Source organism: Peromyscus californicus, unplaced genomic scaffold (genome assembly GCF_007827085.1).
Source record: "Peromyscus californicus insignis strain IS unplaced genomic scaffold, ASM782708v3 Scaffold_6__1_contigs__length_162567912, whole genome shotgun sequence".
NCBI classification, from domain to species: domain Eukaryota; kingdom Metazoa; phylum Chordata; class Mammalia; order Rodentia; family Cricetidae; genus Peromyscus; species Peromyscus californicus.
In genome coordinates this window covers 38,024,763-38,096,851 of record NW_026294584.1, presented here as the reverse complement: position 1 = coordinate 38,096,851, position 72,089 = coordinate 38,024,763, and the positions used below count along the sequence as shown (strand labels likewise).

General features: G+C 40.7%; 1 protein-coding gene and 1 long non-coding RNA gene across 2 annotated transcripts; both read left to right on the top strand.

Annotated features, from left to right (window-relative positions):
- The first annotated feature begins 30,790 nt into the window (after positions 1-30,790).
- On the top strand, positions 30,791-38,854 carry Tmem229a (transmembrane protein 229A). The gene is given in 2 exon segments (XM_052719842.1): positions 30,791-31,234; positions 31,236-38,854. Coding segments are annotated over 2 exon segments (1,113 nt in total). The 3' UTR covers positions 31,905-38,854.
- Positions 38,855-46,640: 7,786 nt separating this feature from the next.
- LOC128098572 (uncharacterized) lies at positions 46,641-50,779 on the top strand. Its single transcript, XR_008214288.1, has 3 exons — positions 46,641-47,088; positions 48,652-48,785; positions 50,408-50,779. It is a non-coding gene; the product is annotated as an uncharacterized LOC128098572 (long non-coding RNA).
- The last annotated feature ends 21,310 nt before the right edge of the window (positions 50,780-72,089 follow it).

Here is a 72,089-nt window from a genome sequence, read left to right as displayed (position 1 = left end):
AAGTTCTTGTGGGTGAAGGGATATGTCTAGCACCAATTAATAACTGTGTGCTTGCTGTTAAAGATGATGTGATTGAATTATTGCCAAGCTCTTGTTGTTCCCTGTATGACTTGATAGTTTTCTTTTCTGTATATAAACTACTGATTTGCAGAAGTAAAATTGCAGCAGATTCAAACCACTTCTGAGTGTGTTTTCTGTCTGTCATTCGCCGAATCCTTGCCTTCCTGACTACCCAAGCCCTGGTTCTCCTACGGTCGTGGTACCCCCGATGGGCCAGTCCGTGGCAGGCTTAGTCTCTATAAATTGCTTACATGAATGTGTGTGTGTGTGTGTGTGTGTGTGTGTGTATGTGTGTGTGTGTGTGTGTATGTGTGTGTATGATTACAGATATAAATCCCAGTGCATTATATTTAGCTGAATAGGATATAAAATGCAAAGAGGTTTCTGTAAAATAAGCCTAGTAAGCAGGCAGTCTTGGTTTTAGTGAGCCAAAATATCTATTTATATTTCTAAGCTGCAATTAACTCATTTAAAAGATTGTTTAGCATGCAGGCAGTTTACCGATACATCAAGTCTTTTCTCGGTATCAATTTTGTTCCATTATGTCTCTATTTTTAATGAAGTCTTGATGGATTCTTTTTGATGACCCTCTTTCCTAGAAACATGAATAATTTTGTCTGGCTGCCTGTGTCATTTAAAGCTATGGCATCTAGTCTCAACATTTTTTGAGGATGTAAATATATATATATATATATATATATATATATATATATATATATATATGTGATGTAATTAAATGAAGGAAAAATTATTCCAATTTTTCTATCATCTTTACAGATTTATTTCTCACTTCATATGTTAGACAGTAACTTCGGGTATCACAGCACTGGCAGATGCTTTTGTTAAATATTCCATTTGAAAATAATTTGTTTTCAGTTCATCATCCTTTAAAAAGTTATGGTATATATGTATTAATTTTCATCTTCCTTGAACTAAAATCATCTGCTTCCTCTTGATAAAAAGTATGGACTTTGAGCTAGATATACTTCTATTCCTGGCCTTGCTCTTTGCTTGAAGACAAAAGCTGAGCAAGCTGCTTAAGCTCTCTGAGATCTCTAGAGAGATAATAACATTCTGTAAAACTTATTGGGGCTTCTTACTTTGGCACTATAAGTATTTTATACTACATATATTTTTGAAATCAGGGTTTCCGGCTGGCCGCAAACTGTGTATATAACTGAGGGTGGATTTGAACTTCTAATCCCCATGCCTCCAACCTCCAGTGTTCTGGGATTACTGTACCTGTTTTTTGAATGTTGGTCTTAGGATAAAATCTATGGCACTGTACATGCTAGGGAACTACTCTACCAAATAAGATACATCCTCATCCCTACACCACATAATTCTTTGTTGTAAGAATAGTATTATTGGATGGCATACATTCACCTGATAGTACTATATCTTCTGATCATGAACACCAAAATCTCTCCAAATGTTAACAAAAGATCTTTGAGAACTACTGTTTCGTAAAATTATTGGTTGAGCCTGCCAAACATGGTTTAATAAACAATTAAACATTCATATGCCTTAAAATAAAGTATAAGGCATTATCTAGAATGTTGTATGTCTGTAAGTGTGTGATGTATGTAAATGTGTATGTATTTTTTAATATGTATGTACTAGCCAGACATTGATATCAGGTGTCTTTCTCACTGCTTCTTCATCTCATATACTGAGGCAGTCAAGGTCTATCACTGAACCCAGTGTGCTCAGATTCTGCTAGGCTAGTTGTCCAGCTAGCTCCCAGGATCCTGGGTCTCACTCTCACACTGCATAACAAAAGCTTTGAACCCCGAGGGGCTGGAGAGATGGCTCAGCAGTTAAGAACACTTGTTGCTCTTGCAGAGGACCCAAGCTCAATTCCCAGCACCCACATGGTAGCTCACAACTATCTGTAATTCTGATTCCAGTGGATCTGAAGTCCTCTTCTGACTTCCATGGGTACCAGGTATACCCGTGGTGCACAAATACATACATGCAGGCAGAACACATATGAAATAAACATAAACACCAAGCCATATTCCCATCCTTAGTTTAGTACTTCTCCACACGGTAGTACCTTCTTAGTCTCTGCAATCAAATACCTGACAGGAAAAAAGGAAAAAGGCCTTACTCTGCAAGATTTCAGAGGAGGGTAGTCCAGGAAGGTAGAGACGGCATAGCAGCTAACGCAGCTTGGCCTGTGGTGATGGGAGCTTGGAGCTTTTCATGTCACAGCAGTGGTGAAGAAACAGAGAGTCGAGGCAGAAAGCAGGAAAGCTATAACCCTCCAGAAACGGCACTGCTCCTTCCCCTGCCAGAACCAGTGTACAACCACAGACGCCTCTGGGAGACATTTCACATGAAACCATAGCACATATATAAAACATACAATAAACTGGATTTGTATAATAGCTCTGGATTCACAAGAATAAAACACCACCATATGGTTTAAATACAAAGAATGAGAAAGCACTGAGAACAAAAAAAAAAGACAGCCTAATTATAAAAAATCTTTGGTCATCATTTAAGTGGGAGACAATTTAGTGTTAATTTGATTGCAATTATAAGCACTTAGTTATGTTTATTTTGAGACAGGTAAAACCAGAACAACTCAAAGCACATATTATTTCAGCAAATATCAGTTTCAACACTGGTTGGCATTTTATCTTTTAGTTTCGTGAAAAGGCAGCCATGTGCACTTCAAACTAAATGCAAGACTGGTTTCTAGCGGCTGATTGAGGGGGTCCCTGCAGATGTCCAGACAGGGAAGTGAACCACACAAAGAGGTAAGAATGAAAAGCCAGTGCCCGTTGACTTCATCAACCTGGATCAGATTTCCCAGAGTCTAATCAGTTATTCCCAGTGTATTTAAGCCCATCACAATTTAGGGGAAAAAAAGTTTCCTGGTGTAATACAAACTCCCGTTGCACAAGGAAGCATAATTACATCGAAACTCAGCTCAGAGCACACATCATTTCTTCCAAGAATATGGGTTCTAGAGAAATGCTGCCTGTACTAGCTTAAGGGCCTAAGGTTCATTTGGTCTATTACTCACCTCTGGTCCTGGTTATGGGAGCTTGGGGGAGCCTCTGGCTACAAGGGTCCTTTAGATTACTAAGCCATCTCTGCTCTTGGTTGTAAGAGCTTGATATGGCCTGGCCCAGTAGATAACACAGATCACCAGCCTATTTATCACTCCCAATTCTCAGCTTTCTGTATGGAAGAACAGGTTTTTCATCTTTTCCACTGGAAAGACAATCATGTGTGTTTAACATTCCTGGTTTCTCTGAAGATCTATGGGCACAAGGACCTTTGTGCTATGCTTCCAACAGCTGATAATGTAGAAAAGGTTCAGCATAGTTAGACAGATGTGAGTTAAAATCACAGTTCTGTCACTGGTTTTTCGAGGAACTTGGGAAAGTTTACAGCCACTTGGGTTCTGTTTTCTTATCCGAATATTAAGGAATAACAATAAAAATGCCAGTTTATGACGTTTTATGAGTGTCTGATTTCTCACCAAAGACGGAGATGTAAACAGAAGGAGCAGAATGCAATCTTTGACCAATGGCATTAGTAAGAGTTGTTATCTACTATCTACCTGCTATGAGTCACTCATCAATCTAAAAGTATGACTCTTTTAATGTTAAAAAACAAACAACATCAAAGCTAAGACAGACAGAAAAGTAAAACTGTGAAAATGGTACACAGCTACTCAAATTCCCACTTTAAACCATCACCAGAGTTCTGGCCCACTTCACATGATCAGAGATTAATGAAGCCAGAACTGGGGCAGTCCTCAGGCTTATGATGCTGACTTTTCTTCTTTTCTTTCTTTCTTTCTTTCTTTCTTTCTTTCTTTCTTTCTTTCTTTCTTTCTTTCTTTCTTCCTTTCTCTTTTTTTCCCATTTTCTTGAAAAACCATCTTCCTATATAGTCCAGAATGGCAGCTGAATTCACCATCTTCCTGCCTCAGAGTCCCACATTCTGTGATTTCATGTCTATCACCAGAAATGGATTTAAACCATCCTCACTAATAAAGTGTTGTGTTAATAAATAGAAAAATAAATAGAAAAAGACATAGGCAAAATAATTCATATATCAAGCTCTAGAGACATAGTCTTCTGAATATTGAAGCTAACTTCCACTATTTCCTTCCTGGGTGAATTTGGCCAGTCACTTACCACTTCCTATTCTATTTTACTTTCAGTCATGACGAATGACAACAGAATTATCTAATTATTCTCCATCAACAAAAACTCAGGAGTCAGATATTGGGGTAAACACTTGAATGATCATAAAAGTGGCAGAGAAACAACCAGTGATCTCCTCTCTCTCCTTCCTCAATCCAAAAAGGCCAAGAATCTTTTCTAAACCCCTCCCTACTACTTCCTGTGTCTCTCTATATGTCCTCAGTCCTCCAAAACCTCTATGGCTAATTTTGGTCAGCTAGCAGCTAGCTCTGCCCTCTAATTCAAAGTAAACTGTACTGTCAGTTTGGGAATATCAGACTAAAATCAAATATTCCACAACAGAATTGTTTCAGCAGCTGTTAATAAACTTCCCTCAACACTGAGCATCGGAACATGGTCCAAGAATGGAGTCCTTCGAGGGAAGTTCAGAGCACTTGTTAGAAAGCTCCAAGAAAACAAGACAAGAGTCTTATGACCTCAGTTTCTTCAAAACGTGAAATTATTCTTGGAACCCAGGTATAGCCGATAGGAGTGAGTTCATTTTAGGTTATTCATAACAACCGGCTATTATCATTTTGTTTGTGTGCCTTTATGGATAAACATGCCTTTGCCACATGCAGCCATCCTTGTGAACACTTTACTCAGGTGACCTTTCATAACCCTCAGGGTATAAACCGTCTGATGCTCTGAATAAAGTTGGCTAGTGATTGAGACTTTAGTCTGCTTCAATTTTAGGCTCCACTCTCCCAGGTTCACACTGTCAACTAGAACAATGAACAACTGAGCTGATATTATATGGGTTATCTGTCACATGTAAGTTGTTTGTACATGTCCTGGCATGTGGTAAATACTGCCTTATAAGAATTAATGATTACCAGTAATATTATGAAACTTTCCCACTTCTCCTATTCCTTTCCTTTTTCTTCCTTCCTCTCAACCTCTATAACACCATTTCTCCTTCTAGCATAGTGGTTTCCAAACACAGCATTTGTCTGTTTAATACTTTCCTCAGACTGCAATCTAACACTCCGGTAGCTGACATGAGATAGCAACAGGAAATACAGGAATATTGTCTTACCAACCATAGCACTAGGGACAGAGATTGCTTGTCATCTTTTTAATTTTCTTTTACTTTTTGAGATTATAATAGAAATGCATTATTTCCCCCTTTTCCCTTTCCTCACTCCAAACTCTCCTATGTACTTATTTTTGCTGTCTTTCAAATCCATGGGCTCTTTCTTGTTAATCATTGTTACAAACGCGTGTGTGTGACTGTGTCTGTGTCTATGTCTGCCTGTCTGTGTGTTCTCTCAGCATTCCTCGGTTGCCTGTAGCTCTTTGTGTGCGTCTGAAGCCCCGTGAGCCTTTCCCTCTTCCATGTTAGCTTTTTAGCATGGAATGACGTGGTGAAAGACATACTGAAGTGTAAAACAAACTGAAGTGAGATTATGAAGAGCAAAAGCAGCAATGGAAGGGTGTTTCTCAAAGAGAATAAGGAAGCCAGGAAAAGATACAGGAACCATGGGTAGAGAAGTAAAGAAGGACCTCTAGAGAGGGAGATGGTAAGACACATGTTCTATGAAGGGGAAAGGAAGAAAGATGGGGCAGGGCAGACTTCAACTAAAGATCAAGATAGAAGGGTGATACACAGAGAGTGGGAGGAAGGAGAGATAAATAACACCAAGGATATTTGACAAAGCCATAAGGAATCAAATAAGCTTATGAAAAAGATATGTACACACACACACACACACACACACACACACACACACATAGTTTAAGTGGAGCTATGTCACATGAATGATAACAATGGCCCTCTCCCAAGAGCCATAGACTCTAATACTCTAGTGTCACACACAGAAAATCTCCCTTCCAAGTGTTGGTCAGTTAGCTCAAAAGACTCCCCAAACAGCAAAGACTATTGCCTTTCTCTTGGTTGTCTCCCAAACTTGAAGGTAAGACCCTTTTGCTGAAGACACTACACATTTCAGACACAGAACTTGAAGGATTCTGGCTGAATCTGACATAGAAGCCTCTTCCCTGAGAACTATCCCTCATAATGTCCAACATTTCTTGGCAAACTGCCAAGAGAAAAAAGCTATAAAACCTAAAAATACAAAGACCAGCCTGGCAAGAAATTCCCAATAGCGCATTAGTAGTACTTTTATAGTTGGGAGTAACCAACAGCTGACTAACTAGACTCAAGTCTTGCTCAATAAGTGAGAATTTATGACTAATAGTAAAGGCCAAGCCAAGTACATATGACTGGAGAGGTCACAGACCCTAGAGGAGAACCTACTACTGCCATATTCCTCAACCAACATAATTAACCCACAGAGAAGGGTAGCTCTCATCCCTCGTCAGAAATTCTTCATTTTCTAGAAGATGCAGGCTATCCAAGAAAACCACAAATGGTCAAAATGCAGAGCATCACTGATCATGAATGTTCGACCCCAAGTGGTACATCTACAATATAAGTCCTCATCTAAGACTCAAGGAAAGTAATGGAAGGGGAATGGAAAAGTGTACCAGCCAGAGAACCAGGATGCCTGCAAGGAGACAATGTCATCTATATATGACAGGGAAGTTTCACCCATGAAATCTTAGCAATGTGGTTGCCTAAACAAGACTTGCATAATGACACGGTCAATTGACATGCAAAAGTAGAAAGAGGAAATTTCACAAAGTCCCAACCCCAACCCTAGCTATTGTCAATGGGTGGCTGCTGGGAGAGGAAGAAACCATTTTCTCCAGGGGCAAACACTGTGATAGCTTATACAATCCCAAGTAGTCAGCCCTGAACACCTGTACATACGACCAGCACTAAATGGACACAGTAGGTTACATATCGCTCTGTATGCGCATGTAAGTGAATGTAAATGTGAGTGTGGGTATGTGTGTACATGTAACAATAATAATAAAGAAGTCATAAACTTGAAAGAGAGTTGGGATGATACATTGGAGAAGTTGTAGGGTAAAGAGAGAGAGGAGTCCTATTTCCTGCTCTAGAGTCAGTGGGAACCAGCAAAATGAAGCCAATAATGATGGAGACAAGTCTCATGCAATAGCCAACTTTATTCAGAGCATCAGACAATTTGTACTCTGAGGGTTGAGAAAGGTCATCTGAGTAAAGGGTCCAATCACAAGGGCAAGCCACAGGTGGCAGACATGTTTTTCCATTGAGGCATGTAAACAAATAGCAATAGCCATTTGTAACGAATAATCTGAAGTAAACTCACTCCTATCTGCTATATCTGGCAGGAAAATGAAAGCATAATCTAAGAACAATTCCAAGTTTTTGAAGAAACTGAGGTCACAAGACTTGTCTTAGTTTCTTAGTGTTTTCTTCCAAGTACTCAGAAACCTCCTCACACAACTCCGTTCTTGAACCATGCTCTGACAGAGTGAAAATGGTGTAAATACAATATTGATTTATGAAAATAAATCGCAAAATAATAAAATAAAAACTACATTAAAATAAATTTAGAAATTGAAATAAAATGGTGTATAAGGGGGAAACTCTAGTGAAGCTGACACACACTGAAGGCTGAGAATGTACAAGGCCAAACCTACGCTCTGTGACTAGGTAGATTAAAGACGTGAAATGAAAAATGATTTTGTGACTTTGTGTTTTAAAACTGTTGTGGTGGTAGTGCCTGTCATGGACCCTGATGAAAACAGCTGTCACGACACTACATGTATGAATCTGAGTTTTGCAAAGTTAACAGTCATGAGAGTTGCCGCTTAAGGCCAGATTCTATTCTAAAGACTTCCCATGCAGTAGCAGGAGTTGCTAGCTCCAATGGGCTGGGAATGGAAGTACAATTTCCAAAATGTGGTCTCAATAAAATAAAAATAAATTAAAAAAAAATGGCCTTAGTCCTTGTTGTTGGCTACAGTGAATATGCTTATACTTTGAAGTATAAGTAATATACTGTAGAGACTCCAGATAAAATGTGAATTCTAGAAACCAGCTACATGACCCCAGCTACACTGCCTGAAAAGATTCCCTGGTGTTTTAGGAAACCTCAGGCCAAACTGGGATTCTCGGCTTCATTGTGAAGAGTTTCAGGACTCGCCAGTTTACTGAAATAAAGTTGATGGTTTTATTAAATATTATAATATAGGCTTAAACATGACAGTTAAAGGAATGAGGCCCTCAGAACAATAAGACCCAACCTAATGGATATGTGTTTCATAAAATGAATAGTGAAATAAGAAATATCCCCCCCGCCTCCCCCCCCGCTATAAGAAAAATGTGCAAGGTAACTCCAAAGACGTCTGGAATAAAATATAATCTAACAAGGCAAAATCAAAAACCAATATGGTTGCACAGTGGATTTCACACACTTCCTTGCCCAGTAAATGAGGTTTCTATTGAGATTCCTAGAAAACTGCAGGTTTGCAGCTCCTAAGGGAGAAAGGCTGAAGGCAGTTGTTAACTGTGCTGGGAATCTCAAGCTGGAATTCTTGATTCTGTATTGTTGAGAAGCCTCAACTGGGTTTCACGGTGAGCCACTTTTCTCTCTATTGTCATGCCCCCAAAATTTTGTCAGCTTTCCTATCCTGCCTCACTCTCAGTATCTGGTTTGGAAAGATGTGAATCTGGCAACCAGGAGGAAAGAGCACCCACAGTTGTCCATCTAACCCTCTGCTAGACTATCCACAATGATCCAACCAGGAAGCAAGGATGCCGGGATGCAGTCAGATGCACCTACCCTCAGAATGGCTGGACTCTAGGAAGCCAGCTGTTTTAGTTAGGGTTTTTATTGCTGTGAAAAGACACCATGACTACAGCAACTCTATAAAGGAAACATTTAACTGAGGGGGTCGCTTACAGTTTCAGAGGTTCAGTACATTATCATCAGGATGGGTAGCATGGTGGCATGCAGGTAGATGTGGTGCTAGAGCCAAGAGTCCTTGCATCTTGACTCAAAGGCAAGAGGAAGTCGACTGACTTCACTGAGTGACGCTTGAGAAAAAAGAACTCAAAGCTCACCCTCACAGTGTCATACTTCCTCCAACAGGACCACACTTCCTAATAGTGTCATTCCCTTTGGGGGCCATTTTCTTTCAGACCACCATACCATCTAACCCTCTGTTATCCCTAAAGCAATCCTGCACATTTGAAACAGCACTCTGTGTTTTCCTAATTTATAATTAAAATAAAAAACTCTACAGTTTTACTTTTGAATGGGGAGCACATTCAAGTAAAATGTCCTCTTCTTTCTAACCTCAATTCTCCCTCATGGTGCACAAGACTTCTTTTACACTATTCCTCAGAAAATAAAAGGCTACTTAGGCAACATCTTTCTCATGCTTATTTTGTTACCTTGAAATTTACTCTGGCCATTTTTCTTTTGCAGGTCTAACTCCAGGTCTATAGCCTTTGTTATACAATGTTAATTTCCCAACTCCTTAAATTATTATTCCCACTGTAAACCTTCGAACATGTAAAACTTCCTCTCGGACTAATACCCAAGTCCTATTCATAGCTGCAAATGTCTTGATGTATACAGCTTGAGAAAGAGCTGCTCACAGCACCACCTTTGTCCCAAGCCAGGCTTCAGGCTTTAGCCCACCCACTGTATTTTAGCAGATTTAAATCCTTGGTGAGTTAAGAGGTTCTTTCTGTTTTCCAAAGACAAAGAGAGTTTTGTGCTGTTGCTCAAAAGCCACATGAACAACAAGAAAACAAAGGGTCTCTCAATTACAATCTGTCCTTTATGGTTTGGGAATTTGTGTTTGGTTTGCCAGAATCCTCCAAAATTCATCTGTGGACAGGAGGGCATGGGAAAGAGAAGGGAAGGGGGTGGATTTTGTTCATTGCTTTACAAGGACAATTCCAGAAAATTAGCAAATGAGGATGGGTACACCATCGCAGAAAATGAGTTCAGAGCGAGAAATTGCTTTGGGTTATGGTTGAAGAGAAACAAATTCAAGGAATACAACTGGCTGTCACAAACACTTAAAAAGAAAATAAAAATCTTGGGTCCAAAGTGCTTAGATTCAAGAGATTCGCATCCCTGAAAATCGCAAAGGTGTACCAGGAGATGCTCATTTGTTCCAAGAAAAGGAAATTCCTTTTGGCAGGCAGGGCACTCTGAGAGATTGGGTTATTCTTGGTGAACATTTTGCAATTCTAAAAAACAAGAGAATTGAGAAATTGGAGTTCATCAATATTATAAACTAATTACAGGGAAGAAAGAAACAAAAAGAAATATCATTACATGTTAATAAATAATGTCAATCAGTCACAAGTCCTTGAGGCACTATATTTGGAAATGATGTTTTGTTTGTTTGGTAGAGTGGCAGGGGCATGAAATTTAGGCTCAAAAGAGTCTTGTGCCTCACACAAAGAACAACTTTCTGTAATAAATAGGAACTGCTCCCAATGTATTATAAAAGATTATTGGCCCATTGGAAAGAAATAGATGCAAATACTTCCCAAAAGAAAAAAAGGAAATAATTCTCTGTAAGATATATAGTGTCCCACTTCATCCTACCACCTCACTCCTAATAAAATAATTGGAGCTTAAAACTACAGTTTCATAGCATCATATTCATAAATATGAAAAAGTCTAGGAACTGTCATTAGGAAATGTGTACTGAAACAGGCCACTTCAGAATTGCTGGTGAGTGTGCAAGTAGACACAAGCAATATGCTTGCTATGAGGACAACTTTCAAGTATATACACCCTTTTACCTAAACACTAGCTTGATGTTTACCCTGAAGATATATTTCCACAAAGGTGAATGATTTATATTCAAGGGTTTTAAATTGTAACATTTTTTTACCATGTCAAAAGATTCAAAGCTATGTAAGTCTTCATCAGTAGGAGTTTATTTGGATAAATAATAATTCATACAAATCATGCAATATCATTTGTTAATGAAAATGAGATCTTTATGTTCATATCTAGAATGACTTCCACACAAATTAGGTGAAACAGGGTACAAAGAAACTTGTGCATGAAATCGGTAGAGGTGGGATTCTGTATAAAACTAAATTGGAGATAATAACTCTTGGAATAATAATGCTAATACTATACAAATAATATTGTTAGAAAGGAAAGGGGGTAGATGAGAGACATATCAGAAGCAGATTTGGAACCAATGATATAATGAGCATGGAAACCCTTTTTCAACTATAAAGTAATATAAAATGCAAAAAAAAATACGTAAGTTGGAAGCCCATAGCAGTATTAACTAGTCCTGGATCCTTGACATCAAGAATATGGTTTTTACTCTGATGATTTTATTGAAACTCAATACTTAAGTCCAAAAACTTAAGAATGCCACATAAATTCTACCCTAATCATTTGCCATTTATTCTGGATTCTGTAATGTTTAATCATAAACAGGAAAAGGAACCAAATTTGTGTCACATAATGAATTAGTTAATTGTCTTAGTGCCATGACTAAATATTTGACAGAAAGTAACCTAAGGGAAGTAAGATTTATTTTGGTCCACAGTTTAAAGGGATACAGTCCACCATCACAGGGAGTTGTCCACCATGGTAGGGAAGGGGTGGAGGTGGAGGGCATCTTCGCACATCAGCAGTTCAGGATGTAGAGAAACAAAATACTGGTGCTTCTTCGTTGGCTTCCTATTTTTGTTATGTCCTGGACCACAGCCCATAAGATGCAGCCACTCACATTCAGGCTAGGTCTTCTTTCTTCATGCAAACCTGTCTGGAAATAACTTCACAGACACACCCAAAGCTGTGTCTAATTAATCCCCTAGGTATTTCTTAATTCAACAAGGTTAATCAAATTAGTTACCACACCATCATACATAATCTTCAAAGATAGCTGTATGTAACTCAAAGTATACATTTAATTTATTAACAGTCTCATGATCTCAAAGAACTCTACTGTGTGAATCTCTTGACAAGTAAAAGAACTTCTTAGACATTTATCCCAATCATAAGAAAATGTTTGTATGCAAATTTGCATGCTTTACATTTACCCAAACAAAGATGAATTCCTCCCCCTTATACATACTCAAATAAAGATGCTAAGTAGGATTTATTCATCTTGACAATTCATTTTGATCAACAGTGTCTGGATCACTTTGCTGAATGGAATTCTGTGATGAAATCTAGACTTACTGAGAAAGGCTTCCACAATTGTGCTTGCCACAAACGTGGTCAGGAAGAAAGGGATAAGCGTCCAGGCCTGCTTATCTATGCACTATATATGCATACACATTTCCTTTCTACATAGGTTTCCTTTCTCTCCTTCCTTTCTGTGGCTCTTGCAGTTTTCTTCTATAAAATTATGTGTAGGAGTGAGGATTATATATGAGAGGTATATGCCAAAAAGGTCCCTCCTTCCCTAGAATTCTCCAGCAAGAGGAGAGGGTGAAGAAATGGAAGTTTACCTGCAGCACTGGTTATTAAAATAAAATGTGGAAGGGTAGGAAAAATACATGGGATGTCTTTCACATCAATATTATTGGACTGCATTTACATATCAATGAAATTCAAGAACTACCCTATCAGCAGCTCATTTAAATTAATACAAGGTTCCAAAAATGAGTGATGTCCTATGTCTGTACTTGTGATTCGAATGAGTTCCCAATATGGCTCTCCTGACCATGACACATTTTGAAAAGTCCACAGTAGTAATAAAAGGAGTAAGTGGGGAACTTGTAAAAGTGACACATCAACCACTTTAGGTAAATGGAGCAAGTCATAAAAGGCAGGTCAAGATGAATAGGTTGTAAAAAATGGATAAGAGTTTCCCAAGCAGGAGAAATGCAAAAAAGGTTTTGAAAGTAGAAGAAATGGACATGGAAAAATGGGTGATCTTCTGAATGCCACTGTCAAGCTAAAGCCCTTGCATTTTCTGCTTATACAGGTGATAAAAATCCTTAGGAGGCTTCTTTTGACTGCAGTAATGAAATCTTGAAAGCAGCTGTTTAGGAAGTTTGCACTGATAGCGTGGTCCTTCCTGGGGTGATGAAGATTTAGATGAAGGCAATAGCATGGAAAGGTAGAAGAGTGCATACATTATAAAATACATTTAAAATGACATTGGACAATAAAATAGTGGCATAATAGCCACTGGATATTAGAGAGGCATTAAGGGGTCAAGGTTGAGAGAGCAGGAAGAGTGTTGGAAGGATCTCCCATGATCTTCTTGAGTGTGCAAATTCACACGGTGCTTTCTTTCTGCCTCAGTCTGTGTTAGCCAGTGGCCCCACGGTTGCTAGTCACTCATACACCTCTCTTCCTAGACTGAGCTGCTGAAAGCAAATATTATGCTTTGTTTGTGGCATATCTGGCACAAAAATGTTTGTGTGTCTGCAAAATGAAAGGCAAAGGAGGAAATGAAGGGATGGATGCCTCTGTTTTAGAGTATGAGAGAAGTAGGGAATTTTATACATGGTCGGTTGGAAGTTACAGCTTATGATTTAAATGGCAAATTTATATTTATATATTCAGAATCACTTTTTCTAAGATTACCTTTACTACAGTTGACTCAGTATGACCCATGGCAATGCACCCCACGATGTATACATTCTCAACACTAAGACTCCACTGAAAAATTATCACTCACCCACAACTCCCTGGTCCCGTCAAAGGCAAATGTTAATTCTATAAAAATAGTTTTTCCAGTAAGAGTTTTGGAGGGCTATCTATTAACAACAAACACAGGCTTAAAAGGTGTAACTTTGATCTTTCAGTGAAATTTTTATTTATTTTTTTATTAAGAAAAATTTTTTCATTCATTTTACACATCAATCAAAGATCCCCCCTTCCCTCTTCCCACCCACCCCCCAACCTCCCCCTTCTCAGTGAAATTTTAAGAATGATTTCTAGGTGAATAAACTTGACTGTGGAAAGACTATTAGTGGACTCCTTGCCCCTTCAACGCTCACAACACAACAATCCCTTTTAGGGATCAGCTGAACAGATTCTAGAATATCTGAGCAAAGGAATGCTATGCAGTCACTACCAATGATGCTACCAAATGAAGAAATGCTCCCAAACTATAAATAAGTAACAAGAGCCAATTACAAATTATAGAAGGATGTGCACCATGACTTCCTTTTGTTAATGCCATAATGGTAAAAAAAATTATACAAAAATATTGGCAGTTGTTCTAAATTGTGTTGTCATGTGTAATAGTTACTTACTTTACTTTTCACTTTTATTTATTTATGAGTTCTTCAGTAGAGTTCTTCAGTAGACAACTATATCATTTGTAATATCTATATTTTCAATTGAAGATGATATAGATATAGTGGGTAGTTGTTCTAGCTATGACCTTGAAGCACTGCCCCTAGTGAGGTAACAGGTAACTGTTACCCCTGCCTATGACCTTAAAGTACATGACCCTGGGCCGTGGCCACTCAGGATTCCTTAAGACCTGGGATGCTCTCTCTTCACTTCCTAATGGTATTGGAGGCTGAGATCTTGGACCAGGCAAATCAATGTGGGACATAGCTCAGCTTTCCTAGACCCAACGGTAAATCTCCCATTTATCCCCCACAGAAATTCCTTTGCTCATTAAATAGACTTCATGGATTTCTCGCATTATATAGACTTCATCATATTTAGTTTCATATGACAAGGACAAAATACACAATCTTACAAAAAATGTTCAATAGTTATTTAATAAATATATATATTAACTATATATCCACATTTTACTATTATAAATAAATAGAATTTGTGGTCTACATACATACTATATAATAATAATAACGTATTACTGAAAGCAAGAGTTGCAGTAGTGATAACCACAGAAGGGAGTGATGTGTCACTAACATGGCCTGCCTCTAAAGAAACAGGGTTCCATAGGTCAGACCTCATTACAGCCATAGAAAGAAAACCACCTTGTTACCAGGTAACAAGGAAGAGCCAGGAGCTCAGCCAAGAGAAGGAAATAGGCAACATCCTGTCTCAATAGCTTCACCCTGACCTGAGGGTCTAAGATATCTAGGATAGAGGCCAACAAGACTGACTCAGCTTCCTTAATCTGCCTTCAGGAATTTCAGTGGAAAAAAAAAAAAAAAAAAAAAAACTTCACCTGTGAGTCCCTGCTGTGTAGGCTGAATGTCTGTTTCTCTGCAAACCTCAGACATTGAAGTCCTAATCTCCAACGTGATGGTACTAAATGGTGGGGCTGTTGGGAGGCAATTAGTTCATAGGGTGGAGTTCGTATCATTAGGATTTGTGACTTTACAAATGAGACCCCGACAGATCTCTCATCTCTGCAACACACACACACACACACACACACACACACACACACACACACACACACACACCCAGGTAAGGACAACAAAGTCATAAGGTTCCTGAACCTGGAGCAGATCCTCAATGGACAGCAAATCTAGTATCCTGTTGTGAACCTTCTAGCGTTCAGAACTATGAAAAAATAAATGTCTATAGGTCATTAATTACTCCTAGGTCAGTCAATTTATAGTAATTTGTTATAGTGCCTTGAATAGGCCAAGATAATTCAAATCATCAACCAGCTTGTTGCAAACAGTCATGGTGGGCATATGTCACCTTTCACTTAAGAGAAGAATTCTAAAGAATGACAATATGGTCTGAACAGAGTTGCTTTTGGATCCTAAGAAACAACTCTATCACTAACATTGTTTGTTAATTTCAGCAAATCATAGTTTTTTGTTTTAGTTGATAATTACAAATTCTGAAACAAAAAAAATGTCATCAAGATAGAGGATCAAATGAGAGGATTGAAAAAACAGAAAGTGCAATAAGTAGGTGTTAAAATATGAAGTGTGTTGACTTTATTCCTGGTGACTAATGGAGGGAAGTTTTACCATAAAATCAACCTCCAGAGCAGACTAGACACAGTAGTGCAAAAGAGCAGATGTTCAGTTTGTTAGTTCAGCTCCATCAGAAGGAACAAGGAAATCCTCCTCATCCCTACAGACCCCCTACCTACCTCCACAGCAGAAGTGACAAGAGGGACCAAACAAAGATGAACATCAGCCAGCTCATATTCCGGCTTTCAGTGTACATCAAGAAAGTTGGCTGCTGGGTTCTTATTTATGTGGAAAAGACCTGGCAATCCTCATGTGCTGGCATCAAATCAGATCTCTCCAGCTCCCTACGCCTACAGCGCTATACATATCATCCGCCAAAATGTATCATCTTGTTTGCAATGATTAAAAATTAACACTTCAGCTTAAACTACAATCCTAGTGAGAAAGAGATCCACCCTGGACTCAGCTTCACCTTCAGCTCACAGCAGAACACTAGCGTTCAGTAGGTGCACAACAAATGTATGAAATACAACCGTGGTGGGACTCACACAGAGAAGGCAACAAAAAATGTCATGGCTTAGGCATGCTGGGCATTTTATTTAAAGGAAATTTAATGATTTTAAAAAGCAACTACAGAGTTAGGGTTCCTGGAAGTACACATTGCTTCTACGCATCCCAGTGCAGAGAGAGGTTCTCTCCAGGCTTCTTTTGTGTACATCTTGGCCAGAATGCAGCAGGCAGCACAAGTGTCTTCCATCCTCACCATGAAATATCATCATCTGTTTCAGAAAGGAAGGATGAAGCGTGTTACCAGATTTGGGTGGACTCCGTTGCAAGATAATGTCTGATTCTTGGGCTCAAATGCTAAAGAGAATGCTTTTACAAGCTGTTTTCAGTCTCTAGAAGTGTTCACTCCCCCACTCTTTTTTCATCTGCAACCTCCCAAAACTCCTACACTCCCCAATCTACCCTTTTCCTACGAAAAGATGTATGTGCAAGCTTTTGAATTGATATTGCAATGGTTAAACTCTGTTTTCTTGCACATAATGTATTTGCATGGCTTTTCCTATGCAATCTTTCTTTAATCATTTAGTACAGTGAATGTTCAAAGGGCAGAAGGGAAATTTCCCCTGGCCATAAGGTTCTACCTTGCCACAAGCCCAACAAATGACTGTGAGCCAAAACTTTTGAAGCCATGAACCCAACCAGACCTCTTCTCAATTATTAGCTTAGGTACTTGTTTAGTCACTGTAGAAATCTCTAGAACAATGCGTAGTCATCTACAAAGCTGTAAAGAAATCCTTAAAAAAAAGAGGATAAAATAAATTAAGTTAATGTGTAGGGAAAATACTAAAAATTACTATGAAGAGTTCATTAAAATGAAATGCATGATAGTTAAGGGAAATGATAGGGGAGAGGTAATGAGTTGGTATATTTTATTGTCCCTTGGAGGAACAAGAAACAGAGCTGATGTCTTTTTCATTGAATCTGTAAACCACGGTTCATTGAGGGTGGCTTGAATATGAAGTTCATGGCAGTACAAATGAGTTTTGGTGTCTGCTTGGAAGTAGCTTCACAACTTTATTTAGGTTATTAGCTATAAGGTGATGATGAAATAATTTTTAAATTATTATTAAATATTAATAACATTAACTATATAAATATTTATATTAATATATCGTTGCTATATATTAATATTAATATATATATTATATCTAATTATATAAATATTTATTGTGATTATGAATGCATTAAATATATTTAAATATAGTAAATATTCAAGAAGTAATGTCATTTAATGCATGGTGTAGTTTGTCTCTGATAAATTTCTGTTAGCGGTTAAATCCTTTACTGATGTAGAAAAGAAGCATTGCTCAGAATTGTATGCTTCCCTTGAAACTTATAATGGATAAACTGGGAGGGCAAAGTGGCCCTAGCAACTCATGGCAAGGGACTGACAGACAGATTTGCAACAGAAAGTTGCTAATCTGGATAGCATAGCATTCAAGATGAAACTGATGAAGGAACTTCTCCCAGAGCACTTTGCTACCTTTAAAAACAAAACCAAAAATGCTTTCTGAATTAACAGACACCTATGGTGAGAGTTGAGAAATAACTTCAGCCTGAGAGAGCATCTCTTAGAGGGTAAAGGGAACTCCAAGAACTTCCCAAGACTGAAGAAAAGGCCTGAAATTCACATTGACATTTGAAGGACATAAAAAGCTCAAAGAGGGAGCCTGAGACCAGAAAAAGTAAGGAAATCTATGTGTCAGTGTGATTCTGCATTAAGAAGGTCATCAGAAAGAGGTATAGGAGCCAGTGAAACGGTTCAATGGATAAAGGCACTTGTTGCCACCCCTGAGGACCTGGTTCCAATCTCCAGGATATACACTGGGGAAAGAGGCGATAGCGGGCTATAGCGGGCTCTGAGGTCCTCTTGAGCAGTCCAGCTGATGTTTTCCACACAATGGATCACCATTTACTGCTGGGTTTTGTTTGACTCAGACAGTCACTTGAGGCGTCCTTCTTTGATGGTACAACAAAAGGAAAGAGACACATACCTATGACTTCAAAACTCTGGGGTTTGCCTTTGTGGCCTGATGTCCCATAAAAACCTCTGTTTGCAATTCCTTTCCATTTCCCTTTAAACTACAGTTTTGTCAATAAACTGTCAGCCACTAACACCTTCTCACCACATAAACTAACACATCAGCCTCAAGTCAACTGCTCCAACCCAACACAAACTAATTAGGAAACCAATAACATAGCTGAGGAGATTGCTCAGTGGGTAAAACACTGGCATCTTAAGATTGAGGACCAAATTTCTGATCCCCCAAACCCATATTACATGCCTGTAGGGACTGTCAACCCTCCTGCAATTCCAGAGCTCAGGATACAATGACAGAGGATTGTTAACAGGCAATGCTGGACAGCTAGACTGGCTCCATTAGCTAACTCTGTATTCAAGTAAGAGGTCATGCCTCAATAAATAAAATCAGTGCAACTGTGAGAGACTCCTGATATCAACCTCTGCCACCACACACACTCCTGCCTAAACACATGAATATGCGCGCACACACACACACACACACACACACACACACACACACACACACACGTAAATAAATAAAAATTTAAAAGTAGAAAACCAATCATTGGTAGATTCAATGCAAAAAGAGTTCAGGGTAGCCCCAGAGGGACTCACAAACCTTAAGGGCTGAAAAAACATCTCTATGTCCTTGAAGGGACCTAAAGAGTCATCACTGACTCAGTATCGTTTTACAGTTGCCAGAATTGTTTAAAAACAAATCTCCAACAAGCTTAACTTCTGCAGATCTTAATTGGGTTTTGTAGCAATTTGAGATTTGGAAACTGTCCAGACCAAAAATGGTATAGAATCCTGTCCCACCACATGGCCATGTTATATTTATAGCCAGGGAAAAAGGAAGTGACATACAGAAAATGGAAATGGGCTACAGGGACAGGGAAGATGGTTACAGCTTGGGTCTGTTCTATTTGAACCTGGTTTGAACGAATGGCCACTTGTGATGAGCTAAGAACCAGCTGCTTGTTACAAAAGCGGGTTACAGTTCACCATGTACACCTTCAGGCCAAACTTAAAATATGTTCAAAGACAGCTTTAGAGCAACCCTGACTAAACCCAAACAGCCTTTTTATCAGCAACAGCATCTTTTGGTCAGCCTCATACTTTGGGCCTCTGTTTTCTAAGGCTTTCTTTCCACTTTGAGACACTGATTAAACATACCACAGATCACTAATGAACTTCCTTGCTCTCAGAGTTGAGCAGCAATAGTTTAACCGTGAGCTTTGTAAGACTGCACCAGCCCAACAAGGTAGAGTGGAAAGAACTCAAGCCACTGCTGGTTTCTCCAGGTTCTTCTTGGTGGTGATGGTTGCTGGTGGTGGTGCTGGTGGTGGTGCTGGTGGTGGTTGTTATGAATTATTACATGGAGAGGGGGAGACCCCCGAGGGTATCCCACGCATGTAGGGAAACATGCTGGGCAGATGCACTCGGGCATGGCGGTGGTGGCCAGTAATTCCCAACCCAGACGCTGCATCCACGTGGAGAGTTTATTATAATAGAGAGAGGAAGAGGCAGAAAGGTAGAAAGACGGAGACAGAGAGAAAGAGAGAGAGAGAGAGAGAGAGAGAGAGAGAGAGAGAGAGAGAGAGAGAGAGAGAGACGGAGGGAGGGAGGGAGGGACGAAGGGACGGAGGGACGGAGGGACGGAGGGAGGGGGTTGCACACCTCGTGGGAGTAAAAGCCGAAGAGAGAGAAGAAGGGGAGGAGTTTTTCCTTAAAACGAAGCTTTTACATCAGGACGCAAGGCGGTGCCAAGGGGCGGGATTTCAAGGGGACGGATCAGAATATTAGCAGTAGTAATGGCATTTGTAGTAGTAGTAATAGTAGTAGTAGTAGTAGTAGTAGTAGTAGTAGTAGTAGTAGTAGTAGTAACGTTTAAATCAGAGAGAACTTCCTTTTGGGACTCTACTTGCTTCCAAAAATTTTCAGTTTGATTATGTGCTACTTAACATGAATGACTCTATTTTAATTCTAATCTGTCGCAGCCTAGTGCAGAAACACATAAAGCGTGGTCTCCCGTATTTGTTAGACATGGCCTTCCCCTTTGGATAGGTTATCAACTGGATGAAAGTATGACCCAAGATTAAGGCTTAACACTACTCTTCGTTCTTCTCATTTTGAGTTTCCAGTCTAACATGTCACTCGTGGGTCTATAGTTTCTCACAGTAATTTATGTTTTTGATGTTAGCGTTTTGAAAAAATATTCAAGGCTTACTTTAAGTAAACAATCCAAAATCAGCCAGTGTAGAAGGAGGTGAAAAATTAAAGCCAAAATAAGAAAAAAAAAAATCATTCCATTTCTATCTTTGAGTTTTTGTCATTACAGTCAGAGAGATCACATGATGTTCAATACAGGGCTGCATGCAAACACAACACTGATTTTGAGCCAATAAAAAATGAGAGAAACATTGTTATAATTGTGATTAAATCTAATACTGAGAGTTTGGACTATGCTCCTTACCCATGGTCCCCAATTGAACTAGACTTGAATTCATCGAAGAATGGACCCAACAACCTCCCATTCATTTAACTAAATATACTCTATTTTATTTTGCAACTGAGCCCCTAATTTAAACTTAATATAGTTATCCCTGTAAAGGAAGAGGCAGCGGCCACTGTTCAGATGTTTTTTGGTCCAGGCAGAGTGCGGGCTATCAAAAGCGGGACTTTTTAATCCATTTCCACCTGTGAAATTCTTTTGTGACCCAGGGTATGCATGTATATAAACCAGATATCTAGTGACCATGAATCATATGGAAATTTGTTTTGAAAATAATTTTCACTAACATATAATTATTAAAGATGAAATCATACTTATGAGAATATTCTCATTTACTTTTATATAGAGAGTTAAATCTTGGGTAAATATTTGATACTGTAAGGCAGACTATCTTCAAGTTTTTTGTAACTGATATTTTGATTTTATAATCAATACTGGGACCCATAAATACATAGAACAAAATGCAGAAGTATGTTTTTAGACATTTCAAAAGTTTTTGAAAATTCTATCCTAATCTCAAGCCCAAATTAATTTGATGATTTTTATTTGTTTTGCTTTATGGAACTCAAACCAGCAGTTCTAACACCAACTCTAACATCAACTTTTTTTTTTTTTTTTTTTTTTGGTTTTTTGAGACAGGGTTTCTCCATGTAGTTTTGGTGCCTATCCTGGATCTCACTCTGTAGACCAGGCTGACCTCGAACTCACAAAGATCTGCCTGCCTCTGCCTCTCAAGTGCTGGGATTAAAGGCCTGCGCCACCGCCACCCAGCCAAACACCAACTTTTAAAATGAAACATTCTAACCCATCACAGTCCAAAGATATACTAATTACATGCTAAGGAATGAGGGCAGGACAACATTAAAAGTCTTATTTTTCCATAGCTAAGTGCAAGAACAACCTTTCATATACAGAAAAACACACTGTTATTAACAGCATGCAAAGTCTCCAGTATGTCAAGGCATTTCAGGTAGCATGTGTCAACGCTGTGTGACGTGATGGCAAGCAGAGTGACAAGTGCATGTTACGTGTCCAGAGCAAAGGCTGCAGAGATGTTGCATTGCCAGAAATAACTTGGATTTATTTCATGTCTGAGTTTGAATTTATTTTGGCTGTGGCATGTTTCAGAAACCTTTCAATTGTGCCCTACCCCCATGCAGTTAGGTAGCCCCAGATGGGTCGTGATCCACAATTGAAATGCTTCATCTAAAGCAGGGAGTGACAATGGCTCGTTGCCTGCAGATGCGACTGACTGTGAAATTCTGTAACTGAGGCGACGAGCAAGGCATCAGCAAAGCGAAGTGAGCAAGTGAAAAGGTCTCATCTGATAGGGAGTCTCGGCTGTGTGTGGCTTTAGGAAAAGTTGCTCACACCGTGAATTCAGAAACTTCACATCCCAAGTTAACAGAATGAATGTCATTGGTGTCAACATAAATAACAACTGAGACTTATTTTAAAGTAAATATATTTGTATATAGAATACAATTAAAGTGAGAATGTCCATTTCATAGTAAATAAGGAGTATTCCCAAAGGTATTGAGATATGGAGATACCAAAGGCAGAAATGGATAGGGTCACACAAGCTGTTTCGAAAAGATCTTTGGCAAAGGTGTCACCAGTCTGAAAGTAAACAGACAGTTGTTGGGCAGATATTCTTGCGTATTATTTGTTATGGTTACATTGGCCTTTGTACCAGGATATGATTCTAGAATAGTCTTTTGTGAGCCCTTCCTTCAAAACCTGGAAGCTTTTATATTCCTTTGCTATGGTTGACACAAGTCACTTCATTTTCATATTTCAATGCAAACAACCTTTGCATTGTTTAGTGAATGGGCCATTTTATTGAACTCTGTAGAGCCTGTGCACCTGCCTTGAGATTTATCCCTTGAAATTTATATGAAGTTGCCCAGCTTTGGCTTGTATGGCTTCAGAAAGAGTGCAATTAGTCCTCAAGCATACTTGGAGAGATGAAAGATGAAAATAATGAATTAGAGAGAGCCAGAAGAGTTTAGAATCCTGTTCAGTGTATGGGTAGGTCATAAAACTAAAAAACACTCACCAAAACTACAATCTAATAAACCACAGCTTAAATTTTAAAAAATATTTACCATAAATCTAGAAAATCTTACAACAATTAGCAACACTTCACATAAAGAAAATTTGTGAAAGGGACTAGGGATTTAACTCAACTGTAGAAGATTCACTAATCATAAACAAAGACCTGGATGTGATCCAGAGCACAAAAAGGCAAGCAACAGCAACCACGAACAACCTACAGAAACCCATAACTCTTCCTTGTCAGTTCTTCTAGCACTCTTTCATTCTTTCTCTTTATTAGAGTCTGCAAAAATTCTTAACCCATTCTAGGTTACTAGAAACCTACGACTGTTAGGGTCCTTTCATCCCTTTCATAAACCTCCTTTAAGACACCATAGTTTGTGATAATAATGTTTCCAGAAACTTCCAAAAAGGCACTAAAAGAAAGGAATTTAACTGTGGAGAAGACTTAACACAGCCATGGTTAAAAATCAAAGAGTTTTTTTTTTATTTCTATGGCACATAAAATTTAACAAGTAGAATTATGATGAGTCATATTATGCCAAGATATCTCAATTTTCTAGGGATCTCATGAAAATTTTGGGCCCTACATTAATGACATATCTATACAAACATATTAAAGACAAAATTTCAATATAATGTCTTTTGGTGATCTTTTCTATGTAGGACTCTCTGAAGTCCTAAACTTCTTTGAAGTTCAGAAGGATTTCTATTTAGAATTCCGTTTTGGAAGGCTTGTTCAATCTGTCAAAATAAGACCACAGACTACAATGAAATAAAACCCAATATTTAAGAGGAAAAGCCCAGAGAAGTCTGTGGGAGAACAGCTCCCACATTTATTTACCCCAGGGACTCTTGAGGAGCAAGGGATAAGAGACTCAGATAGAAGTATAGAGGGGAGAGAAACAGAGAGAAACACAGGATAGCCTTGAGTGGGCCTGGATCCTTATCCACAGGCCCAGGATTTTATTCAAAAGGTCTGTTTATAACAATGCCAAGGGGTGGAGCAAAAGACCTCCCCCTTGCTGGATACAGCCAAGTGCAGACCCTTCCAAACACCTGGTACTCAGGCCCGTGGTCCAATCATCCTCTTATGCAGTCCTGCTGCCATTAGGAAACCTCGGTGGGTTTCAAAGGAAGTCATATAGTTATGGAAAAATAAACCCTCTCTTTTAATGAGAAAGGTAAGTTTTCTTAAGTAAGAAAGCATAAGATAAGAGCATAAAACACAGAAAAAGAACATTCATAAACACAGAAAGAAGCTATACAAACCAACTATTCAGAAATGTGTTTTTTAATAGAAGGAACTGAAAAACATTTTATTAAGACCAAATCAATGATTTTCCAGGAAAATGTTAGCATCATTCCAACACAGGATAAAACTCTATGTATCGTTTGACTTCCAATGTCAAGACTCAACTTTTACTGAAAAAAGAAAAAGAAAAAAATCCATTTATTTCCTTCTAATAATAGGCAAGTCAGTTACAAGGTTAATAATTTATAAGAATCATTCTCTGCAGATTACTCACAATGCTTCACAGCCTTCAATCCCCATCCATGTGATTTCCTTCTCAGACCACATGGGAACATGTGATTCAGTCTATCTTAGAGCAAAACCCCTTTCTTTTTCCCACAACAAAATATATCTATCCTAATATTCATAAACTTCCATAAAACATGCTTTGCTTTCCTTACATGACATTTCCTTTGTTTCTCGTTTAATTACTATATATTAATAGCAATTTTAACCCTAAGCAGTTGTGCCCTACCATTGTGTGGACAACACTTCTAGACATAAAGTTTTTAACACATGAAACTTTTCACACTTATTAACAGACCTAAATGCATTTAGCTTTTCAATATCATATTGAGATGCTGAAGCAGGTAAAACTTACGATCAATGATTAATGTTTTAGTACTTTTAACTAATTCCTTAACTTTTCATTAAGGTTCTAAGTTATCAAAAAGGTTTATAAACTTTGAAGTGTTCATTATCCTTACCTATTTATTTACATTTCATTATTTTACTTATTTTTAGTAATTATCTTGAATTAATGAAAAGCACAGCTAGCTATGATGAATTACATTTTGTAAAAGCAAAGTAAAATTCATAAATCTATTAGACCTCTGAGATGTCTTATGGTGATCTTCCCTAAGGTCCCTCCAGATTCACCTGGGTCTCCGCACCCACACAGTACCCGAGACAAAGAACATGCCTTGTCTTCTTCCTTGACTTTAGTACCAGGTGTGGCTCTCAGGGCAGGGCACAGAGGACAGTATCAAATTAAAAGGAAATGTTTTATTATTAAAGCAACAATGACGGAGATGTGAGCAATGGAGCCATAAGGCTGGGATGTGGCTCAGTGGTCGTGTTTGCCCAATATGCTTGAATCCCTGAGTTGGGTCCCCAGGACAGAAGAGAAGGAAGAGGAGGAAGAGGAAAGAAAGGAAGAGGGAAGAATAAAAGAGAGAGAGAGGGAGGGAGGGAGAAAGGAAGGAAGGAAGGAAGGAAGGAAGGAAGGAAGGAAGGAAGGAAGGAAGGAAGGAAGAAAGAAAGTCAAAGTCAGGAGGCTGAGCAGGAGTCACACATGTGGTTGGCTGAGACTCAGCTACTTGTTACAAGAGTAATTCACAATATATTTATGTCAGATTAGGTTACGATTTACTATGGATAAGGAAACCTATGTTATGTACAAAGGTAGGTGCAAGCCAAATGTTACTCATCATGTCTTAGCCTGTTCAACTTCCTTTGGACTTTCTTCAGCTCTTTGTTCTCCAAGCACTTTCCTTCAGATCTTCCAAAGTGCACAGAAGTCTTGCCTGGTGATCTGAAAGACCACAACAGCCTTGAACCTGTGGCCACTAGGAACAAATCACCAGAGATCACAATCCTCTGAAGTACCAGGGCCTTCTATTCATTCTCATATTACTTTCTAGTCACACTGGCTAATCTAGTTGCAGTGTTTCTATCATTTTATAGCCAAGCTGACCAGTCTCATAAGGTACTGGCCTCACATAATCTATTATACCTGTACAGACATGTTTACTCAGACACTTTCTTAATCCTTGAAGTCAAAGAAGCCTGTACCATATACCAAAGAGCAATACATTGAAGCATTTGTTGTTATTATTATTACTATTAAAATATTATTAAAATTTCTTCTCTCATGTAATATATCTCCACCACAGTTTCCCCTCCCTCTACTCCTCCCAGACCCCCACCACCTCCCCTCTACCCCGGATCCACTCCTCCTCCATCTCCCATCAGAAAAGAGCAGGCCTCTAAGAGACAACAACCAAACACAGCAAAACAAAATATATTCAGACAAGGCAAAAGCCTCACACTGAAGCTGGACAAGGCGACTGAACAAGGGGGAAGAGTCCCAAGAGCAGCTAAAAGAGTCAGAGACATATTCACTCCCACTGTTAGGAGTCCCTCAAAAAACACCAAGCTAACAGCTGCAGCATATATGCCAAGGACCTGGTGCAGCCCCAGGTAGGCCCGTGCTCTGCTTCAGTTTCTGTGAGCCAGTGTGAGCCCTGCTTATTTGATTTAGTGGACTGTGTTCTTCTGGTGCCCTCTATCCTTTCTGACTCCTACAGTCTTCCCTCTCCCTCTTCTGGAAGATTCTCCAAACAGGAGGGACACAATGGAGGCCTCCAAGTTAGTCTCTCTCTCTCTCTCTCTCTCTCTCTCTCTCTCTCTCTCTCTCTCTCTCTCTCTCTCTCTCTCTCTCTCTTTTCTATGTCTGGCCATGAGTCTCTGCACCCACTTCCATCTGCTGCTGGAGGAAGCCCCTCTGATGGTGATTGGACAAGGCACCAACCTGCAAATATTGCAGAAGATCATTAGGAATCATTTCATATTTTTTTTAGACCAGTTGTATTTGGTTCTACCCTAGGTCTCTGGTTCCTGGCCGTCCAAGCAGTATCAGGCATGGGCTCCCTCTCGAGGAGTAGGCCCCTTGAAGCATTCTTTGAGCAGCTGTCCTTACATCCAAGCAACCTCAAGCAGATGCTATTTCATTGCAGCTTTCTGATTCTTCCATTGAATTCCCCTTACAACCATGTCACCATCTCCAAAGAACATGTTGAGTTTACAAATTTATTTTGTCAGCTTTGGCTCCTGGCATGGGGAAAGACAACACACACACACACACACACACACACACACACACACACACACACACACACACGTACACACAGTGCTTTGAAGCATTTTACATTCATAGAGATACTGATGTGAGGATTTTAATTCTAAAATGTTCATGGGTCATTAAACCCATTCTGTAGTTTTAAAATAAATGTTTGGCAGATATAGTGATGAGGTGTTTAAAACAACAAAGAAGAATTAGAAGATAAGGCAGAAACAGAAGCTGGCATTATTACTGTGGTAATGTGTGTAATCCACACATCTGGGAGACTGCTCCCCAGTGTGAGTGGATTACAAGGTGATGGAAACGGTGAGAGAAGAACATTCTGAAAGCTGAGCATCTCATCAGAAGACCCTCAGGAGACACCAATGCTGCTCTTCTCAGTTGGGTTTTCCTTAAAAGAGTAATTATTATAAGGAAGTCTGACCCATCAGTCCCTCTGGCTTCTTGTCTCACTACCCAATCTCCTCTGTGCCCACCCCCACCATTGTCATGTTCTCTGCCATGAGGCATTGACAGGGCCCAGCAAAATCCAGTGCCATCCTCGAGACCTGTGAATTACATAAACTTCTTTTCTTTAAAACTGTCCAGCCTCGGATATTCTGTTTAAGTGGAATAATGCCCTGAGCTGATTCTTCACAACTTGTTTTTAAGGAGGCACTGAATTAAAAGAACTAAAAGCAGTCTAATTTTAATTTCCTTGTGTCTTATACTTATTGGCTTCTTTTTCAGTTTCTAAGGTATTATAATGGAGACTGCAACAAAACTATGAAAGAAACATGGGGAAGCAGACATCAACTGTGCTTATACTTTGACTTCGCATCTGCTTATCTTTGTGTTGTATCACTTTAAGGAAAATGGGAACTTTTCAGGGAGAGGCCCAGAATAATAAGATTTCCAGAATTCTCTCTCACTTGATAGAATGTCACACTTGACAATAGTGAGCTCCCAACTTTTTACTCTATACCTTCCATTAAAAATTTAGCATAAACTATACATACACATAAGCATGTAAAGTTTACATATACCTTACATACTAATATTTTACTGAACACATATAGCATGCGAAAATAGAATTTTTTTTTTAATGGCAGAATCAGAATATCAGAAAGAGGAGTAATGACACATGACATTAATCTCAGCACTTCGGAGGCTGACACAAGATTACAAGATCAAGGTCAGACCCTGTCTCTAAAGCATGTATACACTCTTAGAAGCTCAGTCCTTTAATACAAAAGACTTCCCTACATACTTTGCCAGTTTTCTCTGCATTCTTTGGAACCGTGACAACAGAAGACATATATACCTCTGAAGTTTGATTTACTGTTTTAAAGCAGTCGAAGTTTAACCTACCCCAGCTGAATGGGTGAGTGTGTACTGTAGTTATGATGGAGTGCTTTTTCTTGACTGAAGAATAATGGTCCAGTGAAAGAGAAGTTGTTTGGAGGTCAAACAAAATAAGTCAAAAGCAGTTTTCCCTTTGTGTGGCGTACTAGGCCATCACAATATTTATTATTAATATTTATCATAAGTATAATGGACTGTTTCGCATCACTTCAAGTCTTTCTCTTTGGTTTTTGTTGTTGTTGTTGTTGCTTTTGTTGTGTTTTGCTTGTTTCTGTTTTTGCTTTTCAGGGGAGGAGTTCTCACTCTGTAGTCCCAGCTGGCATGAACTCCCTCAGCTTCCTGGCTGCTGGGACTACATGTGTGCCCCATCAAGCCTGGCAGGTTCTTTCCTATCGTTCCAACCAGATTATTCATCTTTTAAAGAGAACGTGCATCTTACCGCACTTTTCCTCTTCCTCTGGGTGTTCAGGAATTTGGGTACCTAGCCCTGTTCCAGTTCCACGGCAGCGCTGAGTCTGCTACCTGACACTTTTGTCCTTAGTGTGACGACTTCAAAGTCAGCAGAAGAAACAACTTGCTGGTATAGCTGAGAGAAAACGCCTTCCTTTAACTTCAGACTCGGGCTGGTTGTCATCAGGAGAGCGGTGTTTGTTTTCGTCTTGCTCTCTTAGCTGACTCAACAACAACATGGCTACCGTGGACAGTAGCTTAAATGGTTTAATGAATAAGGGGGGAAGAAGGCTCAGGGTTGCTCCAGAAATAGAACTACCAGAGAATGTTGGTTCTCCAGAAGAAAAATACCTCCATAAAGCTTTGTATCCAGGGAAGATTTGAACTCCTGACAGAGTGAAATTATTCTCTAGTGCCTGCTTAGACATGAACTGGGAGAGGGGATCGTTAATGATATAATTTATTTCAAAGATCCCTCCACCCTCTCTACCAGAGAGGAGACAGAGAGGGGAGGGAGGAGGAGAGAAGAGGGAGAGGAAACGGGGAGGGGGGTGAGGGAGGCTAGGAGGCCTGAAGGTGGAAGCAGGAAGTGGGGGAGGGGGGGCAAAAGACAGAAAAAGCAGAAGCTTGGCGCTCTATTTCACTTTGTGTTTCTGAGATGACCTAGTTCTTCACGAAGAAAAAACCAGCCCTAGTCTGTGCCAGGAGCAGCAAGCACACTGTCCTCTGGAGGGGACTCCCGTCAGGACGGGCCTTACGTCTTTTTTTTTTTTAAATTCTGCTGGGCTTGTCTCTGAGTAAACTAACTTAGGCAAAGACTGATAAAGAGGATCCGGCCTGGCTGGGGCAGCACTCAGATGCCGGCTGCTCCGGGCAGGCAGGCGTGGAGTCTCCAGTTAACACTCTGTGACTGGGACACAGCTGGCTTTGCATAAGGACATTAAATATACAGTACCACAGTTTGGTCCTGGGCCCGGCCTCCGGCTGGTGGCACCTGGCCATTTGTCTCCGCCAGCCAAGGCCTGGCCCTGGCTTCCACGATACCGGGAATGCCCCACAGTTCGTCTTCACACCTGTTAGGGGGTTCTCCACTCCCGCCACCCACGCAGCGGGAGCCCTCCCCCCCCCCCCCCCCCCGCAGCACTCGCCCGGGGCCTGCAGAGATGGCCAGAGGGGACCCGGCCGGCGGCGCGCAGGGCCTTTCGGAGCCGACCCCTGTAAGCCCTGGCGCGGGAGGCTGGGCGGGGCGGGGGCCCTGGAAGGCGGGAGAGGTCGAGCCGGGCGGAGACGGGTATGGGAAGGGCCGGGGGAAGGGCCGTCTCCGCTCGCGTAACGCTCCCGGAGCCTGCGGCAGAGGCGGCGGGGCTGAGCCGTGGAGGGGATGGGGCTGCCACCAGCCTCGGCTCTCTTCCCTGCAGCCCCGGCATCACCTCCCCTCGCCCGGCCGGGCCATTCCTTAGGCCGCACAGGGTGATCGCCGGAGCGGGCGGGCGGCACCTCGCCCTGGACTGGAGAGGAGGGCGCGGCGGGGCCACGGCACGGGGACTCCTAGTGGCCCGGGCGACCGGCGCGTCCCCCAAGCGCCCGGAGACCTTGATCCGGACAGAGCTACGTGCGCGCCCCCCGGGGGCGGCCGGCGGCCGGGAGGAGGTGCGGGGCTCGGCCACTCGGCCCCGGACACCTGAGTAGCCCATGGCGGGCAGCGACGTGGCGTGTGAGGGGCCCACGCGGAGGGGAGGCGCGACCCGGAGACCCGGGGCTCCCGGCGGGCTGCGCAGCCAGGCAGCGGCCAGCAGCTCTGAGCCGCTGTCCGCTGCTGAAGCTCCGGCCGAGCGCGGCGCGCTGCCCGCCTGGATGCGCCTGTACTTCTACGGGATGCACGGCATCACCCTGGACGTGCTGGTGTCCTCCGCCAGGCGCTTCGCCCGCAGCCTGGACCTGCGGATGCTGGGCTTCTCATCGCCCTACCGCTGCCTCCTGCACTCGCTCACCCACTTCGCCCTGGAGCAGCTCTACCTGCAGCGGCCGCGCTGCCCCAGCGCCTTCCTCTTCAATTTCCTGCTCTACCCCTGGGCGCACGTGGGGCTGCAGACCCTGGCGGGCCAGGCGATGCTGCTCAGCCTGGGCGGCGGGCCGGGGGGGCGCGGCGGCGGCGCCCGGGGCGCTCGACCTGGCGCTGCAGTACGTACTGGCGCTCTACCACGGCCAAGTGTTCCTGAAGCGCTTCCTGCGTTTGCGGTACCCGCGGCAGCGCCAGCAGCAGACCAGGGACACGCTACCGGCAGCCCCGGACGCCCGAGTCCTTTTGGAGGCTGGTGGCCGGCGACAAGGACCCCGCGGCCCCAAGGGCGCCGAAGGGGCCCCTAGCCAAGGACTGCCAGACTTCCTCCGCTTCCTTTTCTTCGGAATGCACGGCTTTCTGGATGAGATCTTCTTCACCTTCTTCTTCAATGTGCTGGGGCAGGGGGACGGGGCCAGCGGTGGACACACGTCGCTCTGGTCCTTCTTCATGTATGGCAGTTGTAGTTTTGTGGTGGAGAAACTCTACTTCCATCTTCATTACAGCCGTGGCTGGGGCACCTGGAAGCGGGTGCCCATCTATGTGATCTTTATCTATGCCTGGGAGTTGTCCTGGGGTCTGGGGCTTCGCATGTGTGGGGCCTGTTCCTGGGACTATTCTCACTATCCACTCAATTTCATGGGCCTCATCACTCTGATGTATTTACCTGGTTGGCTGTTCCTTAGTGTGTACCAGGACCTACTGTCCAACGTGTTGTGGCGGGTGCAGTACGTCCCAACAAGCTAAGATTGGGAGAAAAAAAAAAGAAGAAGAAGAAAAGAAAGGAAGAAAGGAACATGACGATTGGATGCAATTTATTTTTACACATTTAAAACGAGGTGGTTTTCAGTCTTTTAATTTTTATACACTTTACTAAACTCTTCCAACTTGTTTTACTTGACGTTTTAGTTTTCCAGACTGCTTGGAATCGATATGTAAAGTTCAATACATTGAAGTGTTACTCAAAACTAACTCAAAATATTTAACTCATCAATAATTTAAACCTTTTCGAGGTCAGACAGCTAAACCACTCTACCTTAACATCAGAAACCGGTAATATTCACTGAACCTCAAAGCGTGATAAGTACTTACTTTTCTGTTCTTCTATGAAAGTTTTCAGATCAGAGAACAATGGTTTTTACAAGTTCCTGATTTAATGAGCTGTTTACTTTCTTTTTAATTATTGCAATTTCATTTTACTTTCTTGCCATGTTTACCAATGGCCGCTGAAACTCCATGTCTCGTATGTCCTTCAGAAACTTCAAACCACAGCTCTTAAAGTGCCTCTGTCTAGTATACAAGTGAGAGGAAGCTGGCAAGTGTGAAAATATCCCGTGAACACATTTTGACGTGAGACGTCCTTGCTGTCGACTCCGACAGGTGACACTGTGTTAAGACATTTGGTCACCATCTTGGGAATGATTGCTTTCCAGTGTTGGCTAGCCTTAAACACTACTGTGTTAACGTCAATCAGAACATGTGTGATCTAAACTTTTGTAACTGTGTGCGCAATAACCTAAATGTTTACCCTCTATGTCCCAGGGCCAAGTGAAATTCTACCACCTTCCATGGGGTCCTAACACTCAGTACCGTTTTTTCTACGCAGAGCTTCAGATATAGAAACAGTACCGTGGAATAAAATGACTCTCAATTCTCCCTCTAATTTCATTAGGCCTACTTGTTTTTCTATTTGCTGGTGTGTTTTCACCATATCTCTCCCAGTTCTCCCTTACTTTCTTTCCCCTTTCAGGCCCAGATCTGGGGTCAGGCCCGACATGGTAACGCACCTTATAAGTGCATGATAGCTTTTTGACAGCTTATGATTAATTAATGCCTAAAAGCTCCAGAGTTAAATGAGATGATGGAAGCCATTCTAAGAAATTATATCTAATTGATTAATAATGCACTCTGAGGGCGTTTGCTGTTTTATTGTACTTAGAAGAGTGAGGCGAATGGAGTGTGGCTCAGCCAGGGATGACTAACAACCTCTCAGCTTTCAGTACAAAGATAATTAGGAAAACTTAGACTGTGTACTAATGAGTCTGAATTGTCCAATTGCCTGTGCTGTAAAAAGGGATGTTTTCTATTAAAAAAAAAAAAACAGTTTGCTAGGAGAACTGAAGAGAATGTGTATTTAGATTTGACATCAGGCATGGTTCTAATCGTGCTATATCAATCCATCCTCTGAGGTTATGAGCTAAATTATAAGTAATGTCATATAGTCAACCCCACCTGTAAAATGGATGAGGACAAACTAATCATTCTCATCACTCAGAGCTTAAAAGTCAGCTCAATGTTTGTCAGAGGTTTCTCTTAAATTCTTTATGACACTGTACCGGGTCAAAGATTTCTGAAAATGCTGGAGGGGAAAATATGGAAGTAGACACAGCAGAGTTAGAAAGACGCAGGACAAGGGATTTGGAATTCAAATGTGGCACATGCACAGGAATCTGAGTTAAGTATGGCACCACTGAACACCCCACATTCCTGTGAATGTGAGTCAGCTCCATGGCTGTTGAAATTGTCCCCACTCACCTCCAGCCTATGCATCTCTCAGAGCCACTGAGGAGTCTACTAACTGTCTCCGAGTCAGAAATCCCCCACTTAGGAACACAAGCCGTTTTATTTTCCTTTTAATACTATGATCGTCAAGGGGATAGAGTAAGGTTTTCACTCATTAGACTTACTCAAGAAATAGTTACCCAGCCTCCAGTAATCAGTAGGCACTTCCTACGATTGTGTATACATGATAATGAACCAATAGACAGATGTCTGTCTTTATAAAGCTGGAAATTGACTGTTTGGATGTTGTGAAATTATACTCCTTTTGTTGTTTGCTTGGTTTTTTCAAGACCGCTGTTTCAGTAACAAGTAATGAGCAGCAGGATCTAGAATCTCATCAGTCCTATCTTTGAAACATAGCAATCCATCATTCCTAAAAAAATATCCAAACTAACAGTCCCCATGCTAGTTCTCCAAATTGCTAGCTGTGTATACAGGAAGTGATCAGCCTGGCTGGTAACTCAGTGTATTGTCTTAGGGCTTCTCGTTTTGCATTTGTTCCACCTCTTAAAGGAGGCATTTTGCTGTGATCTTTGACCCTTCACGATAAGAGAACCATCAAATCATTGTTATTATTAGTAGTTTAGAGGCAGAAATGCTAAGTCAGTATGATAGTTAATATTTAAATAGCATTTGCTCTCTGAAAAACTTCTCTAAAGTGTGTATGTATTATATAGATATCAAATTAACAACACATTCTTACATACTATGCCTTAAGTGAATATGCATACAGTATATATTTTAAGTACATATTTATATGTGTGTATATATTCACTTAATCTTGCAACAACCCTGCTTTTATAGATGAAGGCAATAAAACTGAAGCCCAAATGGATTGAGTAACTACCCAAGCTACACAGCTTTTAAGCATTTATATGTAAGTTAGTGGATGCTGGACTCCAGTCAGTTCCCAACAGCAGCTTGATTGTGCCTGTCTACTGGCCTCAGTGATTTGGATCATGTCTGGACTGTTCTTCCCTATGATGTTAGAGATGCACAGACAGCTGTTGTTTGCAAAAGACTCCTGTTGCTTTTTTGTTATGTGGTGCATAGCAAATGAATTAATATCAGGATATATAACTGACAATCAGCCTTCTTTCACTCCATAGATAATGCCTTTATATTTAAGCAGTGCTCTGAATGGAAGTTCCTCCTATAAACCAAAATAATTTGCAACATAAAAATGTAAGGATAATATACCAAGATGCAAGGTAGGCCATTATCACAAGCTATGAATATACATATAATTAATCACTGCTATACATTAAATATTGTTCTTAGAGCAGATATCATTGTAAGAACTAACCACCCCAAAAGTGAGAAAGTTTGTAGCCAGGTGTGTTGGCACCCAACTGCAATGCCAATACTGAAGATGCTAAGGCAGAAAGATTGCAAATTTGAGATCACCCTAGGGCACATAATGATATCTTGTCTTTAAAAAAAAAACCCTCTATTTTTGCAAAGACATTGATCCTGAGTTCTACTGAAGAAAAACATTCTTAGTAGAAAAATATAAAAGTAGCAAGTGTGCTTAACATATACAATGCTGGGATTTTTTTTTAGAAGTACTTGAAATTTTAAGTAAATTCTGTGAATCTAAAGAGAAATATAAACTCTTGAATTTTCATGTTAACAATGAATATAGAAGTCCAGATATCAAAGAAAAGCTCCAATAAAGTTGCTAACCTATTGAGTTATTTCAAACATTCCCATGATTTGGTGTACTTGATTATTTTGTGTTCTGTTAATTGACAGTTCATACTTCAACCAAGCAACACACAACAGTTTAGAAACATATGACCTGTTTTGTTGTTTGAGAAACATACTTAATTGGATAATCCTTTCTTCTGACACATATTTTAAAAAATAATTTTCATTGTTTTGAAATAGTCTCTGTCAGTTTGGCAGACCTGGTTCTCTTTAAGAAAGATATTGAAAGAGTTTGGTGGACAGGTTGGGCTTACCTTCCATTTTGAAGGTTCATAAAACATCTATATATCTGAACACAGGGAGAACTCATGACACACTTTGTAGTAAGCCATTGTACTGAAATATCTGACACTGTAATAAAGGCAGTGTTTCCATACATTAAAAGGCATTGCAACTCTTTACCATTTCAATTAATTTTGAATACACTAACTCTAACAGTGCTTACTAGAGCTAACTCCTTTACCAAAGGAAAGTTAAAAAACAAAACATCATCCATCAAATGCATCATCCCCTCACCTCCCTTCATCAAACACAAACACGTATTCCGTGGTACTATGAGAGGTGGCAGTTAAGGATGGTTCTATTGTGCTGCCAGGACTTTTTTTTTTTTCTACTCGTAGAGTTGGTAGCAGAGGAAGGAACAAAAGTAGCAATTGTCTCTGTGTCTAATGAACCCATTCATTAGACTTGGCCTCATTCTCGTTTTTCACACTGCTGCAGCAAGCCATCACACAGGCAGTTGATTCCAGTCACAAGCAACCCAGATTGCAAAACGCTCTGTGGTGTGTGAAGAGAAAGCTTTCTGGTGAAAACACTTTCTCAGAATGTAGAAAAAAATGCAAATATGGATATTTCTCTTAATTTTAAAATGAACTTTTTAAGATTACCAGACAGGGAGGGGAGTAGGAATGACTTGTCCATATACAGAACTGGTTAATTTTCTTTGTACCTTTGAAGTTTCCCAAGACGTAAAACTTCTCGTGAAACAATTTTCCCAGCTGGAAATTAACGTATGTCTACTATGATTAAGGATATTTAAACTTTGCAAGAAACTATGCCACTTAAAGCATTGGGCCTTTCACCCACAGCAGGAGTAAGGCCCTCTGAGGGATGATTCCTTGATTCTATTTAGACTGAATGTTCTAGTTTTCATTGTATTTTGTCACAAAGACTAAGTAGAAGGATGATGGGAGAAATCCACAGAGTCTGTTTAATGAACAAGGGAATTTATTAGGGGGTAACTCATTATAGCACAGGTATTTATTGTAGGGTCCAGGAAAGCTGAACTATGTCCCATGCTGATCTTCCAAGATCTGCCTGGTTAGTCCCAGCATCCAAAACCATGAGGGATTGAAGAGAATACCGCCTATATGCATCCCAGGTCTTAAGGGTCCCCCAACCCACCCCAGCGGCCATGCCCCAGGGGCATGTACTTCAAGGTCATAGGCAGGTGTAACAGTTACCTGTTGTTACCTCACTAGGGGGTGGTGCTTCAAGGTCATAGCTAGAACAGCTATCCACTACAGAAAGGAACACTGTCACCAACAGAATCACCAAGTCCATTCTCAACCAGTAAAGGAATCAGGCTGCCAAAACATTAGGAGCCAATAGCTTGCCATTCATTCCATGGAGTTCTTTTGTTTTGTTTTGTTTTGTTTTTTATGAAATTCTTTCCCCTTCATTGAAAATTTCCATGCTTAATTTTCTTGCTATTCTTATGACTTTGCTATTTCAAAGGATGGAGGGCTTTTAGAATTATTATTATTATTTCAGAAATTAAAAACATCTTGGCTATAAGTATGGTAGTAGGTTAAATTCATGAACTCTGCATGAATCACTGAAGTCTTTACATGGTTAAAACTAGGGAAAGATTTGACTAGTTACTCTACTGGCCTACAGAATATCACCAGGTGAAATTGACTGTTAACTTACCAGTTGTACCAGAAAAATGAATTTAATAGACAGAGATATGGCTCAGTGAGTAAGAATGAGGACCTCAGTTTGGATCCCAGTATCCACATACAAATCTGGGTATGGCCATGTGCATCTATAAGCGTGCTGGGACTTGTTGAGCCACAAACCCAGCATCAGATTCAGTGATAGACCTTGTCTCACAGGAATTAGGTAGAAAATTATTGTCCTTGATGTCCTGCCCTTGCCTTCTCTCCAAAACCTACACTCCCACCTACACATGCACCCCTGTCCCAGCAAACACAGGGATCACGAGGCTAGAGATGTCAAAGAAACAAGTAGCTAGCCAAGTACTGTTGAAATATCAAAGGCCATCATGCCCATTTAAAAACTCGAGGAACCAGAGTAGTCAGAGACACCAAGAGAAGATGCCCACAGAATCAATTGACCGGGACTCATGGAGGCTTATACAGATCCGGGAACCTGTAGGGGTCTGACCTAAGTCCCCAGCATATATTTTTACGGCTGTGTAGCTTGATACTCTTGTGGGACTCCTAACAGTAGTAGTAGGAGCAGTCACTGACTCTTTTGCCTACTTATGGGACCCTTTCCTCCTACTGGATTGCCTCATCCATCCTTGATGTGATGGTATGTGCCTGGTCTTATTGTGACTTGTTACAATAAGATGATGTCCCTGGGAGGCCTACTCTTCTCTAAGGGTGGGGTGGATGTGGTCTGGGGGAAAGGAGAGGTGGGGAGGAAAGGCTGTGGAGAGGGAAGAGAGAAGAAACTGTGGTTAGGATGTAATATATGAGAGGAAAATAAAAATAATAAATTGTACTTGCTGTATTAAGAAAAATCTAGCTACAGATTTGATTACCTTATAATGTAGACATATGCTGTATGCAATATATTTTACCACATATCTTTAAATCCTATGGTGCTGATAAATAAACCTGTAGATTATGAAACCCTGAATTTCAAGTATTTTGAAAAACCACTCTCAGGAAAGAATAATAATGGGTTGATTGTGAAAAGTGGTCACAGCCTGTTTTTTTATACCCTCATTTTGGAGACAAACGTTGAATGAAATTTACTCTTGTACATTAATGATGAGAATTATTTTGTTTTTAAGTTTTTATTAGAGGCAATGAATGAACAAGAAGAAAAGTTAACTGAGTTTCTTGGAGTACAACAGAACAAGCATTCATATTTCAAGTTCGTAAAATGTAGAGTTTAAGAAAATCTGTCATTATACTTGCTCATCATGGTGATTTCCACAGCCAACAAATGAAACAGGAACACAGAAGAGTAATAGTAAGGATAAGGTGGTGTTTAAGAGTCTTGGAGACATGGATGTGTTATTTTTATGGTTAAACATATGCACAAAGATGAGTGATAGTCTAAATCCTTAAAACATAAAATTTACATTCTAACAAAATGTTACATTCACAAAACACTGCATACCCTGTTTTGTTGGATAACAAATAAACATTTTATTGTGTTACTATTGACCAGTGAAATTTTTCTAATTTTGTATAATAATCAGGTTACTGAGCCAAGCTGCAATAATTTAATAGTAGAACAGTTGAAGTTTTTTGGGAGTTCAGGCAAAGAAACCACAACTAAACCAAAGATCATAGAACTGTATATCTTGAGGAAACAAGAGATCATCTAGCTTGCCTGCCGATACCATAATTTTACCCAGATCTTCTGGACATATGGCCACCTGCCATCTTCTTGACCACAATCAATAATTGAGATCATCAAATCTACTAAGACCTTCATAGTCAAACCACCTACCCCCACCCCATGACTTTGTCTACTAGAAAGTTCCTAAGAGGCCAGTCATGGTGGCATACCTCAAATCCCAACACTCAGCCAGTGAAGGTAGGGAGATATTGATTGCTTCAATACTGGACAGCAGTAATTAAGAATCTCTCGAGATGACAACGTGTAGCTTCAATTTCATTATTTATGGATATACACAAGAATCACTGTGCCTGGGGAGGAGAGAACAGCTTAATTTCATGTATTCTTACCTTTTCTGTTTAGGAACTTCATTAAGTACAAGGCTCCATTACTTCTCTAATACAATTTATCTACATCAGGAGGTATTTTTAATTGATTATCTAATCAAGGAGTCCAAATTATCCTTTAAAGCATTACTTCCAAAGTCTGGATTTAAAAGAAAGATGATATACACCTGAACTGTTTTAGTTGGCTAGTGTGTTTGGCTGTATGACTCTTCCACAAAAGCCCATTTGATCCATGTTTTCCCTTCTTGACGTTGCTAGATTATTGTTGTTTTTTAAAATGATGTTCTGGATTTTGGTAAGTTTTGAATATTTTGAAAATGAAGTGAAATGAAAATAAAATGTTTTAATTTGTTAAATGTTTATTACTGGGAATGGTATGTGGTACATATTTGTTTTCATTTGTAAATTTTATCTGTGTCTTTCTATTTGAACTCTAAATACTATTGATAGAGTGTATTGGGAAGTGCTATCCAGAAAAACAAAACCAATGGAAAATAGAGAAGGGAGGTATGTATGCATGGAGTTTCAATGTGTGTGAATATATAGGCAGCATCTGTGTATGTGTGTATGGAGACAGAAAGGGAGAGAGAGAGAGAGAGAGAGAGAGAGAGAGAGAGAGAGAGAGAGAGGGAGAGGGAGAGGGAGAGGGAGAGGGAGAGGGAGAGGGAGAGAGGGAGGGAGGATATTTATTATAAAAACTCATATCCCATGATCATAGAGTCAGTGAACTGGAGAGCAAGGAGCTGGTAATATAATTCCATCCTATGGCCAAAGGCTTCAGAGCAAGATCAGAAGAACTAGTAGCAGAGAAAAGGTTCAAAGGCCTTCAAGCTTGAAACTCAGGAATAACTGAAGTCTCAGCTTGAGTCTGAAGATGAAAAAATGTAGCCGGAAGGTTTCTCCAGTCCCACCCAGCCTCGTGGTCCTGTAGCCACTAATAAAATAATCACTCAGAGGCTTAATATTATTTACAAACTGTATGGCCTATGGCAGGCTTCTTGCTAGCTAGCTCTTATAACTTAACCCATTTCTATTCATCTATATGTTGCCACATGGCCGTGGCATTACTAGTCTGCTGGCATCTTGCTTCTTCTTCAGCTGCAGCTGATGTCTCTCCTTCCTCTCCTTTCTTCTCTTCATATATCTGCTTGGATTTTCTGCCTGCCTCTAAGCTACCTTGCCACAGGCCAATGCAGCTTTATTTATCAACCAATCAGAGCAACATATATTCACAGCATACAGAAAGACATCCCACAGCAAGAAAATAATTATGTCTAAGTTCAAAAGAACTAGAAGGAATTCACTCTAGTTTTCAGTCTTTTAACTTTATTCAGGGCTTTAACTAATTGAATAGGGCCTATCAGTCCTACAGATTGCAATATATGCTCCTCATTTGGTCAGTTTAAGTGGTATGATCATTCACCAGCAGCCTTGCTGAAACAGCTAGAGTAAAGTTTGACCTTGTATGCAGGCATCTTGTTATCAATCAAGTAGACACATAAAATTAACATCGCAAGTCTAGCACTTGTCAACTTGACATTCATAAATATCTTCTTAAATTATAAAACACTGATGGAATAAGCTGAAAAAATACTAGAAGACAGTGCTTCAATGCTCACAGATTAACAGAATTAGTGTTGTTAAAATGATCATTTTATCAAAAGCAATCTATAGATTTAATATCATCCACATCAAAATACTAATGGTATTTTTTTTGACAGAATTAGGAAAAGGAAATCCTAAAATTTATATGAAAATGCTAATGACTCTGAATAATTAAAGAAATCTGAATCAAAAAGAACAATAGTGGAGGCACAATCTAATTTAATCAAAATCTACAACAAAGCTATAATAACAAAAAAGTACATTGTTGGCATAAAAACACATGCAGACAAATGGAACACAATAAAGTTTTCAGAAATAAACACATCCAGTTGTAGTCAACTGAGTCTTGCCAATCATGTCAAAACACAATTTGGAGAAAAGAGCCTCTGTAACAAATGATGCTGGGAAGCTAAATATAGAAGAATGAAACTAGATTCATACTTTTCATGCCGAGCAAAAATGTACTCAAAATGAGTCACATACCTTAATGTAAGACATGATACGTTAAAACTACTAGGGACAATACCTCAAGATAATGAAAGAGGTGAAAATTTTTTAATCAAACTATAATATCTCAGAAGACTCCTCCCTCATGATTTAATCACATGCTAAGACCCTCACTTCTAATACCAAAGCCTTGGTCTTAGGATGAAGTTACAGGGATACAAACATTAATATCACAGGAGGAAGAGATCAGTATTTGCTCAGCATTGTAAAGTTCAGCTTAAAAAATAAAATAAGAGAGTCTATGATTATTGTATTTCAGGATATTCAGAAAAGCAAGGTATAGATACAGATTGTGTGTTAATCAGTTTTTCATTATTGTGATAAAATATTTGAGAAAACAATTTACCATAACATGTTTATTTTTACGGGTGGTTTCAGAGGCTTCAGTCCACGGAAAGCAGGCTCCATTGCTCCAAGCCTGTGATGAGGGAAGAACACGAAGACAGTGGGAGTGTGTGGAGGGGAAAGCTAATCACCCCACAGCTGTCACAACACACAAAGAGCATAAGGAGAGGACCCAAGGATGAGACATACCTTTCAAAGCCATAACTTCTGTAAGCTACTTTACCTCTTAATAGTCCATCAAACTATAACGTTATAGCCCTCATGTTCCAACCACCTCTCAAAAGTCCATCCACTGGCAACCAAAACTTTAACACATGAGCATCTGGCGATACTTTATATCCAAACCATAACAGATGGGAGTGTATTTGAGTTAAACATTTGGAGGAATGAAATCTGAGTGAGTAGCAACAATAACATAAGTGACCTTCAGGATAAAGGAAGGGATAAAAGACTAGCCAATATGGAGTTAAGAAAAAATAGTTATATTCCAAATTGGGAGAATTGTGCAAACATGCATTCTTGTGAGAAACACTGTTCAAAAGCCTAGAAGATGAAAATACAAAAAAGAAGAGAACATAAAACCTCATGGTTTAAACACAGGAACAATTGATAACTACTAGCTCTAATGGGAGCCTAGTGTTCATCTTCCAAGGATGGCACTCATCTCTACTCAATTCTCCTGGCTGCCTGAAGAGAAAGACCCCATTATCCACATTTTTACAGGTGTCAAGCTGGAACACAAGAGAAATTATTTTTACAAAGGTCACAGTGGTAGAACAAGGATTTATAGTCTGGCAATCAGGATTGCAAGCTGCATTCTCTAAATGTCACCTCTACAAATGGAGGAGAAAGGAAAGGTCAAAAGAACATAGGGAACACAGGCAGAAGGACTTGATACTGGCACTGTCCTGAATGTGCATGCTGCCCTGTTCATATTCCAATAAAGCAACCAACGGGACATTTGAATTCATATCTACTCAAAGAATTTAAAGATTTACACAACAACAATTTTTTTTATTTATCTTTAATAATTTATTCAGAAAATATTTATGGAGTGCCTACTATGAAATTAATATAGGAGTGCTCTTGGCTGAAAAAAATTAGTAAGTCTACTATTGAGTGTTATATTGGTTACTTTGCATATCTGTCACCAAAATGCCAAACATTAAGACATTTAGACAATATTTTCCAAGAGTTCAGCCTATGGTGGCTTGAGCACATGCTCTTGTGGTCTCCTGTGGTCACAACAGCAGGAACATATGAAGGAGAATCATAGAGGTCAAGAAGCAAAGAAGGGGGACATGATGGGTCCAGTGACAAGCTGGACTCCTGGACCTACCCCAGTGACTGCTTCTTACAGCTTCTTCTGCCGCTTAAAAGTTCCAAGACCCATGTCTCAAGAAGGAGCCCACAGCTGACACTGGCTGGAGGACCAAGAACCAGAGGCTGGATAGCTCAGAGACCTAGGATAGAACCAAACATGCCCAGTAAAAGAAAAAGAAAAAAGGTCAATGAAACAATTCCTAATGATACTCTGCTATATGTGTAGACCAGAGTCTAGCACAGTCATCATCCGAGAAGCGTCATCCAGCAACTGATGAGAACGGATGCAGACCCACAGCCAAATATTAGGCAGAGCTCAGGGAACCCTGAGGAAAAGGGGGAAGAAGGATTGTAGGAGCCCAAGGGCACAAGAAAATGGCCCACAGAATCAACTAACCAGGGCTTCTAAGGGCTCACCGAGACCGAACCAACAGAGAGCCTGGAGGGGTCTGACCTAGGTCCTCTGCTTATACATTATGGCTGTGCAGTGTGGGGCATACATGAGCTACACAAATGGAGCTGAGAGGAGCTGAGTTCAAGTTGTTTATGCTGAGATAAGATACAAAGATCAGGAGATGATGTCAGTGCGTTGGTAAACAAGAAAATGAGTATAGGGTGAACTTTAAAATGATTGGTTGGTTCCTTCTACCCCCTCCTAGGGTTCTGAGGTTTTTGCTATAAAAGAGGCTTACTGCCTAAGTTCTTGCTTGACTTGACTCCCCACTGCATCTGATTGTCTCCAGGTAAGAAGAAGGCTGGGAAAGGGGCAAGTGGCACAGTTACCTTTCCTTGGTTCCAGGCCACCTCTTCAGAGGTGACCTAAGTTCCCTGTAGGGCAAGACCCCACAGTGCAGCTTGATGTTCCTGTGGGACTCCTCACAGTGGGACCCGGGGCTCTCTTTGACTTCTTTTCATCCTATTAGGTAACCTCGTCCAGCCCTTAATGTGAGGGGAGGGGCCTCATCTTATTGCAACATGATAGGCCACGTTTGGTTGACTTCCCTGGGAGTCCTACCTTTTTCTGAAGGGAAAAGGAGGAGGAGTGGATCTGGGGGAGAGGGGAAACAGGGGTGAGGAACTAGGAGGAGAGGTGGGAAGGGAAACTGCCATGGGGATGTAATGAGAAGAATTACAAAAAAAAAAAGAATAATAAGTTCCAAGAACCTCTTACAGTAGCACTACCATCCTGTAACCAAGCCTCCAACCCATGAGTTTGGAGTGGATATGTGGTGATATTCTATTTGTGCTGAAATGCGGTGATATTTTGTTTGTATGTTAATAAAGTTTGCCTGGAGATCAGGTCAGGGGACATAGCCAGCCATAAACAAAAGTCAGGCAGTGGTAGCACATGCCCTTAATCCAATCACATGGCAAGCAGAGTCTCTGTGTGTTCAAGGACACACTAGGGAACAGCCAAGTGTGGTGACACATGCCTTTAATCCCAGTACCAACCACAGAGACCTGGAGGTTTGTACAGACAGACAAGGAAGTAAGGTAGCTGGGCTAAGAGCCAATGAGAAGGCAGAACAGCAAGGCAATAAAGGCACAGGTTAGACAGGAAGAAGCTCTCTCTGGGGAAGCTATGGCGACATGGTGAGTAAGGTTAGCTGGTGGCTCTCAGTATTTCTTTGATCTCTATGGCTTTTACCCCTGTATTTGGCTCTGTTTCTTATTTAATAAGACTGTTTAGAAATTCGTCTATGTGGATACCTCATATTCAAAGCATAACAGTACTTTACTTTATAGCATTTGTTACCTGAAGCTGCGATAACAAAATACCATGGGCTGGCTTCTTCAAACAACAGAGAAGGATTTTTCTCAAAGTCCTGGGGGCTACAAGCCCCAGGTTAAGGAATGAGAAGGCTGGTGGATGGTAGAGGTTCTTTTCTTGGCTTGCAAATGGCAATCTTCTCACTAACTTATTTCAAAGTTCAAAGAGATTAAGCTCTATCATACGTCATAACAACACTAATCCCTCTATATCAGACCACTTCCCTCATGATCTCATTTAACTTTAATATTCCTGTCAAGATCTTGTCTCTACATTCAGTCACAATGAGGTTAGAGCTCATAATTTAATGTATTTAGTCCATAATATTTATGCTCTTGACATGGTGATAATTCTTAATATAATTCCTGTTCCTACCCACAGATCATAGATAAAACATGGAGATACCATGTACCACACAGATAGGAGAGGACATGAATCACAATTCATTCTAGCATATTTCAAGGCATCTTTATGTGTCTCTCAGAAGGTTCAAGACTGTCATTAGTTAGGAAAGAGCAGTGTCCCTAAAAACAAAGAAGCATCCCTTTGTCCTGCCCTTTCACCATTTTATAAACTAGTTGTCACTAGTTTTCCAATTCTCTCCAGAGATGAGCTCTGTTTTGCTCTTGCCTAACTTTAACCTTTTTACGCAGATTCTAAATCACTCCCTTGCTATTTTTATTATTATTTCTAAGTGTATTTTATTACTCAGGAAGTTATCTTTCAGGGAAATGTGATCAGAGGCACTCTGTCTCTTAGCCTTTTTGAGCGCTGAGTCAGGCCTTGAGGGCACTGTAGTCAGAGCTACTCCGCTGCCTTCCATAGACTAAGTTTTGAGATAAGGGGTTTAAAATATTTTGCCAGTGGTATTCAAGAGCACAAAATCAATTTTCAATGTATTATAAATGGGTTACTACATTCCCATTAAGTTTATAGGCTATTTATTCCCATTTCAGAAACATGAATATCTAATGGTATGTCTAGCTGGTCTATAAATAATTCCAAATGTGCTTAGCAGAGTGAGGCTTCACATTGGGAGGTGCAAAATAGATAGCATGGTCTCTGGATCACTTAGCCAAGAACTTTTAAGTTTTATTTATTTTCATGGGTCTGTCTGTCTGCCTGTCTGTCTGTGCAGGCATACACATGCCAAAAAGTGCTTATGAGCAACTCTCAGGAGTCAGTTCTCTCCTGCCACCTTGTGGCATTAGATCAGACTCTGGTGTCAGACCTTAAGCAAGAGTCCCCTCCAGCTGTGCCATCTCACAGGCCCTGTAAGATGTTGTTTTAGTTCAGACTGCCTTATGTTACTTTAGAAACTTTGCACAAGTCAGGTAGTTTACATACAAGATTGGCAGGAAATTGTGACCTCCTAAGAAACCACTATCTGGGTTGTCTGTGTTCCTTTCCCTCCTCCAACCATAAAGGAGCAGATTGCACTTTGTGTGAGAGCTATTACCACCCCCCAACACTAAATAATGATCTGAATGTAAATTTGCCACTGAGGCAGCTAGGAAGATTTGATGAGGATAAAAATTCCAGATAGTAAAACTTTGCTACCTAAATTATATCTTTGGGTAACACGGGTATCTTAATTGCAAGGACTTTTGTTAGGTTACTTATTATTTCAAAATTATTTAAGGAAATAAATTAAAATTTCTAGAAATAGGAAAAGTCTGTGCTACAAATAAATGATTCGAAATGACCTTTCTAAAACAGCTGAGTTTGGTTTCCATGCGAAGCCTTTCCTGGATAGACCTGTTATGGTTTGACCTTGAAAGTCCCAGGAAGGCTCCAGTATCGAAGTCTTAGTCCCCTGTGCAACAGCGTTAGAGGTGGGGTTTGGAAGGTAATTTATTCATGCAGTCTCTAAACCATCAGTAGGTCGTTGGAGGTGTTCCCTAGAAGGGGGTGTGCTGTCCTCAGCTCCTTTTGCATTCTGTTTCCTAGCACCAGAGAGATGATCAATTCTACTCTCCTGCATCTTCCCAGAAGGATATTCTGCCTTGACCATGTGCCCAAACGGTGGGATCAGCCAAGTGGGGACTGAAACTATTGAACCAAAATGAATCCTTCCCCCCTTAAACTGATTTTTTTTTTCTTCAGCGTTTGTCAAAGGACAGCCATGGAACCTATATAGGCTCACTCACCACACCGGGTGAGTGCTGGTAAATTATTCAAAAGTCAACTTCACTCCAGTCTTGTCCATAGAACATGCTGCAATGAGAAATGCTCTGTCTAAACCATTCACTACCCACTAACCCCATGTGGTGAATGTACATCTGCCCTGTGGCTAGTGTGCCTGACTGGCTAGATCCTAACATATATTAACTAATATAAAATGAAACAGTCCAGTGTCTACTATACTAATCCACACAGTGATGCGCCTCACACATTTACTTTCTAGGGCTCTGTTAACAAAGGGCCATGAACTGTGTGCTTAAAACAGCTTATGTTTGTTATCTCATGGTTCAAGAGGCTAGAGGGATGGAGTCAAATTAGAATCAGTTCTACACTTTCTAAAGCCTGGAGGGGAGAGGACGGTCCTTCTCTGCTTCTGCTAGCTTCTGGTATCATCCAGCAGTCTTTGGTAGTCTTTGCTTTGGAGATGTGCCACTCCAGTCTCTGCATCACATAACCATCTTCTCTGTCCTCTCTGTGTTTCCCTATGTCTGGATGTTTGTCTTCCTCAACCGCCAAAACGTCAGTATGCAAAATCCTAGTCCTCAAGTGAATGGCATTAGGAGATGAGTTGTGGGTAGGGAGCTTTCCTTGGTTCACTCCTGAAAGAAAAAAAAAAACAAAACAAAACAAAAGCAGCTGTGTAAAAAATATTTGAATTAGCATTGAAATCCTAATGTTATCACACCTATTTAGAGACTAACGGAGATGCACATAGCAACTATTGGCAATAGCAAATTAAATGGTTTTCAACAAAAGCAGATCTGGGCAATTTCAGTCTCTCCTCAAAAGGAAATAAGTAGACTTAAGCACTGGTCATAGCAAGTTCCAGAATCTGGGGTCAGTCCTGAGCAAGGCACACACACTGTCTCTTCCCCACCCGTCACCTCCCTCATGCTGAAGAATGGCTTTCTTAGCAAACAAGATCAAATGCCACTCCTAACTGTGACTTGCAGGAAAGTACTGTGAGCAGGACTGTGTTAAGGACTCAGGGTAGAGACCGAAGTGTGATGGTCAACGTTCCCCAGAGGATTATTAGTTTTCTGTCTGAAACGCTCTGGCTTCCTATGCTGCAGTCCCTGGCCTACACGGACACTGTGACAAGGATGGGTCCTGGCAACTGGCCTGCTCCCACACACTAAACAAATCAGGAGAACCTCATCTAGACATAGTCTATACAAACGCAAACAAGCAAGAGGGAAGGCTTTAGTGGTAGAACTACCTCCTAGTGGAGGAATATTTACAGCTGTATAGCAATACTTGTTTCTCTTAACTGTGGTCTCAAATTTTAAAGATATGCTTTAGATAAAAATATTATCACATGAAAATGTGTCATTATATTAACTAATTGTTGATAATGTGTGCTTAGCACACATAACTCTTTCTTGTATTGGTTTTGGGTTCCTCTGATCATTTTGCATCCTACAAGAAGTGCTTTATACCGTTGAATGTTTATTGTTCACAGACAAGCACACTCTAAAATAATTGGATTAAAATTTCCAAGTCCTTCGCTTCTGAAATGTTCTTGCTGTCTTCTTAGCTCTTGCTGCCTCGTGGTTTGGTCTGGAGAGAAGGGCAATTTGTGAGGCAGGAACATATTCTCCAGCCTATCTAAGGCCAGGCTCTCCAGCTCCAGTTTCCTGCTGAAATCTGCATTTTCTCCAGGAATGGGAGGTAAGACTGGTCACTCCATTCAAGGATGATTTGAAACACAAGCTATGGCTCTATGCTGTCGCTTGACTGGGACATCAAGATCAGAAAAGACAAGCAAGTGTATTGATTAAAATACAGCTATGGGCAGTGAGATGGATCAGCGGGTAAAGGTGCTTGCTGCTAAAACTGACCTGAGTTTAACCCACAGAACTCACATGGTAGAGCAGATTCCTGAAGGTTGTTTTCTGACTTCCACGTGTGTTCCGTAGCATGTTCATACACACACTCTCTCTCTTCCCCTCTCTGGTTATGTCTGTCTAACTCTCTCTCATCTCCTTTCTTTCAAATCAACAAAGAAAGAAGAAAGGAAGAAAGAAAGAAAGAAAAAGAAAGGAAGGAAGAAAGAGAGAAAGAAAGAAAGAAAGAAAGAAAGAAAGAAAGAAAGAAAGAAAGAAAGAAAGAAAGAAAAAGAAAGAAAAAAGAGAAAGGAAAACATACATTAAAATATAGCTAAGGAAAGGCTTTGAATTCAAATCTTGATTCTGCTATTTATCGATAGGAGTTTTAGTGCATTACTAAATCTCTCTGCGTCCCCAGTGTTGTGTTTTATAGAATAGAGATAATAAGAGAACCTACCTCAAGAGGCCATGTGTCATTGGAGGACTCAGGGTCCCTTTTGCCGATTCTAGGTTTCAAAAAAAAAAAAAAAATTTAAGAATGAGCAAAATGGGGAGTGCAAGGATTGTTCTTATTGGGGCTACAGCTAGAAAACAGCAGAGTGGTTAGTTGGGAATCTCCACAGCTTCCAGATGAGAGAGAGGCGCAGAGAAGGAAAAGGGGGTAGGTAGGCTCAGCAGTGGAAGTCTATGAGCCGCTGTAGCCACTGGGACTTCAGAGAGAATGAGTGTGCCTTGAACTTGAGACTTGTGCTGAGGAGTTTGGCCTATGCCAGGAGAAAGGAGAAGACAGGGATGCAGGGAGTTATGTCTCTAAGTAAGAACTTAGGAAGCCAGCAGACGAAACCGAGTCTGTCAGCCCCTGCTCTGAGGGAGAGACTTTGCAAATATCTGTGTACACATCTGATTAAAAGGATAGTTAAATTTTGTCTGTTTGTTTTGTCCTATTCTGGTTTGCTTGTTTTTATTTTATCTTATATTATTATTAGTCGTGATGATAATGATGATGATGATTTTAGATGCATGTTTGTATTCTAACAAGAGAAAGAAAGGATGCAGTTTTGGGCAGATGGGGAAGTGGAAAGGATCTGGGAAGAGTTGAGGGGGAACCATAATCAGAATATACTGCATGAAAAAAATCTATTTTCAATAAAAAAGAAAAACAACAACAAAAACTGAAAGTAAAATAGAAAAGGGACAGTTATCCCTACCATTTTATTGTCTTGTCTCAAGCATATCATATTTATTTTCACTTTTCAGCTTTACTGTTGTCCTTTTTAGGCTATCAAACATAATTCCCTCAACACAGTAGGTCCCTGGCATTGTCTGATGAAGGGAAGTAGCTGCTGCCTCTACCAAAAGGCTATTTTCAGCTACTGGCCCTGTCAGCAATACAGGGTATTATTGATCACCAACGAGATTTTCATCTGAAGATATCAACATGTTAATATTTATATGTCCCAAAAGGTGGAGGAACCTCCTATCTACATCAAAAAGGATTCTACTGAAAATTGATCAAGCCAATTGTGCCAGAAGATACTCACATTTATATTCATAAGTCTCCAATGTCACTGGAAAGCACAGGGCTCCAAATGGCCCATTTCGTTTCCTGCCTAGCATTCTTTCTCAATTATAAGACAACAAATGCACCACATTTGAAAAGAGTATTTGAGTCACAGTAAGGACTCATAATACTAACGAGCAACCATCCAGAGGACACACTTGCTCAGAGGACACGCACAGGTGAACAGAACTCTGCTTCACTACAGGAATACCAACTGTGGAGAACAAGGCCAGAATAATATTTATTAAACAGAAGAGGAAAGAGGAGTAAAACAAAAGAACCTTGAGCAGCAGACGAGATGTGCCCCTGCTATGCAGATGCTCCCATAAGATGAGTGTTCCCAGCAGCCCTTTCTCTGTCCTTGCTGAAAATAGAAAGCTATCGGCTTTCCCTCCTTCACCGGGATCTTTTGAAGTGCACGGTTTACTCTTTAGTGGAGCTTCAGGGCCTGAGTAACTCATCGGCCCCTTTTAGTATGCCACAGTGTTTGCGATCAAACAGCATTTGAGAAGACAGAATCCATCCTGTCAAACAGTAAACAAAGAAACTCTCATAATAGCCCAGTGTTCTCACATAGCCTCAAGCCTTTGCTGTCCTGGAATGCTCCGGAGCTTTGGAAAGGCACTTACCCACCCTGAACATAAAAAAAGCAACAGTGTAGAACAAGTGTGGCAGGTGAATGTGCTCATGCTTGTTGCAAACCTCTGTCCTCTGGTCATGATGCAACCCTTGACCTCTTAAAGTGTCAGCAGCTAAGATTACCTGAAGGCAACCTGGACGAGATTGGGCCTGTCAACCTTTAGTCATGGAATTGGGAGGGGCTCACTCAATCTCATCCCTCCTCAAGGATATGCAGACAGTTAATAGGTGCTGGAGAAAAGAGAGATTTTTATTCAGTGGTATAGCTGACCACAAGTTGCCCATGTTCCTGCAAGTAACCCCTCAACCACATTTTTGGAACCCTATTGAACCTCATGGTTTCACCCAGATAGACTTAAATGGAGCTGTTTCTTGGGTCTGCTGTTAATGCCCTATCTGGAATGGATAGGCATTTCTTCAAGTCCTCAGGAAAAGTCATACAATGGTGTCTTATAGAATCATTATGCTCCTATTAAAGTTTCATTTTAGATGTCTTAGCACAGCCCTGCAAATAGGTCATAAGATGATTTTAAAAGAGTCACATGGTAAATATTTTAGCTGTGGGGCCATTCCATCTCTGTCTGAAATAGTCTACTCTGCCACTGTAGTGGAGATCAGCCATAGATGGTACTTATAACGCAGAAGTTGACAAAGGCCATCATTTGCCAAACACTGACTCAGTATAACATTTCTCAGACTTATGCCATTTCATAGTCACCCCACCACCACCACGCACAGTTTTCATAAAGTGTGTAACTGTGTATAATCACATTTCTTATAAAAACTAAAATTTCACTTGATCATTAGAAAAAATTAATAATTACTACTGTAGAAAGAAAACCAATATTACTTGCAAAAAAGGTAGACATTGTCTCAGAGATCACCAAGTCCCTTCTGTAGGTTCTTAGTCTCACTGACATATATATTAATATATATAATACTAATATACATATATATATATATATATATATATATAATTTATATGTATAAAAGAAAAGCAACAAGGTAGTCAAGTTAGAGATCTCAGCAGCTGCCCCTGTGAGGGAGATGGAGGGAGGAGAGAAAAAAAATTAAAATTCATTAAATTTCATTTTTATTCTTTTTAAAAATAATTACTTGTTAATTTTCATTGTGAGCAGTGTATATGATGCCTGTATACAATGCATCGCATTACCCCATTACCCGCCCCTGGTTCTCTATCTACCACCCCTGCTAAGTCTCCTCTTTCCAACTAGGCCCCTCCTCATTACACCAAAAATATATACACTTTTCAGAAAATGCAAATAAAAAAGATACTTTGGAGTGTTGTGCCCAGATCGTGACCCCCAGAGAGACCACCAAGGACGAGCAGCATATCAGAATGCAAAAGCAAGGCTTATTTTTGTTACAAGTTGCGCGACAGGGAGCTCATCAAGCACACACTGGCCTCAGCACAGTGAGGCAGGGAGGAGTTACTCTTTCTTGGGGAAGTTGGTTTTTATAGGCAAAACCCATAAAATTTCTTAGAGGGGAGGGGGTTAGTACGGGTCCATCCTTGATTGGTCCAGTTTTTCATGGGCCTGGACTTTGTCTTATTTTAGCTTACCTGTTTGCCCTGTCAGGAGTTTTACGACTCATCTCCGGGGTCTGGTCATGTTATCTCCGGAGAGGGGCATCTCGTGGTTAATCGGTTTCCACCAGACATCCTGACTTTGTTCTTTTGAAAACACCTGACTTCACCCTCTCCAGGAAGGAGGAACTGACTCATTTTTAAGATATCTGTTCCCTCAGCTCTTTTGGGTTTCTGGGGGAACTGTGTCTGGGTCTTTCAGGAGGACAAGATGGCACACTAGGACCAAAGAATGAGGGCCGTGGCCTTCTCTTACTTGTGGTTTTTGATAATGTAGCAGAAAATTACCTTCCTGTCTGGGTAGTTTGGGTCTACCATGGTGGGCCAACCAAAGAGGAAATGCTTAATCCTAATAGCACTTGGTTGTAGCCTTGGAGTCCACTAAGAACTGCTCCTGGTGGCCTAGAACTCAGGATGCAGCCAGGACAGGAAGGTATGATAACTAAATATCCTTCCTGTTAGCTTTGGTTCAAGAAGGAAGAGCCAACTGAACTACTGTGCTCAGCTTTTTTTTTTATGATTTACATTTCTTTCCTTATTGTTTTGAGATCTTCATATGTGAGAAACAGTCTTCACATCATTTCCACACCAGATTTGTAGCCAGGAAAGAAGAATTAACATGGTCTATAGCTCTTGGTTTACGGCTTCATAGAGCATTGTGTGGATCTTTCTCTGTTACTGAGAGATCCGTGCTGGCTTAACTGTAATCTAGCCAGGCATTTGAAAGTGAAATACAACCAGCTTGAAGAGTTCCCATTATAATGTTTGAAATCTGCCTCCACTTAAATGTTTTTCCCCCCTCTGGTTTCCTGCCTACTGGGGTGTTACTGACCACCAGCAAGCTGTTTGTCTCAGTCAGAGCTGGCATGCTGTTTGTTATTCATGTCTTCAACAGTGCCTGGGGAGGAAATGGGCGCCAAAGACACTCTCTTCCCACCAGCCATCCCCTATCTTTAGAAAGATCACTTGAGGAGCCTACTGACAGGCTGTCTCAAAGGAATGAACAATAAAGGAAGAGTAGGGTGGGCTGGGGGAGTAATAATAGAACACTCACTGAGCATGTGCAGAGGCCTTGTGTTTAATCCTTAACACTGGAAAAAGCCTTAAAACAATTATAATTATTAAAATTCTTCTAATAGAAATGCTAATTGTAGTTTGAGGAAGGTTTAGTGCTGAAGGCAAAGTTCATTGGGCAAGCTCGTTGGTGTTGTTACTGGTTCACCCATCAGTTTCCTCCACCTTAGATAAGCGGATCCTGTTTCACATCCACCCCATCTATCTTATCATCATCTTCATGGCACTCAAGCACCTGCTACTTGCTTGAAGGTCTGCCCCCTCTCTTCACCTAGTTAACTCTAACTCATCAATTAAACCTTCCCCTGGTCAATTCAAATCATCTTTCATTGTTCCTCGTAGACTAACAGGCCAGTTCACAGATGCGTTAGTCATAAATGCCATTGTATGTGGGCTGACAAATAGTCAGATCATTTCCTGGCTTCTCTGCTTGTTCTACTTTCTCCTTGAAGTCAAGGAATCGGAAGGTCACACTGTTCCTGTAGTAAGCTACAGTTTAGACTTAAATGTCTCTCAAAGGTTGAGGGGGTGATGGAAATATGAAATATGAAAAGGATGGAGCCTCATAGAAGATCTTCTAGTTGTTAGAGTCATTCCCTTGAAATGGTTATTGGGACCCTAGCCTGCCCCTTCCTGGGCTTTTCTTTCTATGTCCTTGTTGTAAAACTCCACCTACTTCCCTGCACTCCCAAAACACCCCAATGAGCAGACTCACCCCGGGACAAAACCCAATGGGATCAACAGATTAGAGACTGAAACCTTCAAAACTGGCATCTAAAATAAATATTTCTGGGCTGGAGAGTTGTCTCAGCACTGGCTGCTTTTGCAGAGGACCTGGGTTCAGTTCCCAGAACTCACAGGACAGCTCTATAACTCTGGTTCCAGGGGATCTAATGCCTTCTGACTCCTGTGGGAACCAGACATGTATATACATTCATGTAACCAAAACACTTACAAAAATTAAAATAAGAAACATTTTTAAAACAATTTTATTGCTTCTGTGGGAATTTCATATCACACACCCCAATCCTACTCATTCCTAGTCCATTTATATCTACCCTTCACCCTTGCAGCACCCCACCACCATCACCAAAAGAAAAAAAAATTTAAATATATTAAGAAAAAAAAAAACACTCACTCCAGCACCTTTTCATTCATCTTTGTGGCACTGGGAGCTGCAGTGTGTCACACCATATACCAAACAGCTTTACTTGCAAATGTTCATTGCAATGAGTTGTTGGTCTGGTTTAAGGCATCTCGCTTCTGGTATACCATCAATACTAGACCCTCACCAAAACTCTTCTCAAACACCCTGCTGTTTCCCTGAGTCATAGAGATCCTGTCACTATGATTCTACAGAACCAGGTCCATCATGTGCTCCAGCAGGCCATAGATGGGATAGATGTTGGTGTGGGCCAATGCAAAGCCCTGGATGTGGGCCTGGGTGGTAGCTGAGTTGGTTAGTCCAAGCCTCCACTGGACTCCCTCAGGCGATGGGTGGAGCCAGCTCTCCAGTGCCCATGCTGAGAGGTGGAACCATCTCTCCTGATTGCTGGGCCAGCTCTCCCATGAGGGTTGGGGCCAGCTCTCTAGCTGCAGTGGCCAGCAAGGGTCAAGTCCAGATCTCTCAGGGCCAGCAAAGGTCGGAGCTGGCTCAGCACAGCCCCTGATGGTAACATGGGCCATGGACATGTTACCACAGACCCCAGCTATAGCAGCATCACGAACCCAGATATGACCCTCAGCAGCAGCATGTCTCTAGATGTCACCATGGTCCTGCATGGCAGCACAGGCCACTCAGATCAGTATGGCCCCAGCAACAGCTTGGCCCTTGGACACCAACATGGCCACAGGGGCAATCCAGACCCTGGGCATCCATATGGGCTTTGGTGGCAACATGGGCCATGGACATCAACATAGACCTGGCTGCAGTAGGATCTTGGACCCAGATATGGTCCTCAGCATCAGCCCTGGCCCAGATGACACCATGGCCCTGGGTTGCAGCACAGGCCAACCAGGTCAGTATGGCCTTGGAAGCACATGGATTCGGACTTTAACATTGTCTCAGGTGGAGGCCCAGACCCTGGGCACCTGCACAGCCTTTGGTGGTAACAAGAGCCACAGACATCAACACTGACCCTGACTGCTACAGATAGGGCTACAGACCCAGACATGGCCCTTGGCAGGACCTCGGGCCTGGATGTCACCATGGCCCTGGGGAGAAATATTTTTAAAAATAAAAATTTCATCTTAAAAGTTGATTGTGTCAAATATATAAGGAGAACCTGACATAAGTAGCCACTAATATCTATTCATTACACTTAATGGGTAAATGAAGTAACTGATTTTATATATATATATATATATATATATATATATATATATATATATATATATATATATAATACATCTATATGACACACACACAATTCTGGTTGTACCTTATTTTATTCTTAGCATCAGGTTCATTTGATCTCCCAGACTCTGTAAATTTATATTCTAGTAGGGTACAAAGTAGCTCATCTTAAGGAAAATGTTAACCTATTTTGAATGATGCTGTGGATATTGCTCTGTATGCTTTGAATGTGTTGCTCTGATTGGTTAATAAATAAAATGCTGATTGGCCAGTAGCCAAGCAGGAAGCATAGGTGGGACAAGCAGAGAAGAGAATTCTGGGAAGAGTCAGGAGTCGCCAGTCAGACACAGAGGAAGCAAGATGTGAAGGCAGAACTGAAAAAAGGTACCAAGCCACATGGCTAAACATAGATAAGAATTATGGGTTAATTTAAGTGTAAGAGCTAGTCAGTAACAAGCCTGAGTTAATGGCCAAGCAGTTTTAATTAATATAAGCCTCTGTGTGTTGACATGGGTCCAAGCAGCTGCAGGACTGGCAGGTGAGAGAGATTTGTCCTGACCATGGGCCAGGTGGGACATAGGAAGACTTCAGCAACAGCGTGAGTTTTGCTTCATTGAGATAGACAGAAGTGAGTGATCTGTGAGCCTCAGCTATCTCCATGTCTTCCTGGAGCTCATAGTCTGTGAACATCAGGATCCTTTTCTTTCTTGTTCAGTAGTTTTGCATTGCATGATGTCCAGTGAGAATATAAATTCAAAACCTTTTAAAAAACACATTGTTGGTTTTTATGGCGCTCTTACCCTGTGAGGAAAAGTCACGAAACACAACAGAATCCACTAACAAGAGTTTTATTAAGATAAGGGAGAGGGACAGATGTGCACAGGCCTGCAGAAAGATGTGAAGGGAGCCTGGGAATCATGGCACTGCTTTATAAAGGCTGGGCTGCACCTGCACACACAGGCCTATGTGGGCTATTCTATGCATGCATTGCACACTTTATGCAGCCGCGTAAAGCCACAGTCCTGGGTCACCCGAAAGGTTGACCCAGAAATAACTAGGTGGAAGTGACTAGGTCCTGATGGGCATGCGTGACCATGCCCAACCGTGGGAGCGTGTTGTGAATTCATATCACACATGATTCTTAAAATAATCATGCCTGTATGATATGTAATAATTTATACTGTACAATTGTGCTATATGAATGTCAGGAAACCATAGTGAATTAAAGAAAAAATTTCTTTAACCAACATGGGTTAGAATTTGTTCTGCCATTGACTAACCTCCTATAATCTCGGTTTCTCATCTATGATGCATGAATAAAGAGCTACTTCATGTTGCAGGACACAAAAACATAAAGCAGGAATTCAGTTGACTATAGCAAAAGCTAATACCTGGAAGAAACAGTGCTCTTCCAGAGGAAAGAACCAAGCCTCAAGAAGTCTTGGTGATATTAGCTTTTAAGTATATATTAGCCAATGATTTTCTTGTGGGCTACGGTAGCTTTCTCAATTAATTCTTCTTCTAAGAACTGCTCACAGTGTATTTTATCTGAGTTACCTCTCAAACATCTGAAGACAACAGCAGACAGAAATAACATCCCAGACCACCTGCTAGTCTCCTGAATTAAGGTAAATATCCATATGGAGACACCACCTAGGCCAGGCAGACAAGGCAGATATTAGGTACAAACCTTTGCTTCTTTTGCAAATTAAGCTTAACCCTTTTTTCCATAGCCCAAATGGTATCTCTAGACCTCGCCTTTTAACATTTTAACTGAGAACAAAATAGCTTTCAGATACCAGGTGCATCAACTATGGTACAGGCTTCCTAGCTACCGAACAGATTCATCCCACTTGAACAGAAAGCAGCAGAGTAGAGTATGGCTGAGGGTAGATGTAGGGACACACATCATGGGGAGAGGAGAGGAAGGAACAAAGATGGTGATATGGATGAAGATGAGAATGAGAAGGGAAGAACTTAGAACTATGAGAGGACAGGAGGAGAAAGAGTAGAGAGGAGCTAAGTATCAGAATAGAATTGAAGCTGTGCAGATAGAATTTTGTATCAGAAGAATAAAGTGGATGGACTAAAGAGTTTTGTGCAAGTAGATTCATTTGATATCCCTCAGATTAGTAACCCACGTTGCTCGTAGCATCTTCCCCAGGACTCTGGGAGAAATCTCCTTGAGGCAGGCACCTGAGGGCTTTCGATAACTTCACAGAACTATTCAAAAGATTTTGTCAAAATTATAACATAAAAATTCAGTCCAACATCTTCTCGTGGTCAATATTACATAAATATGCATCATTTCCATCAGTGCTACAAATATAACTTACATGTTACATGGTCTTAATGAAAATGAAGAGAAATGATCTGCACATTAGAAATACTTCAAAGAAAAGCATGATTCTATATATCTTCTCAACTTCAAACAGGGCACCATTTCTTTAACACAGCCTTCTGCATTCATGTAATACAAATGTATTAAAGAAATTAGAAAATAATTATTTAATAATAAACTTAATTTCATATTAAAGTAACATGTATATGAAAATAACAAACATAAAACTATTAAAACCATTGATCTAAGACTGTAGCCGGAAGGTTTCTCTGGTCTCGCCCAGTCGCGCGGTCCCTCAGCCACTTATAAAATAATCATTCAGAGGCTTATTATTAATTATCAATTGCATGGCCTATGGCAAGCTTCATGATAGCAACTCTTATATCTTAAATTAACCCATTTCTATTAATCTATGCATTGCCGTGTGGCTTCGTGGTTTACCGGTACTTTTACATCTTGCTTCTCCTGGTGGCGGCTCCCAGTTTCGCCCCAGAATCTGTCTTTCTCCTTCCTGTCTCTCTCAGATTTCCCACCTGCCTCTAAGCAGCCTTGCCATAGGCCAAATGAGCTCATTTATTAACTAATGGGAACAACATATATTCACAGTATACAGAAAGACCATCCCATAGCATAGGACAATATTAAAATAGTGGATAAAAGTAAATAAATGATGCGTTATTGCCATTCTAACAAGTGTTGTTTCCATGAGAGGTGTGTTATTTTAAATAAAAACTTCTCCACTGCTTTCAAGTTTTTACCCAACTATTACTTCTCAGTGGGGTTGACCCACTCTGAACGCCACATCTCTGCACTTGCCCACAGCTGTTCCAAGAATGCCTGGCTTCCATGTTTTTACTCCATTTTCCAGAGTACCCAGTGCTTTTGCATTCTTTAGTTGCTTGGTTATTATAATTCATCACTTATCTGCTCACTACAGTCTCCAGGAACAGAGAACTTTGTCTCTTCTCATGAAAACATTTCTACTGTCTAGACCAGTGCCTCCCTCATATTGGAAAATCAATGCACACATGCTGAATAAAAAAGAATTAGGAATGATGTATTTACAAAAGGCCTTCCCATAAAAGATTCTAACTCCATCAAGACTGGAAAATTAGAATGCTGTTCCATTAATGGAGCTGGTTAATTCCCTCACAGCACACTAGTAAATGTCCAAGAATTACATTATACATCACAATTAATGAAATTCAGATAAACTAAAATTCTTGAGTTTTGGAGATATGTAAACTATACATATGTATGTACACACATTTTTGTAGAAGCGTTGTACTAGGATATTTTTGTTGATTCTTTGATTATCTCACATGTCTATAGTGTATCTTGATCATATTCACCACCGACTCCACCCAGATCCAACCCCCACCTTTCAACACCTCCCGTTTCTTGTTCTTGTCTTTTAATCCATAGTGTCCATTTAATGCTTCCCGTATATTCATGGACACGTGGTCATTCACTGGATCATGGCTAACCTATCAGGGTCTACACTCTTAATGAAAACTGATCCCCTCTCTCCCAGCAGCTGTCAGCTGTCAATAGTTCCTCCGCTAAAGGTAGGGTTGTGAGCCCTTTACATATGCAAGCTGCAATGTTACTAGCTCAGTCCTGGATAGGTCTTGTTCAGGCAAGCAGGGTTGTGAGTTCATGAATGCAATGGTCCTGTCATGGACAGAAGACCCTGATTTGCTCTGGTTCTTCCCAGTCTCTGGCTCTTACAATCTTTTGGCCTCCTCTTCTAGGATGATCCCTGAGCCTTGGGGAAACACACATTATTCTAATGCAGGAAATTGAACCCATGGCTTACTATTGAGCTTTACCTTCAGACAGAAGTACATATTTAACATAAATCGAGATCTTGGAGTTTTTCAATTAAATGATTTTTTTATTGTTATTTTTGTCCTTCTGTTCCAGAATTTCAAGGTCATATAGCCAGTCATTTTGAAGGATATTTTAGTATTGATGAAACTTTCCCAGCTTTGGCCATGTTCAAATTGGATAAATGTGTTCTTATATACTTTCAATAAACTTATCTGTAAAAATGAGAATGACAAATAAGATATAACTAATGATGGAACCTTGATTTATTTATTTGTACAACCTTGAAGCTCAAATTCACTTAATACTATATGGTACATATTTCATAATAATGGTTCCAAGGATTTATAGAAGGCTTGTCAAATGTTCACTGCACTAAATGTACATTATGATTCTGTCATTCCCAGATATCTAGTAATCTTACGTGGAAAAATAAAAAGGAGAAACAATAGGTTATGTATCTATTCTGTGATTCTTGTAATTGGTTATTCATTTCTAAAATCAAACTGTTTCTTAGTTCTTATTTTTGTCCTTTTGTCAAGAGTCCATCTTAGTATTAGCATAATTTATATTCTCCTTTTCTTGGGAAAAAATGTGCAAGCACCCTCCTCAATAAACGTTTTTATTATAGAAGTTCGAAACCATCAACACACCAGGAAACTCTAGCCTGAGAGCCCTGGTTGTTGGTTGTAGACATGAGACACCAGCACCAGAACATTTGCGAAGGGGGGCTCCTCTGTCCCAGGAGTTTCCAGGCAGTAATAAACCACCAATACCAAGTGAGGAATTTTTTTTTCATTTTAATTTGATGGCTGCTTTATTTTTATCTGGAGCCATCCTCTATTATTCAGATTTAGCAGACAATAAGATGGATAGAGAAAGCCCTAGGTAATTCGAATAAACAGCAGAGTTTGGAGACCACTTTTCCTATGAGACACTTAGGAAGACCCAACATTACCTAAGGGTACCAGGTGGAAAGGAACCAGCACTGTAAGACACAGTCTGTTGAAGAAACATTAAGGATTGGCTGGAAATTCTCCTTTATGTTTTACCTTTCATAATGAAAGCTGTTAAGAGCCATCTGCTCAGCCACTTGATTGGCAGCTGAATTCTCCCCTGATTCCTGGTTTCCTAGAGCAGGATGTTGTCAACATAGCAGCCACTTCTTCAGTGACTGCCTGGGCAGTCATCATGGCAGGCTGGGTGCTTTGAGTACTTCTTAGGCACTCCAAGGAAGCTCCTATCTAGCTGAGCAGGCACAGCGACCCCTGCTGCAGAGAAGCTGTGACCCCTGCTTTGAGACTCCTGGCTTCTGTTGTGGCCATTTCAGACAGTTTTCACCAGCTGTCCTACAGCGTTCACCAGCTCCAAGAGACGTCACTTCAGGTATGATGGTATGACAAGCCTGGGAAATCTCCGCAGGACCCCACCAGAAATCACTACCCTACCCGAAATGGTCCTACCCACCTTACAGCTATTGCTGTGGCTTTCTAAGCTGTAGAACCCTTCAAATGATTTAACGTAAAGCGTAATGCACAGAATGAAGGCTCTGCACATGCCCTGCTTCTGATTGGAACTTGATCGAGTGCACAAACCTGCCCTTCCGACTTTGTAACTGTATAATCCTCTGCTTTTACAATCTCCCAAGGCCAATATAGAAGATTTCTCTCTGTGCACAACCCTGATTCCCTGTCCCCCTCAAAAACAAAACAAAACAAAACAAAACAAAACAACAACAACAACAAAAACCTCCTTCAAATGGTCTTTTAAATGCCTATTGGGGGTCTATATCAAAGATAGATTAGGGTAAGCTGCTTGACCAGTGACCAGAGAAATCCCCAAGGTTTCCAGCCCCAAGCACCCTACAGCAACAGGCAGCTGGAGAGTGACTCTTGGGGCAGTAAGGGGGTCTGTAAGCTCTTGTGTCACTTAGCATCAATAATGCAGCTGAAGAGTTAGAGCGAGCAACTGGGCATAGAGACTAGGGGCTGGAAGGGACTGCAGAAATGCTGGCAAGGTGAGTGGTGGCAGAGAATTGAGACTACAAAAAGAAAAGCCAAGACAATGAAAGGTAGGACTACAAAGAATTGAACAGAATTGCCAACTGTGGCCGCCGGAAAACTCCAGCACACCAGATTAAGAGCTAAGAGTCCGGCAACGCTTGGAGCTGTGATATTAGCTGCTTGGTGAAAGACCATTAGCATTCAAATTCTAGAATCTCAAGCTTGAGCACCTAGAATCATAGATCTCTGAAGGCCTGGAATCCTAAGTCTCTCTTTCTCAAGGCCTAGAACTGTAAGTTTCTCTTTCTCAAGGCCTAGAACTATAAGTCTATGGGTTAGAAGGCCCAGCTCCATGTGCCATGCCCAAGAGAGTTGCTTCTTGCCTACCATGATTTCTTTTTTTTTCATTTTTCTTTATTAAGAAATTTTCTACTCACTCTACATACCACCCACAGATCCCATCTCCTCCCTCCTCCCACTGCCCAGCCCTCCCTCATAAGCCACCCCACATCCCCACATTCCCCAAACCCAGGTCTCCCATGAGGAGTCAGCAGAGCCTGGCACACTGAGCCTAGGCAGGTCCAAGCCCCACCCCACTGCACCAAGGCTGCCTGTGCAAGGCGTCACACCGCAGGCACCGGAATCCCAAAAGCCTGCCCATGTACCAGGGATGGATCCTGACCTCCCCGTCTGGGTGTCCCCCAAACAGTTCGAGCCAAACAACCATCTTCCATATCCAGAGGGCCTAGTCCAGTCCCATGGGGGCCCCACAGCCACTAGTCTACAGTTCATGGGCTTCCACCAGTGTGGCCCCTACCATGATTTCTACCCAAATAGGAGAAAGGCACCCACAGCCATTGAAAAACATACCTATATGTTTTTTCCCTTGTATATGATCGATCATTTAGAAAGACAAATAATGACTACTCTATTTCACAGATTCTAAAAAACTTCTCATTTTAATATTTTTATCTTGGGATGTATCTTATAATGGATGGGCTTTTGTGGTTCAGTTGAGAACAGCTATTACTGGTGGTCTTCATGATGTTTAAAAGGAAAAGGCCTCTTAAATTGATGGTATATTAGATTTGGAGAAATATGGTTGATGCAAGGTCTAAATTTCTTTCATTGTTCCTTATAGTCACAAACTTATCTTTCATCTTTAAGATTATGGCAGCTAATACAGGTTTTGGTCACATGGAAGAATTAACTGAGAACATGTAAGTGGAGCTACCCCTTCTCCCAGGGCAACAGAGAGAACCACTGCTCTCTTTATATCACAAGAAAGATCAGTAGTGACTAGGATGCTGTGGTAACAAAAAAAATGGAGAAAAAGGAAATCTGTGAGCAATTATAGGGCATTCTAAACTCTCAGCTTAATGTGGTCCCAGAGCCACTTCAATGATATAATTGGAAAATTATCCTAACGAGTTAAAGGGGTGCCAACTCGTGTTCCCATATAACAGCTTTATTTTCCTGCCTTAGGGAAAGCTTCTCAGGAGAAGTTAAAGCTGAAAATGAACCGAACAAAGAAGTCAAATCTTGACCCATGTCTGCACATGGCAGCAGCATGTACAGTCAACACGTCACAGCTATGTCAGGGTAAAAATCTGTAAACCGTTGGTGTGATCCAGTTAACTGTATAAAAATAAAAATCCAGGCTCACAGACGAATGTAGAGAGCATGAAGATGCAGAGGTATGGCTTCAGACAGACGGCCTGATGTCTACACATGGTAAGTGACATCCTTGACACCACAGAGTCAATGCTTTTAAAGGATTCACTTTATTTCCATATTCTAAAAATCTAAATTATCATCCTGCTCCATCTCATAACTCCATTTCAATGACAAGTCTGGGTTTTTGTTTTCTTTTTATAGAAGTCCTGGTTTGTTTTTTTCTTCTTATTTCAGCTAAAGTATATTTGACCTTGGAAAAGATGTCTGACCTCATGTGTTTCCCTTCCCTCCCTGACAATTATTCAAAGAGACAAAAGCAAAACAAAAACCAATTTAAGTTGCTTTCTCACGACCATGGCACAAACCCAAAATGATGATCCAATCTTGTGGTGATCTTGACCACAAGATTACCATTAAAAGGAATCTAAGCAAATAACTGCCTCAGCACAAGAAAACAGAGAAATCTGTGAACTAATATTAGTATACACAAAACTTGTTTATGTGATAGAAAAAGACATTTTTCTCAGCTCTTTTTTTAAGTCTGCTGTCAGTTTAAATATGAAAAGTAAAATAATAAAGCTAACTATGTTATTATCTCAATGATACTAATGACATTCATCTATGCAAAGATTTTTTTTGAAGGCAGGACAAAAATACCCTACTATCATTATGGCGGTGGGGGGGGGATCATCAACCAAGTTATATTTAAATTGAGGACTTTGGGACTAAGGTAAGTGTGACTTCCTGTATTGCTTGTTTGTTTGTTTGTTTGTTTTTTGTTTGTTTGTTTGTGAGTCTTGCTGTCTTACTACATTGTTTTGGCAAGCCGAGTGCCCAAAAGCTTAGGCTAGTTTCTAACTCATGGAAATCCTCCTACTTCAGCTTCCTGAGCACCGGCTCCACAGGCACTTGCCACTGTACCTGGATGATCTTTACCCTGCGAATCATAAAGACTTGCCCTATTCTATTTTACAATCTGATAATATTTTCATGTTCTTTTAGAAGAAAGAAAGTTAATTTTTATGGTACTTTTAGAGCAGGCCCAAGTTAGGTTAATACTTCAAAATGACAACACAATTTAGAGCCTTTGTCTGCTGCTCCTCAGTGTTTACCTGGATTCTGACTGAATATCATTCCTCATTGCCATCATCATCTTCTCTTCATGGTCATGCGTAAGGTACACTAAGACCTTCCTCTCCCTCCTCAGCATTTTTCTTGAATTGCTTCATACAGTCCTGTAAGGCAGCCACTGCATGGAGAAAACATTGCTGTTGCAGAACAGTGGGTGCTTGACACTGTCACCTTTCAGAGACTTCAGGGAAGAGTGGTTTTTGTGCCGGATGGTGGTGGCGCACGCCTTTAATCCCAGCACTCGTGAGGCAGAGCCAGGCAGATCTCTGTGAGTTCGAGGCCAGCCTGGGCTACCAAGTGAGTTCCAGGAAAAGGCACAAAGCTACACAGAGAAACCCTGTCTCGAAAAACAAAAACAAACAAAAAAAGACTGGTTTTCGCAAGTGACAAGTTGGTGCCCTTGAAACTGCAGTTCCAGTGGATTGGCAGAGTGAGAGGCAGAGTCCTCTGTCCCCAGGTAGTATGGATCTCATTCCAGCCTGCAAGGGACATCTCAGAATCATGAGAATTAACCTAATCAGAAGTTACTGGTGATGCCAAAAGAATCATCTTCCCAGATCTCAACTTGGTATCAACCAGATTGTCTTACTCAGCCAGTCAGAGTGGACCTGGTGGAACCACAGCTGGTTCCCCAGGTGGCTGAGCTGGGAAACTGGTTTTAACTGGGCACTTCAGTGCACTGGAGTCTTGCTCTGCTGCCTCTACTATTGGGGCTCCTCTGGTCTATGCCTGGGCTTCCTTCTTTCTTCCTTTTCATTAAACTGTTTCAACAACAGAAACTAATCCTGAGCAATTGACTGAGTGGCAGCTTTCACTCTGAGATGGTTTTTTCCTGGTTTCCTAAAGCTTTTGGATGAATTATACCATATATTTTTTCTCTAGTGATAAAAATACAAACTTAGTAGCTGTGGTAGTTTGAATGTAACCCCATAAGCTCATAGGGAGTGGCACTATGAGGAGGTGTGGCTTCATTGCAGTAGGAAGTGTTGTTGGAGGAAGTGTGTCACTGTGGGAGTGGGCTTTGAGGTTTCCTATGCTCAAGATACCACCCAATGTCACAGTCCACTTCCTGTTGCCTTCTGATGAAGATGTAGCCAGCACCATGTCCACCTGCCACCATGCTCCCCACCATGATAATGGACTAAACCTCTGAACTGTATGCCACCACCTCAATTAACTGTTTTCCTTTATAAGAGTTCATAAAAGCCGAGGTCATCCCCCCCAGCCCACCCATCAATGCTTGAGGCAGGTGGGAGAGCTGGCCCTGAAGTCAGAAGGGCAGGAGAGCTGACCTTGCCCACCACCAGCTGCAACACTTGGGAGAGTAGACCTTGCACCTCACCTTGGCAGCACAATAGAGCCAACCCCCTTGGCAGAGGTGTGGGGAAGCCAGCCCCAGCCAGTCTATTGTGAGCATGAAAAGAGCTGTTCCCATTACTCATCTATCATGTGGCAGCATGGGCAAGAGAGCCTGAGGCTGTTAGGTCCTTAGACTTATGGGGCATAGATTAGGTGCTTCTGTAAGCAGAAAGATGCCCAAGATTGATTCTATCGTCATCTTGACCTTGCCATCAATGCTTGAGGCAGGTGGGAGAGCTGGCTCTGAGGTCATAGAGTGTAAGAGCTAGCCCTGCCCCTCATCTACTACAGCATTCAGGAGGGTGGCCCCTATGCCACACGTGATTAACACAGTTGAGCTGGTCCTGAACCCTGAAGGGGTACAGGTGGGAGATCTGACCCTGAGGACATGAAAGCAGGAGAACTGACCCAGGGAACAGGCCCAGCCCCTTGCTCACGTCTGCAGAGGGTGAACTCATCAAGGCAATGCAGGAGAGCTCACCCTGCTGGTGAGGACAAGGCAGAGTTGGTGGACTGACCAATCCTGCCACTACCCAGCCCAGAACCAGGGTTATGGGTTGGCCCACCCCGGTATCCTCCCCATCTGTGATCTACTGGAACCTGTGAAGGTACCAGTCCTGAAGACCCAAAACTACAGAATTCCCACAACACAGGACAACAGGATAACCAAGAGAAGTTCCAGTGAGGGCCCAGCATCAATAGTGTAGCAGAAACCAGAAGCCTCGAACCAGACCAATGACTCTTTGCAGTGAAAACTTGCAAGTAAAGATGTATGGACAAAAGGGTTTACTGCATGACTCACTGTGTCACACTACAGCTTCCATGACGAGATTTCTCCCTCTTGTTTTCTCTTTAATTTTATTTGGGACGGGGAGGGAGGGGGCGGCTGCAAGGGCAGAGGGTGGATACACAAGGATGGGAAATTAATGGGATCAAGATGCATGATGTGAAAGACACACAGAATAAATAAAAAGAAAGTTAAAAAAAGAGCCCTGGTCATGATGTCTCTTCACAGTAATAGAAACCCAAACTAAGACAGTAGCTCAGCTGTTTGATACTGTAGAACTTTTTAATGTCTCAATTTCCTAGTGAATTTCTTAGTGTTTGTGTCCCTACCAAATTCCTATGCTGTGATCCTAACATTGAGGGTTTTGTTACTAATCTTTTTTAGAGATGCTTAGGTCTTGATGGCCGAACTTGCATGAATGGCGCTGGTGGTTTTATAAGGGAGGTCATTAGACTTATGGGGCATAGATTAGGTGCTTCTGTGAGCAGAAAGATGCTCAAGATTGATTCTATTGTCATCTTGACCTTGGACTCTCCACCCTCCAGAAATATGAGAAACCAGTCTCTGCTACTTAAAAGGCACCTAATTTACAGTACTTTGATACAGTAGCCAGAATAGAGCAGTCGATACTACTGTGTCCTGAGTTTGTAGAAACACAAAAGGAAAGAAAACAAAAGGCCTTTAGATAAAGTTACATAGTCCAACAAAGAATACATTCTTTGTTGAAAAAAATGGATCCTTAGTACAAAATGTGTTTTCGGATCAGTACCTCAAAAAAAAAAATGCATCCTCATGTACATTGCAGCAGTATTCACAAGAGCCAAGATAGAAAAACAAATTTAATGACTGGTTACAAAAGACTAGGGAAAGAGCAGGGAAATGCTGCCCTTTCCAACAACGTGAAGGAACATGGTCACTATGCTAAGTGCAGTAAAGCTCACACATAAAGACAAGTACTGTATGATCTCACTTATATAAGACACTTCACATGGTCAACTTTATATGAGCCAGGTACACAACGTTACCCCCAGGGCTGGGGCTGAGTACTGAGGTAAAATGGAAATATGTTGCCCAAAAAGTATAAAGTTTCATCATGAAAGATGAGTCATTTCTGTAATCTAAGCACAGCAAAGTGATTATGGCTAATACTGTATTGTATTATACACTTGAACTTCGATAAACTGATAGATCTTAAGTTTTATTTATGACAAAAATGGCAAATGTGTAGAGTGATGAGTATGTTAGCTTGATAGCAATAATTTTACAACACATACATATATCAAAACACAAAATTGCTTAAGTATATATATGTATATGAATTTTATTATGTCACATATAATGTAGTATATAATGAATTCATTTATATATATATATATATATATATATATATATATATGAATTTTGTCAATTACAAATGTAGGAAGTGGGTGAGAGGAAAGGTAAAGGTAGAAATGAGCCAGATAAGAGGCTACTCCAAAGATGAAGCCAATTCACAATAAGATTAAGAGCGGCAGAGGTGATAGAAGCAGTCATATTCTGAGTAAATTTGGAAACAGAGCCTCTATGACATTCTTCTAGATTGGATGAACCATGTCAGGGAGGTGTGAACTGAAGCTAGGCTTTGTGGAGTGTGCCTAACAAACTATCGAGTTAAAAATCATCTGTGATAAAGGAAAGCTATCCAGATGGATTTTCAGTGGGGCCATTTTCTGATAGGTTAGAGTGTGCCCGAACAGCCTCCTCAAGAGATGACATCTCATTTAATTGTAGGAGACGACTTTTGACTTTTATACCCTCTGAAAACAGAGGCCTAAGGAAGATGGGTAATCTTGGCCTCGTGTTGACTTCCAGATCTACTGACCATAGTCTACACATAGTTCCCATCCTAAGGTGCCCAGTGTTTATCAAAGAGAAGGAGCAAGCTGAGCTGAGAAGGCATTTATTGATAAAATTAGGGGAGATTATTTATGATGAGAAAGTAAAACAGTGCAAACAGTAAGTTAGGAATTTCCTGCTACAATAATTCTAGTAATAAAAATTTAACTAGTAATTAACTATCATCCTAAAGTATTTCTTCTCATAGTTTTATAAGGGAGGTCCCTAGACTTATGGGAGACTAAATTATGTTATGATTTATCTCATGTAAATGATGTCATACTTCATGTTTTTATGGATGAAGGTGGTTCAGAGGTCAACACTTACCCAGTCCCACAGCACTCAGCGGGGAGACCAGACTTCAAATTCGCATTGCCTAATTCCTCAGTCTGCATCACTTAGCTATGGTGAGAGAACAAGTTTAAAAACTAAAGAGTGAAACTACTGCTTTTAAACTACTCTCAGTGTGATTTGTATGTCGTCTTTTGATGGACTTATGAAGTTATCATCAACACACCTTAAAATGAATTGCATTACTGTGGAGTCAGGGAAGCTGTGTGATAGCTACTAACTGGCTGCTTCATCTCAGGCCAGGTACCCTTCTAATAGGAAGATCATGATATCTTATTTGAGGAATAATTTCTTATTCTTTAATGTGTTTCCACATTTATTTATTGTTAGTTGTCCTCATTTGTCCTTGAACTAATCACATACATTGGAATAGGGTGTTAAAAAAATTGTATCATTTGAGTAGAATGTGCACAGTGACTTTATCTCTAGGACTAAAATTTTTATCTTTTTCTTCTATAAAAAATGTTATGCGTTAATTCATACACAACAAAATGGATGCATTTCAAATGTGCAATGAACAAGTTTTAACTATTTTCATCAGTCGCTACCATCAAGAATCAAACAGCTCCAGGAGTCCTGGCCACAGCAATTCTTATGCTTCCTGTCACAAGACTTTCACCTTCTAGATTTCATCTAAATTAGATTTCACATTCTTTACTCATTTTTGCGTGTGTGCCTGCCTCTGAGCAGTGTGACGGAAACATTCATGTTATTACAAACTGCTGAACAGAACTCCACTGTATGTCTTACACTTCAACTTATTTATTCATTCATCAATTAATGCACATTTGGGTTGTTTAGTTTGGAGGCATTATGAATAGAGCTATTGTGAACATTCATAAGAAGTCTTTGTAGTGACACATTTTTGTGTTTTTTTTAACTTTACTTTTAGTAAATACCTAAGCTTATAATACTTAAATATATATTTATATAAGAAAATGTCATGTGTTTTTATAAAAGGAAGGCTGCATTAAATTCCTACAAGCAATCTTTAAGAGACAAGTTTTTCTAGACCTTGATTACTATTGGAGGCTCTATCTGTCATAGTGAGTGTGTGGTGCTTTATATATCCATTTTATTATTTCTACTTAACCTTTCAAAACATGGTGAACAGTGGAGATTAGACGTATTGGGACTTATTTTCCAAAATTATGGATAAGTTTGTTTAAATTCTCTATGTTTGAAGTTCATTGTTCTTAAATTGTAGCTAACAGCAGTTCCGATATAGAATAATTTTGAAGATGAGTTAAGTATATGAAAGAACAATGTCTGAGGGTTGGTAAATGATAAATGCAAGTTTGCTATTTTGTTGTGATTGTTTTAGCTCTAAAGAATTTGAAATGTTTGCTGTTAGGTCACATTGTAAATTTGAAGCTATTGAGCTAACCAGCTTATCTGTTTCTGTCTTCCCTGGCACTGTGTCTCTGTGACCCTAAACAAGTCAAATAGATGTGTTCCCCATGTCTTAGTGGCAGACAAAAACATCCCACTTCACAGGGGGGTTGTGGCACTTCAGAAGTGTTTTGAGAACTTGACTGATTCACACAAAATGCCAAGTTCTTGCCAGTGTGGCTCTGTTTTTGCAGTAAACATGGCAGCTCAATGTAGCTCGCACATCTGAGCTCTAGAAGCATGTTCCTCTAGGCTGAAATGGATGGAAATAAAACTGCAGTGTAAGGAGCCGGCCACCACTTCATATGACCCTCTACGAAGTTGGGTGGACCCATCACTTCTCATGGCCCTTTAGAAAGTGGTGGTAAATACTGACTGTCTTCAGGAGTAGATCTAACATTTTCAGGATCTGCTTTCATCATGTACACATACAGGAGACCAGTGGTTAATACACAGAAGAGTGTAGTAAGACTCTCTGTGGTCAAGAATGCAAGCTTGGAAAGGTTTCAGACAAAGTTTTCTCTTGTTATCTGGCTGAATGAAATCATTTGCTAATTTATGTGTGCATATACATGCCTTTAAAGGAACAAAGTACTTTAAATTTATGTGTAATTGAAAGATGAGTGAGAGATACCAAGAAAAGCCATTGATGTCACACAGAATGTCCATCTTTGTGACTTCCAGCTTATCCATATTTAATATAATAGTTTATTACTTCTGGGAATTTCATACCTGGATACAATGTATCTTAATCATATTCACCCCTACTCCTCCCCTAACTTCTTCCAGGCCCACTACCCTCCCCTTCTCAATTTCATATCCGTTTTCTTTTTTAAACAACCTACTCAATCTACAGAGTCCAATTTGTGCTGGCTGTAATACCCAAGGATGTGGCTGACCTCACAGAGGCTAAAAGCAGACTTACCCTCCCCCTAAAAGCTATCAACCATCAACAGCTCCTCAACTAGGGGTAGGGGCTTGTGAATCCCTTCAAGATCCCTCGTGGTTTTCTGACTGGCTTAATCTTGTTCATGTCTTCTGTCAGCAATTACAGTTGCTGTGAGTCACTGAGCTCAGTTGCCCTGTCATGTCACAAAACACTGTTTCACTTTGATCCTCCGAGACTACTGGCTTTTACAATCCTTATAACCCTATGGCTGA